The following is a 71241-nucleotide window of genomic DNA, read 5'->3' on the forward strand; positions in this document are numbered from 1 at the left end:
TCTTTCCAGTACTGGTTAGATGACATCTATATATGCTTGGAAGAGATTAGAGAAATAGAGAAAGGATCAAAGGAGGATTCTTTTAATTATTATGATTATCTTCTTAACAAGTAGGCTCGTGGACCTCCATTGAGTAAATTTGGGGTTCAGAACTTGAGAAAACTATGATTATCGAGCTACCATGTAGAATTGAAACCAAAGACCATTCTTAGTCCTACCATTATTGAGAGCATTTTTGGCTTGATAGAAGTAGTGCTTTTCCCGCACCTTGCTCAAGGACTTCAGTTCTTTCAACTTCCAATTTCAAATTCAGTTCTTTCAACTTCCAATTTCAACATTATGCGTGGTGGTTTCTAAGCGTGGTCGTCGAGGAAGGAGCCCATCAAAAGCCTCTGGTCAAGACAATTCGGGTAGGCCTTTTTGTTTCCAAACACTAAATCATTTGCACGTGATTTTGGTTTTGCGAGAATAATCATTGTTAGTATTAGTTTGGATGATTTTTGGATTTTTGGATTGTTTCATTGTGGTTTATGTGTTTTTATTTGGGTTTGTCTTTGTTTTGTAGATGGAATGGGGAATTTCGGAATGGAGAGTCGCTAAAGTCCGGCTTATTATAAAAGCGGTGATATTAAAGCGCATTTAATGTGTGCTTTGAAGGTCTTGAAGATCTACCCGGGGGTGGATCGAAATATGGTACAAAAGCGTGAAGAAGGAAGTTGCAATGGATTCATCAAGAGATATTATATTAGCTTATATGCAGAATGGTGAGCTTTTACAACCCGGATCATGGTTTTCCAAAGATGGGATGATAATTCCTGGATTTATTGGTGGGAGAATGGTTAAATGGTTGACAAGAATCATAGTTACTCTGAGAGGAATCACAAAATTACTATCACTTCAAGGATAATCGCGTACTCCTTCCCATGTCGACCACGAGCTTGCAAACTCGAAGGTAAAGAGCTAATATAATGGGTACTTTTATTGACAAAGAAGACGCGTTACATACACTTTTTTAGTAGGATATGGAACACACTCCCTTCCGATAAAGGTACCATATTCAATCGATTCCTATTATAGTAGATCGAACACCGGAAGTCTTGAATGCACCGTGCGGCTTGGTGGTACAAGCGAGAATACATTATCAACGAATCGAACATAAATTCAGTAATCACAACACCGTGTCCGCGAAGAGATCTTACCGATTAATTCAGCAAATCGACACAAATGCCCTACACATTGAAGGGATATGCATATTCTGGTGAGTGATTCTTATTCATTTGCATTGGGAATCTTTTAATTGGTGGAATCTGTTTTTAATCATCAATTATTTGACGGTAAAAGCTAGATCCATAGACCACACAACTTTTATTTAATGAGCCTATTAGAGTTTGGTTTGGTGATCAATTAGCACTTTTCACTGTCGCAACTTAGTTATTTATGTGGAATTTTTGGTGTCAACAACTCGAGTTGTTGTTTGTTTCTCACTATTTTTGTTCCCATTTTATTGACTGAATACGCTTTGAAAAATAGATATTTATGTATACATGTCTTTATGACATGAGCATAGTTTGGATTTGAAGCTTTCAGTATAAATAAACAAAAGGTAGAACTATGAATATTCCGTTATCAGATCAGATAAGTGCAGGATCGGAATTGAGAAGCCCTACATATTTTTTAGGTTTTTTTTTATAACGATTCATTTTATTAAGTCTCAGGTAAAAAAGCAACAGTAGATACATGCATCCACAGACCCATAATTCCAACCTCACTTAGCTAATTTATGCCAACTTTCAGACTATGACAAGAAACTGGATCCTCTGGTATGTTTGGTGATGGTATTGTCCACTCTCCTTTGTGCTCTGATTTAAGCCTCTTGGATCTTGTGACACCTCTTGGAGACCTTATTGCACAATAAGCAGTCATGGACTTTAAAACCCGGTGCTTGGTTTGATTTAAGTTGAAATGTCCAAGTACAATGGCTATAAGATGAATTTGATGTTCTAGGTTCAGACTCAATGAGTTCAGGATAGTTTCCATGTGCCACATAAAGGAAATGTGGAGTTGGATTTTTACTCAAACTATATGGTATTTCAGTAGAGGTTTCACATGCACAACAGTTATTAATACTTTTTGATTGGTTTAAAAATTTATTATCGTTGACGTACAAGTTGTTATTTTTTGTTTGTTCCTTTCATTTCATTTACCATTACCCTTTCCTCTGCCTACATATAAGTAGGTGAGTAATGCCATGTTTCGACATTGTCTACTATTGTTAGTCGTCGGTCTTTGCATTCCCAACCAAAATCAACTGTTGGGACCCCGCATATATTGCTCGAGAATATTACTCAAGAAAGAGTATGATGGAAAGGTTAGTTCATACTTCAAATATACTGATTTAACATAATATTCATCAATGGTTCAATCTTGACATAATCTGGCAAATATGTGATGTTGCCTAAAGGCAGGGCTTTGTGCATACCGCTTAAGAATAAATGTGGAGGTATTATTGAATTCATGAAGATGAATTATCTTGACAAAAGGTACGATAAAAAAATTGGTTTTGAGATGATTGTAATTTTTTGACTAAACCACCATCGACTCACAAATATTATATGAAACTAATCAAGATTACTATTCCAATTGACCCCATCTTATCCATTTGAACCTTTCTATAACCTGTAAAGAACTTAGGACATTTCCTTGTCATATTTGGCAGCAATATAGGATCTTTTATGTCAATTGTCATCCGAGAACTTGGTTTAAATTAAAACTCTCTTAACTATCCATCCTCGGATTTTTATATAACTACTCACTTTTGATGGAACTCTTTGTTAAAACTCGAAACATTCTTCTCCGACTTACGGATTGATATACCTCTACACCGTGATAACCTCGGGTTATGTTTGGGCTGTATAATTATTAACTTCTTTTAAGAACACGAACCCTCACTAAGCACCATAACTACTTACCTTGGTTCAAAGACTTTTGATTCATTATTAAGGTGGTTTGCTTTTCGTTAAGATAGTTTAAGTCTTAAGAGTAGTAGCCAGCGACACAATATTTCTTATTGGAGTTGAGTTGGTAGTGAAATTATGTGAGTTGGCTAGCACCTTTATTCTATTGCATTCTTAGCCTTTTGTTTATAAAATTTAGGTCCCATCTCCCCAGGTTGCAAGGTTTTAAAAGAGGCAGTTTGTAATCTCTCATGTTAATGTGTCTGCATTTTACGCTTTCAAAGAACCACTACCTGAGCTATATCTTTAACCCAGATGCTAACAAAAGATGTTGTACACTTATCAAATTCATCAAACTATTTTAAATACTACTAACATCTTTGTTATCGTCCATCCGCATGCATTGCAGATGTGTGGTCGTATTGGGGTGACCACAGTATGTCATCTTTGGTGGGTGCATATCCTTTTGAGGATCCTGAGGAACCCAAAAATTTCAGGAAGACTATACAGGTATTTAGGTGGGCCTTATTGTTGCCAAATGTTATATATGATAGATATTCAATTCGATTGATTTGAAACTTTCTATCTGCCATGCAGAGAATTTTAAGCGTCCAGTATTCCATTCCAGATTATGTCCACATTTCTCCCGAGTGTCAACATATGATCTCAAGGATTTTTGTTGCAAACCACTCAACGGTTAGTCTTCATTGATGAGAATTTAAATCCCAATACTTTTAAAGCCTAGGTGAAGATAACAAACCGCTCAGGAACACGTTGGTTGTTTTTTATTGCACAAGAATTACTAGGGGATACCACTTTTAAGTACAGATCTTCTTGAGATAGGAAGCATATATAATGAGGGCATGAAAACTGTTACCATCTTGAGAGCTTCTATTAGAATTTTTACGTAGGGAGCATGTAGATTCATGGAAGAATTTACAATGTGAGAATTCTCCATTAAGCTCTTTTAGGATGGTCTAATTTAATTCTCCGTGTATGCCCTATCTTCTGAAGATTAACATTGAAAAGTTGGTCTTCCTTGTTAAGAGTTCCCTTCTGCAATCATACACACCCCCAGACGAATTACCTAATGGAAAAATATTTAGGATACATTCTGTTGTTCAAAAGAACATCTGACCTAGATGACATCTCCCCCTTTTGAGTGGCAACTGAATTAAAAGACTCCCGAGTTTTTTTATTGCATGTATTTGTTTAGTGATGTTGAGTGTTGTTTATATATTATTTTTCTCTGTAAAATTTCCAAAGTTGGCATTAATGAGGACTTCGTTATTTACTGGTCCTTGAAATGGAGGTTTCCTAAACTATTGGACATGGATGTCCTAATTCTGTTGTTCTCATTCTTTCAACGTTCGTTTCTTATGCTCAATACGACATGACATTTAGTATTAGAATATAGAAACGGCTGTTGCAAATCAGAATTTTAGTATCTCTTTTTTAAAAATAAATAAGAGAACTATTATAGTCGAGGGAATAAACGCAAGTATAGCAGGGTATGGGGTAGAAGGTTCTCCAAAGTCCATGAAGTATCTGGTGTTGGAATTGGTGCGGTGTTGTGCCGACCGGATCTGTTGGGCATAATGAAGTATCAAGTGGACAGGTACCTCTCCTAAAAATTACTTAGCTAGATCAAGTGGGAAAATCAGTACCTTTGTCTTGAAATGATTAGGTGATTCTAGACTGCAGTAAATGCCTTAGTACACAGATCTAACACAAGCATTTTCATTCTTAATTATATCATGAAGAAGTATTAAAGCATATGGTTTTTTCAATTGCACATTATCCTTCTCTTTTCAACTGCATGGAACGAAGCCGGTTTTATGCCTTAATCATGTCACTTTTAAACTTTAGTTTTAGTGCTTGTGGAATCAGTTATGCCTCTCGAAGTTACGTGGTGTTCAACCAAAATGTGAACATTGTGAATGTACAATAAATTTTCTTAGCTGAAATGGGGGGGTATTTGAAGAGGCGAAGGTGTGCAATAAACACCAAATTAATGTAGCACTTCTCAACAACCAAAAGCTTGGAGAGGAACTCGACTTCTTTTGGCTGGCGATTCCTAGAAACACGATTGGGTAGGTGTTGCGGTGAGAAGGCTCCTTCGATCGAACTTAGAACGTCATAGTGGTGACTACGTGCTACTCTCCACCATGTATGCAGATGGCGTGAAATGTGATGATGCAAGGAAAGTGACGAAGGAAGGGAGAGGAAAAAGACACACGTTGGCCAATCTTTGGTTGGGCGTTATATGCCTAAACTGGTGCGGGCGTTGACAATCCCGGTTCTTGGGCGGTATGCTTACTTTTAGGGTATAGGCTATTCCTCCTTTGACATAGAGTACTTTGGACCTTTTAAACGATTTTATATAACTTAAAATAAGCATGGTAATGTCAAAGTTGTGGATATATATTGAAATTCGGGGAGTCATGTGTTACGAATGGAAGACTTTTAGTTAAACCTCAAACAACAAGCGGCGAGGAATAAATCCAATCGGACAAGTAGTCTTGGAGTCAGGTTTGTGAAGCAATCAACGTAGGGGGGATTACAAATGCTTAACTTCTTACACCTTGATTTTCTTGGCCGGTTATTCTTATTGTACCATTTGATGCTTCCTTAAAAGACATTTTCATTTATTTTCAATGTTGAATTTCTAGGGACAATAATGTATTCATTTGCAAAAAGCTTATACCGATTAATTTACCAATTACAAGGTTATAGGAGAACAATCTGTTAACTTGGGTTTTCTTCCAATTAAATGTGCTTGGACGATCTTTCCTCGATCGGTGTTTTGGTTTTGCTCTGCTTTTGATGAGGCTCCCAGCAAATTGGCCAACTAGAAGCAAGTCAATCAAAGCAACCTTCCCTTCTGAAGAACTCTTTTCTGAGGTACCATCCTCATCTGTTTGTTTTTCTCAAGTTCTTATAGATACTAATTAGGCCCATATACTAATTAGGCCCATATGGTGGGGTTTTTTAAGAGGGGTCTCTTTTTCTGAACTAAGTAGCCTAATTTTTGTGTTAAAAGTTTTTAGGGTTTGAAGTATTACTTATAATAATTTGTTTTGATTGAAATATTTAGAAGTTTTCTAGGATTAGTTTTTTCGTTCAAATATATAATAGAGTAATAGAGACACTCGCACAATAGGAAAAAAAAAAATCAATAGTTTAGTACAGTTTTTTGGTTTGCAAAAATAATTTCTACTTTTGTTTCCATTTAATGCAAAAATTGTTCACTTCTTTTTATATAATTGATTTTAAAACTTTTTACTTTGTTGTTGTTGTTGGTTGAAGGGTTTCTATATATATGGTGATCCTGGCTTAGCAATGGAAAAATTCCATTTTATCATTAACAAAATCAATGAAAATTTTCATAAACTATTGTCTTCCGCATATTTGTTGCTCAATAGAATTTAGAGTTTCTCAAACTAAATATAACTCTTCCCAAAACAGAGCCATTAAGAAGCTAACTTTGTTGTGAATATGCCCAAAAAATTGTCTGCTTAATCGAGAAGACCTCTTTCAGTTCTGAACAGATTCTTAAAGAAGCAGGGCTTCATCAAATTTAAGCATTTCTTGTGGACGATAGTGTAGTACTCCAGGCATTAACAAACCAAACATAACCAGTAAGGAGATTATGTTACAAAAAGTCTTAATAATGAAATACAAAAATCATAATAGAATAATATTATGATTTCTATAAATATATGAGTATATGACACTATGGTTTTTTACTTTCGGACGAGAAGCTTTATGTTTCTTACAATTTGAATAAATGGTGTTAGTTAACTTGCAAAATTCAGGTATACAATATTGAAGAGCAAGATGCTTACCTATATCCTTCTTTAAATGTTAAGTTCATTCTCTCAACAAGAAAATTTAGCAACCATAAACACAATTATGAACAGTACATCAATTTCCCCCCGAGTTGGTTACCAAATAAGAAAGGTGTTAAGCAAATTATGTTTACACTCTTCCTTAAGTTTTGTTTGACATCGCGTGCATAGCACGTGCATCTTGCTAGTATTATTAACCAATATATTACCATAATTATATTATTTAAGACTTTCTTTGCGTATCCCTAAAATCACGTCGTATCTATGTCTTACCTAGTTCCCTGGCTACCACAATCGCTACCCAACGCCGAACATGTACATCCACATGCCTCCCCTCACATAATGCACCACTCCGTGCGTAGTTACCCTAAGCGGGATATCGCATACTAGGTAACCCTCACACGAAAGCCATTATGTGAGTGTTGCCACTATTCGACATAAAATATCACGCGTCTCGTTCTAATTTTGCGAACGAAATAATCAAGCCACTATTCGGCTACGCCAGAAGGGCCATTCAAATTCACTGAAACGCCAGAAGGGCCAATCAAATTACTTACGCCAGAAGGGCCATTCAGATTCACTGAAACGCCAGAAGGGCCAATCATACCGCATACGCCCATTACAAGGGCCAAATCACATGAGTTATGGTAGCTAGGTTCTAGGATTTTCGTTACGTAATTTATTCAGGTGTCATACATTTATATCTCATAATAATTCTTATTCTTTCTCATGCCAGTATACTTAATTGTACTGAAGCTCAACGTTTTTCGTTATAATAAAATCCACATTATTACGTGCCAATACTATTCATTGCACGATATCCAAGTATCTTTATATCAAATCTCAAAACTTATTATTTCGCGTGCCAATCATATATTGCACTACACCATATGGAATATCTCAAGCCTTCATAAATACTACAATTCATTTAAGTAGCAACTCATAATAGTAATCAATCATGTAATGTATTCGTTCAATATAGTTATGTGAACTCAATTCACCATCAAAGGCACGCATTATTTCCATTTGTGCACAATATAAATAGTATATAAATAATCAAAATATATGTCCATTCTACCAATGACAAAATGAAACGACTTTAAAAAGAAAGAACAACTCAGGTCCAAATATCACGGGCATGTCAAATACATTATTGCACTAAGCCACAAACCCGTGGGAAAATATCCACAAATACTATACTACCTTATAGTAGCATCTCACATATATAATAAAGGAGTGTTTATATCAATTTCTCAAAGATATTGCATAATAGATATCCTAACATATAATATCATTTAACAGAACAACAATTTCAACATACCACATAACGTCACAATAGCTCCAAATGTACTGCATAACATTTTTATAGCGGTTTAGGAATATTATGTCTCCTAACATTTCAATCTCATCACGTGTCAAAAATACTCAACATCAAAGTCAAATATTTCTTAGATAATGACTAACCAATTATGCAGGCTTTCGCAATATTCTATCATTTGGACTTGTCCATACAATTTACAATATAAAACGTAGCACAATTCAACAGTCAAAAGTCTACAATCAAAGCCCAAAACCAAAACCCAAAAGTCTAAACATTTAAAGACCCAATTGGACCCATTTTTAAGTCATATGGACCGGCCCAAACAAAAATAGAACTGGCCCAAACAAAAGAAATGAAACTGGCCCAAAACTAAATAATAGAATCTGGCCCAACAACTAACTCATGTTTAGGCCCAAAACAATAGGAATGAATCCGGCCCAACAACTAATATAGAAATCGTCCCAAAACAAAAATAGATTTTTTGGCCCAAAGCCCAACCGACCAACAGGTCGTCTTCTCCAGCTTCTTCCTCCACCGCACCAGCTCGCGCGCCGGCCACCACCATCTCTCCTCTCCATCCCATTTCAACCCAGCGGTTGGACTCCTGAAGAAAACCCCTAAAACTTTAATACATACAACAATCGAGTTTGTTAACTTCCGAAAACACTCCCTAACCAATCTTAACCGCCATTAACAACCATTACCAACCCTTCAAAGCTCCGAACAACACCCAATCTCCAGCACGCCATCACCCCACTACCACCAAACCTAAATTAACCAACACATAACACGACTAACAGCTTCAAACTAATATACCACCACCACCACAACAGTATCACAGTATCACACTCGCGTCCCCATTAACAACTTCTCGAAGCTTCGACAGTTCAAATTTCAATTTCAGAGTTTTCAACATAGTTTAACAATTCAAAAGAGTTTAACAATACAACAGGACGCCAAATAAAAACAGGATAATGAGCAGTAACAATAGGTAGAAACCTTAGACAGAGAAATATGTCTGTATACACCGATACACGGAAAACTATAGATTCAGTGAAATAGCAAAAATAACTACTTACCTTAATCAAAAGCTCCATGAATCCTTATCGTTCGAATCGTCGCGCTCCAACACTCTAGCAAGTGAGCTTTTATCTCTGCCTCCATTTTTATTTTTATCTCAAAAACCCTATTCTCTGGAAAAATATGTATATATACCTGGGTTTGAAACCTAAGCCCAGCACAGACTCGGGCCCAAAAATCAGACCCATGTATCCCAAATCCAATCTAACAAATTTTAAATAAATAAATATGTATTTTAAATACGGGCGTTACAGTGTATAGGGTTGTATTGGGTTGAAGTTGTTCATCTTAGATCTTTGAAGAGTAGATGTATGATGGAGAAAAACCAAACATTTTCTTAATTTTTCCTTTGTTCTTTGTATGTTTTTGGTGTATGAAGATGTAGATAACTAGTTATTAAGGTTTTGAGGATTAAAACATGAATACTAGAGTTGTTTTAGGTGTAAAACATGTAGATCTTGATATGTAAAGGTAGCTTGGTTAGCAAGTTATACTCATTTGATTGATTCAAATGAGTATAAACAACTTTGGTAGGTTGAATGAATGAATAAAAAGTTGTTTTGAATAACTATTTTGATAAAGAACAAGATTAAACACTTTGAATGGAAGGAAAACAACTTGATTCAACAAAGTTTGAAACTTTTAAACAATGAAAATGGAAAACAATAATAATAAAACTAAATAAAAACAATTAACTAATTATTATCTCCTTATTTTGTGGGCATCTTTACACTTATATATGTGTAGAGATGTACAAGTTTGCCCTCTTCATATCTTATCCATCAAACAACCTAATATAGAACATTATTGTGAATTCTTTGAGTGGATAGGATCAAGCCTTTTGGGCCCAAGCCCATGTTTTTGGAAATTTTAGCCTTTGGTCTTTTGAGGCTTTGGTGTTTAGCCATTGTCTTGCAAAGGGTTGAGTCTTTGGTCCTTAAAGCATTGGAGTGTTTCTTGAGCTTTTGAGTTTTTGAACCCTTGAGTTGATTTTGATCGTTGACTTTTTGGCATTATTTATCAATTGTCCCATAAAGTCCCTTTTAGGCTCCTTTTGGCTTTAGAACACATCTTTTGAGGTATTTGGTCAAGAATAGGCTTATATCCTGAAAAAACAATAAGAACATGAGTTTTATACACTATTGATCATATAATTTGACTAAATTGAAGTATTATAAAAGGATAAAAACGCATATTTGGGGACTGATCAGGGTGCATGCCCTTTATTAGACTACACTTTAGGGCGCACGCCCTCAACTTATTTCTGATTGTTCTCAATTTTTACAGGTCAAACACAATCAACTTTCAGGATCCGAAATAGTGCTGGTACAATTTTCCAGTGGTTTCGAGGATGTTGTAATATGTGCTTGAAGGTGCTAGTAAGTGTAACTTGGAGGCAATACATGTTCCATCTTTCTAAACTCTCCCCGCATTCCCTGCAAGAGGAATATAGAGGAGTATTTGGGTGTTGTTTTCTCCTAAATTTTATGATTATAGTTTTTGTATATTAATTAATTAACATAGAATCTATCTTTAAAACCAATATGGCCTATTAATATGTGGACCAACAATCATGTGATTATTATGTAAATCCTTCACCATATTCATGTTGTGGTAGTTCTTATCATTGGGCTTCTCATTGCCCATCATATCAAAAGTTTGAGCCTATTATAGGAAATAATTATAGTTATGGGCCTCAATTTTCAAACTTTCATAATAACACATATAATCAAAAGTTTTCTAGTCATCCAAATTATTTATGGAGTTCCACTACAAACAATCAATCGCCATACCAACCAAAACCACTGACACACAATACACCTACTCAATGCGTGGCAAACACATACAACCAACCCTCCACTTTGCCACTTTCATTAGACAAATTTTCCTAACAAATGGTTGACTCAACAAAAACATTTAGGGAACAAATGGCTAAAAATGAAATAATACTTCAAAACTTAGCACAAACGAACCATTTTGATGCTCTCCCCATCTAATACAGAGTTTTCAACCTTGCGAGAGATCGACCACCAAATAGAACAACCTATCACCGTAACCAAACCATTTGACCTAGTTGAGACCTACCATGAATTTTACAAATCATTACTTTCCCATGACCCTCCCATTAACAATTCGGTTGACTCCACACCCCACCTGGATGAGGAAATTCTTGGAGACGATTCTTTAGCACTTGTTTTGGATGCCCACTCAAATTTGAACGATGCCTCTATGGAACTTCCCATTGATCCATCTGACGAGGAATATAATGATGACACATTAGAAGATATTTATAAATATGTGATGAAGAATTTTTTTTTAACTACTGTCATTCTCTTAATGTGGAGCCGCCTATTTAGCATGTCCAAGCCTTTGTGTTTACTAATTGTAGTTGGATGGAAAATCCCTTGACATATTTGAATGATGCCAATGAGGAAACTTATTCTATTTTAGAGGAAGAGGGTGAGAAAATAGAGATAAACAATTCTAAACTAAGGCATGAACAAATTAATGTGTAAGAAAATGATGATATAGAATCTTTGAAGCGTTGTGAATATCAATTTAGTTTGGCAGCTGAAAACGTAACAGTGGAAGACACATATGACTTTCTTAAGAATGAAGCCAAGGACCACGCCTTGTGGATTTAGCCAAGCTAGATGTAGAATTCTTAAGAGCGTGTGATTATCCACCACTAATCGACCACCATCCACCTGAGTTACAACCTCCTGCAATCCAACCATCTACCACCACCACTGCTCCACTCCATCGTCCATTTCAAAGGAACTTCAAATTTGCACTTGAGCCTTTTGCCTCAGAGATCCTCTATAATTTTTTCAACCCTCCCGGTGAAGAGTTTTTGTCTAGCACACAAACCCATGAGTCTACCATTCCTGTAATTGAGAGCCAAGCTTTAAATGCGTGTTGTGAGAAACCTAGTTTGTCCTATTTTTCATCATTTGGGCCTAATGAAGGACATAGATAACCACACTTCATTCCTTTCTTACCTAAAGTATCACTAGTTCCTCTTTTGGGACATTCAAACTCTCTAAAATGGGGATGGTTATATGAACTCCACCTTATAGCGACTCCAAAGTTACTCCACTCATAAAAATGAACTTACAAAATGAACTGAGGACTAATTTTTTGTGGATGTGTACATCTCATGATGGAGAACACCCCCATAAAGCTCAATTGAATATGTCTAACCTTGTCAAAAATTGTATCGAAATTAAAAAAATCTGGACCGTTGGATAATTTCATAACTTTCTAAATGATTTTTGATGAGGTTGTACATCTTCAAATGAGCTAATTTTTTGTGAGGATGATCTCTATTGTGTGGAAAACATCTCCACCAAAAATCAGCTTCTAGTTCATTGAGTTAAGTGGTGGAGTTCATTTGGAGTTCGTTTTAGTGGAGTTCATATAACCATCCCTCTCTAAAATAGCTACAACATTATGGTTTGTATATGTTCTTTGATGGGTTGCATAAGTTTTTATTCATTCTTCTATATGATTACTTCAAATAATTATACCATATCATTCTATTTGGGGGAGCATGTAGTATCATATTTTTATGGCTAGACCCCCAAACAAAATGTTTTTATGTTTGGGTGTGCTGCTAGGATAAGTGACACGTCCTCATAAGCTACACGTGTATGTGCTGGTTCTAGGTATTATGTTGTTTGAAATGGTATAGAAAGAGTGTTTTTTTTTTCACACAAGTAAGGAAATTTTATTAAAAAAAAATGTTAGAGACAAAACATGATACACTTTCACTCATTTCAATCTATAGAAAGTCCTGAAAGGGTTCTATTATAGTTACATAATCTGGTCTACTAGTACTCCAAATCGAAGTTCCCTGCAATAGTGTGGATCCCTTTCTAACCACTGCCTCCACACTGAAATTGCATTCTCTCCAAGTATGGGTTAGTTTCTAGTGTTGTGGAAGTGTAATCGCTCGCTTCCATCTTGCTCTAAACACCCATGGTACAACATCGCTATTGAAGGCTTTAACAGCAGCTTTTGAGTCGACCTCAATCCAAATACTATTCCAATTCATTTCCACAGCTTTCTCAACTGCCAATACTATGGCAATGCTAACTACCTCAAAATTGTTAACATGGCCTAGTCCTACTGTAAGAACGCAAACTACTGCTAAGTCTTTGTTTCTACAAACTATCCCAGCCCCCCTATATTTGGAATTCCTTGGGCGAAACCATCCATGTTGCACTTTATAACTTTTCCCTGAGGAGCCACCCAATGTACCTCTTGTATTGTTTGAGCTAGAGCACTTTTCACTTGTACATCGAGCCTTTTTAGAATTTGAAACTCTGTCATGTCATTTCACTTCCTTCCATGCGAGAGCGAACCCAAGACTTTCACTCCCCTTAGAATCTGTCATGAAAAAGGATGTGATGATGGTAATGATTTGAGTATTGTAGTGGGTAAATGCCTGATACTAAATGATAAGAATGATAAAAGTGGCAGGTGATGATGTCACAAGATGAGCTGCAAGTTCGGTAGTGGTAGGTGGGAGAGGTTGATCGATCAACATCCATTATAGAAGTTTGAGTGGAAGGGGAAATTAACCACCGGAGAAGAGAGCTATGCGAGTTATCGAATTTTCAAGAAATCTACCACAGACGGCGCCAAATGTAAATGTCTATTATTATCCTAAAGGATTAACAAGACATTACACCAAGTGTTTATGACTTAGCTATAATCTAGAAAGTGAAGTGTTTTGGGTGGTAACGGTTGATCTTCATGAGTTAGAAGATGCCTACGTATCCAGCACCTTAGGGTAAGATTAGAATCAAGCTAACATTGTTTTGGGGTTGGCTTTTATAGGCGTTAGGAGTGTGAAGTTGGTAGGACACGTGTGGTGGTATGGACATGTGTGCAACTAGGACGAGTGAAACACCCTTATAAGCTACACGTGTGAGGTGGTTCCAGGTATTATGCTGTTTGAACTGGTATAGAAAGAGTTTGGTTAAAGATGTGATGATGGTAATGATTTGAGTATTGCAGTAGGTAAATGCTTGATCCTAATGATAGCAATGATGAAAGTGGTAGGTGATGATGTCACAAGATGAGCTGCAAGTTCGGTAGTGGTGGGTGGGAAAGGTTGATCGACATCCATTGTAGAAAGGGAAATTGACCACCGGAGAAGAGAGTTGTGTGAGTTATCGGATTTTTAAGAAATCTACCATAGATGGCGCCAAATGTAAATGTGTATTTTTATCTTAAGGGATTAACAAGACATTACACCAAGTGTTTAGGACTTAGGTGTAATCTAGAAAGGGGAGTGTTTTAGGTAGTAATGGCTGATCTTCATGAGTAAGTAGATACCTACATATCTAACACCTTGGGGTGAGACTGGAGTCAAGCTAATATAGTATTGGGGTTTGCTTTTATAGGCGTTGAGAGTGTGTAGTTAGAAGGACATGTATGGTGGTATGGACATGTGTACTGCTAAAATGAGTGACACGTAATCATAAGCTATACGTGTGTGGTGGTTGCAGGTACAATGTTGTTTGAACTGGTATAGAAAGAGTGTGGTTAAGGATGTGACGATGGTAGTGATTTGAGTATTGCAGTGGTTAAAAGTCTGATGCTAATGATAACAATGATGAAAGTGGAAGTTGATGATGTCACGATATGAGTTGCAAATTGGATAGTGGTGGGTGGGAGGGGTTGATCAACATTTATTGTAAAATCTTGAGTGGAAGGGGAAATTGGCCACCGGAGAAGAGAGTTGTGTGAATTATCGGATTTTCAAGAAATCTACCACAGACGGCGCCAAATAGAAATGTCTATTTTTAGCCTAAGGTATTAACAAGACATTACACCAAGTGTTTATGACTTAGCTGTAATCTAGAAAGGGGAGTGTTTTGGGTGGTAATGGCTGATCTTCATGAGTAAGAAGATACTTACGTATCCTGCACCTTGGGGTGAGACTGTAATCAAGCTAACATAGGTTTGAGGTTGGCTTTTATAGGTGTTGGGAGTGTGTAGTTGGTAGGACACGTGTGGTGGTATGAACATGATGTACTGCTAGGATAAGTGACACGTCCTCATAAGCTACACGTCTGTGGTCGTTCCAGGTATTATGTTGTATGAAATATTATAGAAAAAGTGCGGTTAAGGATGTGATGATGGTAATGATTTGAGTATTGCAGTGGGTAAAGGCCTGATGCTAATGATAGCAATGATAAAAGTGGCAGGTGATGATGTCACGAGATGAACTGCAAGTTCGGTAGTGGTGGGTGGGAGAGGTTGATCGATCAACATCTATTGTAGAAGCTTGAGTGGAAAGGAAAATTGACCATCGGAGAAGATAGTTGTGTGAGTTATCGGATTTTCAAAAAAACTACCTCAGACGGCGCCAAATGTAAATGTCTATTATTATCTTTAGGAATTAACAAGACATTACACCAAGTGTTTAGGACTTAGCTATAATCTAGAAAGGGGAGTGTTTTGGGTGGTAATGACTGATCCTTATGAGTTAGAAGATGCCTACGTATCTAACACTTTATGGTAAGATTGGAATCAAGCTAACATAGTGTTTGGGTTAGCTTCTATAGGCGTTGGGAGTGTGTAGTTGGTAGGACACGCTTGATGGTATGGACATGTGTACTGATAGGATGAGTGACACATCCACATAAGCTACACGTGTGTGGTGGTTCTAGGTATTATACTTTTTGAACAGGTATAGAAAGAGTGTGGTTAAGAATATGATGATGGTAATGATTTGAATATTAATTGCAGTGGGTAAAGGCCTAATGCTAATGATAACAATGATGAAAATGGCAGGTGATGATGTCACGAGATGAGCTGCAAGTATACCTAAGGGATTAACAGGACATTATACAAAGTGTTTATGACTTAGCTATAATCTAGAAAAGGGAGTGTTTTGGGTGGTAATGGTTGATATTCATGAGTAAAAATGATGCTTACGTATCTAACACATTGGGGTGAGACTGGAATCAAACTAATATAGGTTTCAGGGTTGGCTTTTATAGGCGTTGGGAGTTTGTAATTGGTAGGACATGTGTGGTGGTATGGACATGTGTACTGCTAGAGTGAGTGACAAGTCCTCATATGTTACACATTTGTGGTAGTTCCATGTATTATGTTGTTTGAACTGGTATAGAAAAAGTGTGGTTAAGGATGTGATGATGATAATGATTTGAGTATTGCAGGGGTACAAGCCTGATACTAATGATAGCAATGATAAAAGTGGTAGGTGATTATGTCATGAGATGAGCTGCAAGTTCGGTAATTATGGGTGGGAGAGGTTGATCGATCAACATCTATTGTAGAAGCTTGAGTGGAAGGGGAAATTGATCACCGGAGAAGAGAGCTGTGTGAGTTATTGGATTTTCAAGAAATCTAACATATTTGGTGCCAAATGTAAATGTCTATTATTATCCTAAGGGATTAACAAGACATTACACCAAGTGTTTATGACTTAGCTGTAATCTAGAAAGGGGAGTGTTTTGGGTGGTAATAGTTGATCTTCATGAGTTAGAAGATGCCTGCATATCCAACACCTTGGGGTGAGATTGGAATCAAGCTAATATAGTTTTGGGGTTGGCTTTTATAAGCATTGGGAGTGTGTAGGTTGTAGGACACGTGTGGTGGTATGGACATGTGTACTGCTAGAATGAGTGACACGTCCTCATAAGCTACACATATCTGGCAGTTCCAGCTATTATATTGTTTAAACTTCATATAGAAAGAGTGCGGTTAAGGATGTGATGATGGTAATTATTTGAGTATTGCAGTGGGTCAAGGCCTATTGTTAATGATAACAATGATGAAAGTGGCAGGTGATGATGTCATGAGAGGAGCCGCTAGTTTGGTAGTGGTAGGTGGGAGAAGTTGATCGATCAACATCCATTGTAGAAGCCTGAGTGGAAGGGAAAATTGACCACGTGAGAAGAGAGTTGTGTGAGTTATAAGATTTTTAAGAAATCTACCACAGACGACGCCAAATGTAAATGTCTGCTATTATCCTAAGGGATTAACAAGACATTACACCAAGTGTTTATGAATTAGTTGTAATCTAGAAAGGGGAGTGTTTTGGGTGTTAATGGCTGATCTTCATGAGTTAGAAGATGCCTACATATCCAACACCTTAGAGTGAGATTGGAATCAAGCTAACATAGTGTTGGGGTTGGCTTCTATAGGCGTTGGGAGTGTGTAGTTGGTAGGAAATGTTTGGTGGTATTGACATGTATACTGATAGGACGAGTGACACGTCCTCATAAGCTACACATATCTGGCAGTTCTAGCTATTATGTTGTTTACACTGGTATAGAAAGAGTGCGGTTAAGGATGTGATGATGGCAATTATTTGAGTATTGTAGTGGGTCAAGGCCTATTATTAATCATAGTAATGATAAAAGTGGCAGGTGATGATGTCACAAGATGAGCTGCAAGTTCGGTAGTGGTAGGTGGGAGAGGTTGATCGATCAACATCCATTATAGAAGCTTGAGTGGAAGGGGAAATTAACCACCGGAGAAGAGAGCTGTGCGAGTTATCGAATTTTCAAGAAATCTACCACAGACGGCGCCAAATGTAAATGTCTATTATTATCCTAAGGGATTAACAAGACATTACACCAAGTGTTTATGACTTAGCTATAATCTAGAAAGTGAAGTGTTTTGGGTGGTAACGGTTGATCTTCATGAGTTAGAAGATGCCTACGTATCCAGCACCTTAGGGTAAGATTAGAATCAAGCTAACATTGTTTTGGGGTTGGCTTTTATAGGTGTTAGGAGTGTGAAGTTGGTAGGACACGTGTGGTGGTATGGACATGTATGCAACTAGGACGAGTGAAACACCCTTATAAGCTACAAGTGTGAGGTGGTTCCAGGTATTATGCTGTTTGAACTGGTATAGAAAGAGTTTGGTTAAAGATGTGATGATGGTAATGATTTGAGTATTGCAGTGGGTAAATGCCTGATCCTAATGATAGCAATGATGAAAGTGGTAGGTGATGATGTCACAAGATGAGATGCAAGTTCGGTAGTGGTGGGTGGGAAAGGTTGATAACATCCATTGTAGAAAGGGAAATTGACCACCGGAGAAAAGAGTTGTGTGAGTTATCGGATTTTTAAGAAATCTACCATAGATGGCGCCAAATGTAAATGTGTATTTTTATCTTAAGGGATTAACAAGACATTACACCAAGTGTTTAGGACTTAGGTGTAATCTAGAAAGGGGAGTGTTTTAGGTGGTAATGGCTGATCTTCATGAGTAAGTAGATACCTACATATCCAACACCTTGGGGTGAGACTGGAGTCAAGCTAATATAGTATTGGGGTTTTGCTTTTTATAGAGGCGTTGAGAGTGTGTAGTTAGAAGGACATGTATGGTGGTATGGACATGTGTAATGCTTTGCTAAAATGAGTGACACGTAATCATAAACTATAATGTGTGGTGGTTCTTGCAGTACAATGTTGTTTTGAACCGGTATAGAAAGAGTGTGGTTAAGGATGTGGACGATGGTAGTGATTTGAGTATTGCAGTGGTTAAAAGTCTGATGCTAATGATAACAATGATGAAAGTGGAAGTTGATGATGTCACGATATGAGTTGCAAATTGGATAGTGGTGGGTGGGAGGGGTTGATAAACATTTATTGTAAAATCTTGAGTGGAAGGGGAAATTGGCCACCAGAGAAGAGAGTTGTGTGAGTTATCGGATTTTCAAGAAATCTACCACAGACGGCGTCAAATAGAAATGTCTATTTTTAGCCTAAGGTATTAACAAGACATTACACCAAGTGTTTATGACTTAGCTGTAATCTAGAAAGGGGAGTGTTTTGGGTGGTAATGGCTGATCTTCATGAGTAAGAAGATATACTTACGATCCCCGCACCTTGGGTGAGAGGCGTAATCAAGCTAACATAGGTTTGGGGTTGGCTTTTATAGGTGTTGGGAGTGTGTAGTTGGTAGGACACGTGTGGTGGTATGAACATGAGTACTGCTAGGATAAGTGACACGTCCTCATAAGCTACACGTCTGTGGTCGTTCCAGGTATTATGTTGTATGAAATATTATAGAAAAAGTGCGGTTAAGGACGTGATGATGGTAATGATTTGAGTATTGTAGTGGGTAAAGGCTTGATGGTAATGATAACAATGATAAAAGTGGCAGGTGATGATGTCACGAGATGAACTGCAAGTTCGGTAGTGGTGGGTGGGAGAGGTTGATCGATCAACATCTATTGTAGAAGCTTGAGTGGAAAGGAAAATTGACCATCGGAGAAGATAGTTGTGTGAGTTATCGGATTTTCAAAAAAACTACCTCAGACGGCGCCAAATGTAAATGTCTATTATTATCTTTAGGAATTAACAAGACATTACACCAAGTGTTTAGGACTTAGCTATAATCTAGAAAGGGGAGTGTTTTGGGTGGTAATGACTGATCTTTATGAGTTAGAAGATGCCTACTTATCTAACACTTTATGGTAAGATTGGAATCAAGCTAACATAGTGTTTGGGTTAGCTTCTATAGGCGTTGGGAGTGTGTAGTTGGTAGGACACGCTTGATGGTATGGACATGTGTACTGATAGGATGAGTGACACATCCACATAAGCTACACGTGTGTGGTGGTTCTAGGTATTATACTTTTTGAACATGTATAGAAAGAGTGTGGTTAAGAATATGATGATGGTAATGATTTGAGTATTAATTGCAGTGGGTAAAGGCCTAATGCTAATGATAACAATGATGAAAGTGGCAGGTGATGATGTCACAAGATGAGCTGCAAGTATACCTAAGGGATTAACATGACATTATACCAGGTGTTTATATATGACTTAGCTATAATCTAGAAAAGGGAGTGTTTTGGGTGGTAATGGTTGATATTCATGAGTAAGAAGATGCTTACGTATCTAACACATTGGGGTGAGACTAGAATCAAACTAATATAGGTTTCGGTTGGCTTTTATAGGCGTTGGGAGTTTATAATTGGTAGGACTTGTGTGGTGGTATAGACATGTGTACTGCTAGAGTGAGTGACAAGTCCTCATATGCTACACATTTGTGGTAGTTCCATGTATTATGTTGTTTGAACTGGTATAGAAAAAGTGTGGTTAAGGATGTGATGATGATAATGATTTGAGTATTGTAGTGGGTACAAGCCTGATACTAATGATACTAATGATAGCAATGATAAAAGTGGTAGGTGATTATGTCATGAGATGAGCTGCAAGTTCGGTAATTATGGGTGGGAGAGGTTGATCGATCAACATCTATTGTAGAAGCTTGAGTGGAAGGGGAAATTGATCACTGGAGAAGAGAGCTGTGTGAGTTATTGGATTTTCAAGAAATCTAACATAGATGGTGCCAAATGTAAATGCCTATTATTATCCTAAGGGATTAACAAGACATTACACCAAGTGTTTATGACTTAGCTGTAATCTAGAAAGGGGAGTGTTTTGGGTGGTAATAGCTGATCTTCATGAGTTAGAAGATGCCTGCATATCCAACACCTTAGGGTGAGATTGGAATCAAGCTAATATAGTTTTGGGGTTGGCTTTTATAAGCATTGGGAGTGTGTAGGTTGTAGGACACGTGTGGTGGTATGGACATGTGTACTGCTAGAATGAGTGACACGTCCTCATAAGCTACACATATCTGGCAGTTTCATATTATGTTGTTTAAACTGGTATAGAAATAGTGCGGTTAAGGATGTGATGATGGTAATTATTTGAGTATTGCAGTGGGTCAAGGCCTATTGTTAATGATAACAATGATGAAAGTGGCAGGCGATGATGTCATGAGAGGAGCCGCTAGTTTGGTAGTGGTAGCTGGGAGAAGTTGATCGATCAACATCCATTGTAGAAGCTTGAGTGGAAGGGAAAATTGACCACCGGAGAAGAGAGTTGTGAGTTATAAGATTTTTAAGAAATCTACCACAGACGACGCCAAATGTAAATGTCTGCTATTATCCTAAGGGATTAACAAGACATTACACCAAGTGTTTATGAATTAGTTGTAATCTAGAAAGGGGAGTGTTTTGGGTGTTAATGGCTGATCTTCATGAGTTAGAAGATGCCTACGTATCCAACACCTTAGAGTGAGATTGGAATCAAGCTAACATAGTGTTGGGGTTGGCTTCTATAGGCGTTTGGAGTGTGTAGTTGGTAGGAAATGTTTGGTGGTATTGACATGTATACTGATAGGATGAGTGACACGTCCTCATAAGCTACACATATCCGCGCAAATTAGCTATTATGTTGTTTAGGCCGTATATAAAAAAGTCGCGGTTAAGGATGTGATGATGGCAATTATTTGAGTATTGTAGTGGGTCAAGGCCTATTGTTAATCATAGTAATGATGATATCATGAGAGGAGTCGCTAGTTTGGTAGTGGTAGGTGGGAGAAGTTGATCGATCAACATCCATTGTAGAAGCTTGAGTGGAAGGGAAAATTGACCACTGGAGAAGAGAGTTGTGTGATTTATAAGATTTTCAAGAAATCTACCACAGACGACGCCAAATGTAAATGTCTGCTATTATCCTAAGGGATTAACAAGACATTACACCAAGTATTTATGAATTAGTTGTAATCTAGAAAGGGGAGTGTTTTGGGTGGTAATGACTGATCTTCATGAGTTAGAAGATGCCTACGTATCCAACACCTTAGAGTGAGATTGGAATCAAGCTAACATAGTGTTGGGGTTGGCTTCTATAGGCGTTTGGAGTGTATAGTTGGTAGGACATGTTTGGTGGTATTGACATGTATACTGATAGGATGAGTGACACGTCCTCATAAGCTACACGTGTGTGGTGGTTCTAGGTATTATACTTTTTGAACAGGTATAGAAAGAGTGGTTAAGGATGTGACGATGTTAATGATTTGAGTATTACAGTGGGTAAATGCCTAATGCTAATGATAGCAATGATGAAAGTGGCAGGTGATGATGTCACGAGATGAGCTGCAAGTTTGGTAGTGGTAGGTGGGAGAGATTGATCGATCAACATCCATTGTAGAAGCTTGAGTGGAAAGGGAAATTGACCACCAGAGAATAAAGTTGTGTGAGTTATCGGATTTTCAATAAATCTACTACTGACGACGCTAAATGTAAACGTCTGTTGTTATCCTAAAGGATTAACAAGACATTATATCAAGTGTTTACGAATTAGCTGTAATCTAGAATGAGGAGTATTTTGGGTGGTAATGGCTGATCTTCATGAGTTAGAAGATGTGTACATATCCAACACTTTGGGGTGAGATTGGAATCAAGCTAACATAGTTTTGGGGTTGGGTTTTATAGGTGTTGGGAGTGTATAATTGGTAGTACATGTATGGTGGTATGGACATGTGTACTGATAAGGATGAGTGACACGTTCTCATAAGCTACACATGTGTGGTGGTTCTAGATATTATGTTTTCTGAACTGGTATAGAAAGAGTGTAATTAAGGATGTGATGATGGTAATGATTTGAGTATTGCAGTGGGTAAAGACCTAATGTTAATAATAGCAATGATGAAAGTGGCAGGTGATGATATCATGAGATGAAATCGAGTGACGAGTCATTGATGCTTGAATTGTTTTTGACGAGTGGGCGGAGCGAACATTCTAAGCCGAGGGAGGTATGTGGACAAAAAGTCATTTGGATAGTTTCTGTCTGTCTGTCCTCATTCCTTATCTTTCTCTTTGTCCCTCTCCACGCTCTCTCAATCTCTCCCTCTCTCCTCTCCACTCCTCTCAGCTCAATGCCCCCCACTGCATAGCAGTATACTAATATGTGTGGAGTCGAGTTGACAACCCCCCACCCCCCCCAAATCTCTACACTATATGATAGCCGGATCTTTAGGAGGAAAATTTCTCAACCGAACTGTGTATTTGTAATATCTCTATTTTATGATTTTAGAACCACCTCCCTTAATTATTCTAATTAGCTCCCTTCTTTTTAAACAATTTACCAAAAACTCTATCACTTTATTGAAATTAGAATTAGCTTCATATTATTTAAAATAATTTAGAAAATCTCATTCACGTCACTCAAATTATATTCAATCCCTCTTAATGATTTTATATTATTTTTTAGATTATAATTAGAATTAAAAAAATCATACTATCAGAGAGATGTTAGAGCAACAGGTTTAAAGATTTGAAAAAACACCGATGCCTAGCACGGTTCACATACTCGTGGGACAAATACAAACACATACAAAGATCATGGATTTTGCAAAGCACGATCCAAACAAAAGAATGGGGTGCCCGACTCTGAGCTATGAGTTAAAATAATAATAAAAAAGACCATAAATATCCTTATCAACAAAATTCGATAAAGGACTTTTGCAAAATGACATGGGCCTCTTCCGATCTCTCTAGCTATAGTCCTGTTGGGCTAAAACTTAAAAACTTAAAAAAAAACTACTTGTCTCCACTGAAGAAGAAGAAAAAGAAAACAGAAAAACGAGGATGACGGTGTTCCACTTCTTCAACTGTGCACTCCTCACTTTCGGTCCTCACGCAATCTACTACTCCGCCACTCCACTGTAATAAGTCGCCCCTCCATTTTTTTTTTTTTTTCCAAACTATTTACAGATTTAACCCTCCTCAATTTTTTATTTTTCGCAGATCGGAATATGATACACTTGGTACTTGTATTAAAACCGCTGTCGTTTATCTCATTACTGCTTTAATTAAGGTTACTTACTTTTATTTATTTATGCATTCATACTTATTTTATACATTCTCGAACTAAGGTTGTTAGATTAAAAAAAAACAAGTCTTTTTTTGATTTGGTAGCTTGTGTGCCTGGCAACATTTCTCAAAGTTACCGAGACCGACAGTTTTGATCCATATCAGGTATGTTGTACCTGTGTTTTATGTTTATTAAAATATAAAGGTACAGTAGTATATAACATGTGATTTATGTTTTTCAGGAGTTGTTGAAAGCACTAATTGGATTCATAGATTTTGCTGGCCTTTACTATGCCTTGACTCAATTGACACATAGGAACATCTCCCAGACTCATAAGTTTCAAGCTGTTGGCCTTGGTAAGCACTCTTGTTCTAAGGTTCACACTACCCTTATAAATTCAAATTCTTAACAGTAGGAAGATGAGATACCCAACCCCAAATGGTGTATTTGTAATTACAAGTAATACTATTTAAATCACAAAACTTATCGTAAAAAATCCTTTGATTTCTTTTTAGCCAAATTGTCCACGTAATCCCATGAGCAATGGTTTTACTCAAACATCCGCGTAGGAGATAAACCCACCGATGGCTTCTTATGGAACATACTTCTTAACCCAAGAGAAGTATCGAGCGGAATATGGAGATTGGAGAGAAAGTATTCCCACACTTTCTTCGCCATTCTGCAATCCAAAAAGAGATGTTGGATACTCTCTTCTTCTTAAGCACACATCACACACCGGTTCACCATAATTTGGCCCCTCTTTCTCAGATTGTTTGTTGTTAAAGTTTTTCCCCAAAGAAGAGCCCACACTTTTCTCGATTATGTTCTTTTAGTAATCTAGAATTTATAAGACAGAAGACATAACAGCTTGCTTGCTTCTTTTCCATATTATGAAACTTATATTTCCTTTGTGTTATTTTACTTTTTGCGTAGGTTCACTTTTGTAGCTTGATCTATATACTTTTCCCTTCCTTTACTTTCTAATCGTTAATTTAGGGATCTCTCTATATGCTTTCCCTTTATTGTTTCAGTAGTTTGTCTATTTGATAGATAGAGCAAATCCTGTTTCGTATAGAAAGAGCATAAAGATATGTGATCACAAATAAGTTTCATGCTTGAAAGAAACTTTTGGCATGTAGCAGTTTATTTGACTAAAAATATCAATTTATAGCAAGATGTGACCTGGTGGAGCAGTCTTTCAGAAAAAGTTTCAAATGTTGAACTTTTGATTTTTCAAATTGCATGTTTTTTTAAAAGTCTGTTTGTTGTGATGATGTTAATTATTCTCTAGGGTCACCTTGATAGGTTCCTAATTGTAAGATTCAACAAAGTAGAGTTTCATTTGGTCTTTTTTTGCTGATTTTGTTCTACACATGCACACAAATCCAATCCCTCCCCCTCCCCAAAAAAAAAAAAATAAGTAAAAAAATAAAAGAAAAAGGAAAAACAACAACAACAAATTCATCATTGCATTCCGCTTCGGACACACGTCGGACGCGGAATGCAAATAAAAGAAATGGATGTGTCCCGTCCAACGGACAAGACCGGTCAACACAAACCAAGACACGGTCAACTAAACCGGACACGGGTCAACATGGTTAGGACGTCGGATTTTGACTCAAAAATATAAAATAAACCAAAATGATGCTAAAAAACTCAATTTTTCTGGTTTTTATTTTGGTAAGACTTATAACATGTTTTTAAGTTTTGATTAGGAAATATTAAACTTAATCTTGTGGCTATTTATCTTGAATAATTTTGAATTTATGAATATTGATGATCTATGCTATCAATATTGGATATATCGGCCGATTAATCGCGTATCGCTCGTAAACCGATTAGTTTTTACCGATTTTTTAACTTTTTCTTACCGAACCGATTTAATCACCGAATTGACCGATTAATCGGCCGAGATGACTGATTTCTCGCTAAACCGAGAAAAAAAATTATTGAAAATATTGGTTCCCCATCCAAAAAAATATGTAAAATTAACGAATTAGAGCATCTCTAGGTGGTAGTATAACTTGTTTTTTTCTTCATATTTAAAGGAAAAGTTCAGAATATCTCGGAATTTCATCTCTAGGTGGTAACAAATCTGGTCGCATTACCTGTTTGTTCGTATTCTTGTTCGTAAATTTGGCAATTTGGATGCAGATGCGGAGCGACATTGGTAATGTCCCGCGCCATTGCAAATGTCGCCCTACTTTTTTTTTTTTTTGACCCGGACCAAACGCGCCCGATATTGTCGTCCACTCCACTCTAATGTCGCGCGTGAGTTTTTTTTTTTTTTTTTTTGGAATGGTTTCGCACCACTCCTAATCTCGCATGGGTTGTTTTGGAATTGTACTTGGGCGACACTCCAACTGTCGCGCGATGGTAATAAAGTCGCGTGGGTTGACTTTTGCTTATCGAATTTGCGACTACCTAGAATTGGTCAAAATTTGCGACCAGCTTCTTTAAACTTTTTCTTCAAATATGAAGAGCATGCTACCACCACCTAGAGATGCTCTTAGATTCTTAAACCGTATTAATAATAATAGAACCCAATCAATACACAAAAGTAAGAGTTTACTTATTTTTCCCTCCTTAATGAAAGTTAAATATACAAATTATTGTATTATCTCTCAAATAAATATTATCACTTTTCAATCCCCTTATTCCTTTAAATATTTAAAGTAATTTTTGTGTGTTGACATATCTGTAGTACTCTAAAATTGAGCTAGTTAAATGTGATTATGAGAATTTGATATTTTTTGTTATATCTCGGATCACTGTTTAGAAATATTTGGTATGATTGTATTATTTGCTTTGTTTGGTTCGATGTATTTACATGCAATTGCACCTATTTCCATGTAACCACCCACAAAACAGTGTTTGGTAGCAAAATGCAATAGGCGGTTGATGTAACAAGTTGCAATTATATGCACTATATAAGTAGTTTCCATGACATCCACTTGCAGCCAAAAAAGTTGTGTAAATAGATGCAAACACAAGAGAGGTGGTTTCTCTTATATAAGATGTGAAAAAAAGTAGTGGGATTATATAACCAACTTTATAAGATGTGAAAAAAAGTAGTGGGATAATGTAACCAACTTTACATCCTTTTGCCTTGGGTTTACCAAGCACAAGTAAGTTGGATGCAATGCATTCAGATGCAATACAATCACATGCCATTTGCCTATTTGTCATTTGCAATTCGGTGCACCGAACCAAACAGAGCATATTATATATTTTGAAAACGACAAATATATACATCCGATATAACCGATTAAATCACCGATTAACCGATTAATCGCATATCGCTCCTCGACCGATTAGTTACGAAAACCGATTTTAACTGCTTAGTTGATGATACATTTAATTTAGTTTTTAATGTTCTATTTATATAAAATAAAATTATAAATATTAATTAATTTATGCGTAGTTTGCCGCGTCCGCGTCCTGTTTTTTTGAGATATAACCAAGTCGCCGTGTCTGTGTCCGTGTCCGTGTCCGTGCAACATAGCTCCTCCCCCTCCAAAAAAAAAAGTAGTAAACAAATAAAAGTAAAATGAAAACAACAACACAACAACAACAGCAGAATCATCATTGCATTCCTTTTTAATTGTATCTCACATGTTCTCTGCTACCAGGATGGGCTTTTGCTGATTCTGTTCTACACAGACTTGCTCCACTGTGGGTAGGTGCCAGGGGTTTGGAGTTTACATGGGAATACGTTCTGCAAGGGGTAGAAGCGAATGCAAATCTGGTATGCGATTTCCTCTTATCAAGTGTTCCATTTGGCGATATTTTGTTTGACCAGCTATTCATCAGCAAGTTTGGATAAAAAATTATACTCGAGACACTGGAGGCTTAATGTGCTTATAAGGAATGATAGTAATAATGAACTTAATTTCCATAAGAGGAGTAGATGTGGATTTTTTCAGTGGAGTATGGAGCGAGCAAATTCTATGCTGATACAGGATGTTTTGGTTTGCAAGAAATGGCAAAGAGAAAAGTACACCATTTTCTTACACTCTAAACCAGGAAACCATGTTCCATCTTATCCAATCTAGATCTGTATTTCCTTTTCACTTATTCCAGAAAAAATAAAGAGTTGTTAACAGAAATAATGAATCCAGGAATTTGGTATTGTTCTTAACATATGTGGTAGCCTGACAATCCTAATTGTTTGTCTTTCCTCTTTTTGGTCTTTAGTCTTCAACCTACATTTCTGTAAGCTTTCATGAATATCTTTTGTTGTGCTGGTTCGATTATTCATTATTTTTCGTACTGGTCTACTGGACACAGGTATTTACTGTATCTCTTGCTAGTTTGGGGTCTTTGATGTGGCTTCGGAAGAACAAACCAAAGGCTCTAATCCCTTTTATTTATGCATGTGCTGGGGTACTTGCGACCATGCCTTCAATAACAAGGTTTATCTCTGAACTGCAATATATCCGTTCGCTAGTTAGATGGACTGTTGATAGCAGAGAAAAGATAATCCATCATTCACAATTTCTGTTTTAGTTGTTTTCATATCCTGGTAAAAGGGTTCTCCGCTTTCTTATTCTTCCATAAAACCCAGCTTAACGCACAGAATTTTGATTGATAAACATAGCAGCTGTAACCTCTGCACACTCTTAGTAGCAGGAAACAAAATGCTGTGGAATTTGCACTATCTGCTGAAATTTTGAGTAACCAACATCTAAAATTTTCACAGAACGAAATACCGGTATTTCAACCATTCCTTATGTAGTATTAAGGGTACTGGAGTTTCTCCCTGAAATGAAATTTGTTTTGTTCTATGATTGGTAGTGTAGTTGAAAAAAGTTTATTCTGGAGCCGTCTTTTGGTTTAATATTTGACCTATCAAGATAAGACGACCTTTCACGTAATGTATTAGCATGGACATAGATCTTCTAATATCAGATACTGCTTTCCAGGTAGACTGATGTATCCATTTGGTAGTAAATGTATATTCACTGTAGCACAAACCTTCTATCACTGTCATATGCTTTTTCTTTTGTTATGCTACAAATTTAGTGATTCCTGCAGCTATCTAAGGCGAATTTTGGATTGGGACTTCCCTAAGGTGGTGGGATTTGAATTGTTGGCGTCAGTGGTAATGGCTTTTCTCTGTGCCCAGCTATTTTTCGCATGTCAGAGACGATCATCCATCTGACCAATGTATACGGGTCAGTGAATTGGCAGCTCAGCAAATCAAGGTTTCTTGTAACTTTTGCCTTCAATCGCTGTGAAATCACAGTTCAGTTAAATTTTGTCTCAACTTCCATTACAAGCTGCACGGGGCTTACGTAGAATGAGTTTTCAGCAAAAAGTTAGATGTTGGTAGATTTTATTAAGAATGACTTGAGGATTTTGTACTTCATCTGTATTTTCCAACATCTTAGCAAACAATTTTGCATGTTTTGCACTGCTACATGTATGTGAATTAGCTGCATTGTTTGAACTCCAGTCTACCACTATTCATTGTAATATTCAGCTAAATTGATCATATTTATTGGTTCATGCTATCCTTCTGACCTTCTGCATGCATGAATTGGTGAACAAGTGCCTGAACATTTCCTTCTGACCTTCTGCACTCATGCCTTTTCCTTTAGAGAAACTGATGGCAAGTAAATCATTTTTATCAAGGCTTCTCCTATCTTTGTTTAGACTTTGGGCATATCAGGGTTTAGTACTTTAGTTAACTTGACCTAATCTGTCTTTTTGTCTCAGAGTGAAGCAACTGTAAAGAGAAATGCTCTGGAAATTGCTAGTTCCAACTTCCAAGTTATAGTTTGATAATACTACACTAAGGGAGTATGCCGTGCATGTGAGTTACTTGATTATTTTGCCCTTCTGTCTGAAGATTCGAAAACTTATTGTGTTGTTAGTAGCGAGTCCGCCCCAACATAAAACACTTGCAAATAACCCACAGCATGTATATAACACAACTCTTGCTATTCTGCAAGTGCGGAATTCTTCATGAAACTTTTTAATTAAGCTAATTACGTATATTGATATGCAAGCAGGCTATCAATAACAACATTGAAAAGTATCTGAGGGGGCAATAACAAACATGCAAAGGTTACTCACGAGTGGCGAAATGATACGAATATAGATGGTGGCGTGGTGTAGTTCCAAATTCCAATAGAGATCTAGCGCCTGGCTTTCCTGTATATTGAAAAAGTACTCACCACCTGATATGCATATTAGTAATCTCAGACGAGAATTTGGGTAGATGTATCTGGCGTAAATGCTTAATCAACTTTTGTGTTTTGTGATTCTGTGCTGCTGGATACATGAACTTTATGCATTTTCAGAATTGTTGCAGTTCTCTGGATATTCAAGCAAATTAAAGTTATCATTCTGTAGTGTTTTTGAAGCAATTGCCCAACACACCTCCTCACTCTCCCTAGTGTTTCCATTTCTCCACTGCAACTCCTCCCTTGCAGACTATAATTACACACTCAAAACAAGGAGATTAAAGCAGACAGTTAATTTATTGTTCTGTCCAGTTGCAGTTTGAACTGGATGGTTTTACCTTTACTCATAGCCAAAAAAATTTCATTTCTACATCCACCGAAGAAACCGAAACAAAGAGACGAGTTTGAAATATAACAACATTTTTGTGGTAGATGAACAATCTCAACATATAACAGCAGAGTTTATCTGCTCAATTGCATTTTCATTCAGCTTCGGCTTCCTCGACAAATGCTTCAATTCGAAGAAGAACAAATCCTATAGCAACACCAACCAGTGTAAGACCATTTATGACGACAGCAATTTGAAATATCTCCGCCGCAGCATTGCAGGTAGAAGAGAGTGCACCACCACCTCTTCTTTGACCTGGGAATGTTGCCTTCAAAGAGCTTACGACCTTTGCGAAGGACTGTTCAGTGCACACTGGAAGGCCTAAAGAAGCTACACTGTTGTGAGCTTTCAATCCTCCGAAGGAATTCAACCCACTTACATGCACTACACTTCTCTTTCTTTGAGATGAATTGCGACCAAGACTAGCTTTAGTAAGAGTTGCTGAGGAGAGCGTAGCAGAAGTTGTTGCCATTTTAGCCAAACTCCTAATCTACAGCAACAACAATTGCATGAACGATATATGTTAAGTACAGAACATAAAAACAATATAAGACAGTTGTACGTAGTTTATAGTGTACAAGTGTGGTTTGAGTTACCTTTGTGATGGTGTTCAGAATTATCTGTTTGGAGTAGTGGGAGTGCAAAGAAGAAGAGAGAATGCAGATAATACTTTGTATTGGAGAGGAGGGGGGAGAGTCTGGATAAGGTGAGATATATGGTTGGTTGACAAGGAGATTAGATGAACCTCAAGTTTGAGATCAAATATATTTCTACTTTAATTGTTAGCCAAGAAAAAACACACTATAATCCAAGTAGGGGGCTCGTGGTTACCACTGACTATTGGTTTGGCTAAAAACTATTGATATATACCAATAGACATAGTACAAAATGCCGCAATATCAGATGCTATCTGCCGAAGCAAGATACTCTAGTGACAAGTGAAATGTCCACGTACCCCCAATGCCAATAAACACAGCTGAAATTTTTGTTATAACAAAATCTTTTGCAGGTAGCAGCTGAAACAGAGAAAATCCATCTTAGGATCTGTTCACTAAAAACGAGTAAATGACACTAACCAATATCAGTTCACATAAATAAAGTACTTTATAGGAATTAACCGAGGGTCTAAACAGTTCCAAGTTTGGATGCATCACTAAAGCATACTAAGTACATACACAATACCAACAATTATATAAAGCTAGCATTTTCACAAGTCTTAAACTGGATACTTGTTCTTCTCCTGAAGCATACACTATGCTCCGTTGAAGCCCTTACACGTGGGCCGAGTAATGTGCACATCTATCACAGTTCTACTGAAGCCTTTTCCTTGGTGGAACTCGAATGTGAAATAGTCATTTTCTTGAATGTTGTTACCAACACAGAAGTCATGCCATCCCTTGGTTATCCAATAACGACCGTCACTTGTAAAGCGGGTAGTGACTGGCCAAGACCTCCTGGTTTGATCACGAAGTATCATCTCTGAACTTAATTGAATGTTATTGTCAACCACCAGCTGTTTTGGGATGTTCTGCAATTCACAAGCCCATACATGACATAAATATGTAGGTTACTACAGCAGCCAGTAGAAACGAAGAAATGGTCGCACAGAAATGAAAGAAAAAAACAGATAAATAGGGCAAGGCACATAGCGAAAAACTCTTAAGAGAAACAAGTCCTTGATAATGAATGGATCGGTGATCAAGTTTTCCGATTTAAATAGTCCAACCAAACCATGAGTATAATGAACTAATTTTAGCAACCATGTCTGATGCACTAACTTTAGCTTCAGTTTCATCATCAATTTAGCTAGCAAACTAAGCTACTGTGGAATTCATCTGGTATTTTGAAATGAAAATCTCAAACTATATATGTGAATTCTGCATTTCCTCTGGAGCAACCGATGGCAACTTCCAGACTTCTCTGGTAAGAGATAGGGATCCGAGCCACTGCCTCCTAACCAGTAGTTATGCAGCGGCTCATCTAGAGTCTAAGTATTTCATAACTCCACCAACTAGCTAATGGAATATCAACACTATTTCTATCATGTTTTTATGTACTATTGGCTTATTGCATGCATAAGAAATGCCAAGTTACATCTTACTGATTTCAATGGATCTGCATTTTATTGGGGGAAGGGAGAAAAACATATGGATTAAACAGAAATTTACTAAAATATGAAGTTACTGTAATTGAATTGGACATCATCTATCTGGCAATTAGTGCACAAACATCTCTTAGTGCCAATTAGTGCACCTAATTAATTGGGCAGATAGAAAACTTACCAGATAATATGGCGTTTTTGGACTATAAGACACCGTGAAGTATGGTTTTCGTTTGCTAGAACCAGAGGCTTCTTCTCCTTCCTCTTCTTCTGTTCCTGATTCGGTTTCTTCTTCTTCTTCTTCTTCTTCCTCGTCATCATCATCTTCGTCTTCTTCTTCGGTTTCTGTTTCTGTCATTAATTGGTCTTGTTCTTGCTCTCCCGCTTCTTCTGCATCATTTTTTTCTTCCTTTTCACATCCACTGTGCTCATACAACAAGACTTTAAACGTCGAATTGCCATCATATTTGAATACTAGGAACTCTCCCAAAATTAAGGAATGACTTTTCACAAAGCCCTGCCAACCATTCTGGAAAAAGAAGTTGTCTTCAACCTTTTTAACTTCTACGCAACAAAGCCTCTCTAGAGAATCTTTGAGGATGATCTCTTCAGGTAATGCTCTACTTAAGCCTTCGATAAAAGTTGTTGGTATTTTCTTACAACAATAACAAAACCATGTAAATCAATTTTTTTTTTTTTTTTTTATAATTTTAACATTTTTAAAAACAAAAAAAAAGTGCATTAGACAGCCCATAAACTCAAGAAAACAAAAAAAAAAAAAAGCCTAAAGTTGAAAACAGATTCAAGGAAAAACCTTTTGTGTTTAGTGACCATCCATGACAGTAAGTATCATCTATTACAATCGTCCTACTAGATCCACCTTGTCTTAAACAGAGCATGAACAATAACTTCATAAGCATTGACATTATACATACAGTGATACAAAACATAGCAGAAACAGCATATTTTTTTCTGCTTTTTACTTAGCATATACATGCCACATAGATCTAAACATACACGCAAGTTTCTTTTTGAGTTTACAGTAGTAGAGACTCAAGAATCTAGAATTATTCCCAAGGCACATTATAAATTTTACATATTTTTCTGTATGTTCAAATAAGGCATGAATTATTGAGCAAAGAACAGTGAGAGTATGTAAAATTATAGGAAAAAATGAGAAGCAGAACTGAGCTGAGCATCCAATGACTTCAGAGTTATGATCAAGGAGTATGCTTGAGGTGAAAGAGCACGCATAAGGTGATGCTATAACAAATAACAGTAACAAACATGACTAAATAAGAGCAGGATAAAGAACACAATATTGTAGTGAAGTGGAGAGAGTAAAAATACCAGTCTCTTGGAGCTGTCAGTAGGAAGGTATACTTTGAAGAAGTGACGATCAACACCAGATGAAGAAGATCTCTTCTTGGGATATTTCACCATTTTTCTAGTTCTTGAGCTATAACTCTACACTGGATAAAGTGAAACAGAGAAAAAGAGCAAAACCAAATGACTTGGTGCTTGGTAGCTGGCGGTGTTTTAAGAAACATAAAAAAGAATCTATTTGTTTGGTGATTCTAATAATGGCAGAGAATCCAAGTCCAACGTTAAAAAGATTTGGTTTGAGGAAACACATGACTTTCCAAGTGTTCCACGTGTAATTACTGGTTACTATAATACTACATAGTTAGAGGCCTAGAGCCTAAAGAGGACATAAAGAGAGCGCTTACTGCGTCAGGTTATTAGCATGACAATAACAATTAACAATACACTTTGATGTCCAATGTTAGCCTAACAAAGTAAGGTGGATAGAAGTATAAAACTTAAGGTACTAGTTGATATGATATTCTGGGCTTCTGATTTTTATACTTGTATAATAAGGTTCGTCCAGGTTCCAGGTTCGTTTTATAAACAAATTTTAAAATTTGTGGCTCGACCAGGATTGCAACAAGATCAAGCCTTTTTAATGATATGATTTGATGCCCGTGCTGATGGGCATTCACTATAAAAAAAAAAACAAGATCAAGCCCTTGAGCAAGTAAATTTTGGTGCAAATGCTGCAGCAAAGAAGGGATCTCATTTGAGTCATATGGAAACACTATGGAGCTTAAACATGGGTATTCCTTTATCACATCTGTTGAATGCCCGTTTAGGACATACTATCGATTTGACTAGGAACCTTCTGTAGCTAGATGAATAGTTGTAATTTACATCTCTCGGCTGTAACATTCTTTATATTATAGATTAATAATATATCCTTGTGTGCAAAAAAAAAATTGTGGTCTTTCAACATTTATAGCTAGTTCTTGAGCCAAAACTCTATACACTAGTGTTAGAGAGAGACAAAAAGAAAGAGCAAATCTAGTGAGTTGGTTGCTCACAAAAAAAAAAATCTAGTGAGTTGGTGGTGGGGCTTAAAGAAAGAATAAAAAGAATTTAAGATTAAGGTAGGTGAATATAATAAAGAGAGAATTCAACTCCAAAAGTCCAACGTTAATAAGTTTGTAAAGATTTGGTGCAGGTTTCAGGAAACAACCATTTATGATTATTTTCACGTGTGGTTATTGGTTAGGAATGCTATGAAGTCCCTAATCCCAACCATTTAGTTGGAATGCATAATAAGACTACTTACCAAGATTTTCTATGTGATCATCAGATGATCTCTACAGATCCTCTTACTCAAAAATTTAGATATTGTAAAATGTGTCAGAGCTTAGTAGGGTTTGCTACACCATTATGAGTTGAATAACTAGAAAAGTAAACTAGTAAATAAGGGCAGAAAACTTAAGCTACGTACTACCTCGCTGCTTGTACAATACGTCGGTACGTCACAAGTGTGTAACATAGGAATGGTGATTTTCATAATGTGGTATATGAAGAAGCTCTAACAGAGAGCGCGCAGCTATAGTTTATTGTTTCAGTTTAGCTAAAGCAATCTGAATTTATGTTGAAGAAAACATATTTCTTACTTTTCTAAAAGTTATAAGTTGAGTAATTTATCCCTACTGTAGATTATTTACAAGATTCATTTGACTGTATAGTAGTTTTTCGACACGGCATTGTTTCTAGGCACACGGCCTTTCTTTCGAAGCGGCCAGCTATCTTATTTGACTAATCTACTTCAATCGTAAGAACATTTTCTTAACTGATTTCTCTGTAATACGTTAATCCAATCGGTAAGATAACTATTCACTGATTTCTCTGCAATAATCAAATTGGTAGACTTAGAACAGAGTGAATAGAGATGGCACTAGTCTTTGGGAACTGTGAGAAGGGACATATGTATTGGACAGTCACCTAGATATGTAGATGACAATCTCAGGAGGTGCAATCATTTGTTAGGAACATGATTAACAGAAAAGGGATTAGATGATCCAAGAAATAAAGTGCTGAGACTGTAAATCTAGTTACAGTAGTGAAATGCCACAATATAATACTTGGAATTAAATCACATTCATCTTCAATAGCGCACATAGGCACATATTGAACAAGAAAAATACTGATTTTACAGACTCCAATCAATTTGAGGCATTAAATAATCCACGTCTTGCCAAAAATCAGTATTTTACATACTTAACACAAATGATCATAACTAGCAGTGTTTTACATACTTAACTTACAAGCCATGAAACAGAATAGTTGTTCCTCCCCTTCCATCGTAAATACTCTACCAAATAAGCTCCTAAGGCTTGAAAGGATAAAAGAGATCTGGTCTCTGAAGTACAACTGTCTTCTTCAACACTGTCGAGTTCTGGTTGGTGTCAACATCCACCTCCTTGGTGCCCTCCTTATAGTAGTTCGAGATGTCAAAGTTTGTTATGGCATTCGTGCCACAAAGTTTAACAAGAGCAAGATCATAAGCTACAGCAGCTTCTTTCTCCGTGTCATATAATCCAAGGTACACTGATTTACAATTAACTCTACTAATCCGAGCTTGCCATTGGTTCCCATAGGTTGAACTGGTCACTCCTTTGTAACTGGAAGGACCTTTTGCAAAAGTGTCACTAGTCCTTCTAAGAAACTTGAGATACTCCTCCTGGGACATGCTCTTCATCTCCTCAAGTTCATTCTCATAATTGGAAATTGGGAAGTTCAATTTTGAACTTGCATTTGGTCCGAAATACTTCAGAGCTCCAAGATCACATATTTGCGCAGCTTTCTTCTCAGTCTTGTATGTACCTAGATATATCCGTTTCCCTTTAACCTTATGGCCTTCACATTCTGTAGCCGAAGCCCAGATGTCTGCTTCATATTTTCTAGTCTTTTTGTGTCTTGTAACTCCAAAATAAGCAGATGATTTTTGACTAGACCTAAAAAGTAACCTTCTATTTGGAGACACCCTTGTTACCACAGGTCGTTTTGTAATGTTCTGCAGTTCAGATGTACATCATGATATAAATTTGTAGATTCCTTGCAGTAATAAAGTGAAAAGGGAATGTAAGGGGAAAATAAACACATTGCACGCACACACACAAAGGATAGCTACATTTAACTCCATGACATGTCACCAAATGTTAACAAAGGAAAAGGAAAGACATATAAGGAAATGAAAACGGATTTGAACATAGGAATGGACCGTAACCAAAAGCGTTTGAGAGAAAGAATCCCTTGAAAATTATTAAGTTAAGAATGAAAATGCTAAAAAAGAAGCTAAAGTCGGTTAGAGTACTGGGGATTAGATTGTAGCGATAATTACAGATACACACTTAACTAAGACTAGCATGAAATGGTTGTCTTGATTTAAACTATTAAAGAGAATGAGGAGCAAGCAAATTAAACCGCCTAAAAATGAGCCAATCAAACTATCTTTGTAGTAATATTCTTAGCTTCAAATTCATGCAACATATCACTGGTACACCAAGCTACTATGCAGCCCAATTACTGCTTCAGCCTAAAATATCAAATGACAACACTGCTATCTACTTCAGAAACTGAATTCATTTTAAAGTTTAAAAAGCGAGAGAGAAAGGGACGGGGGGAGCAAACTTACCCCATGAAATGGCCTTTTGGGATGATGAAATGAGGGGAGCTCAGGCTTTGTTTTGTCTACCAATTTGCTTTTTAAAACATCCACAGAAGTTCCCTTTGTTTGAGTACATCCATCTACAAGAGCTAAGCAGGTGGTGAAATGCAGCAAAAAAAAAAACACCAAGAAGAGAAAACTAGATTACAAACTTACATCCAGATTGGCCAGTTTTCATCATAGCTTTATAACAGTTTTGCTTGGAATCAGAAACGGGCGTGCGTACAGCTTCCCTTTCTTCAGTGTCTTCTTCTTCTGTAATGTCCATATAATTTAAAACCTCTTCCCTTTCACAACAACTGTGATCATATAATTTGACTTTAAATGTAGAATTCCCATTATACCGAAACACTAGAAATTCTCCCAATCTTAAGGAACAATCATTTTTGAAGTCCTTCCAACCCTTCCCAAAATAGAAGTCATCTTCAACTTCTTTTACTTTAATGGGCCAAAGCCTCCCAAGGGAACTTTTAAGGATGATCTTTTTGGGTAACGCTCCATTTAAGTCGTTAACAAAAGCAGTAGGTATTTTCTACAACAAAAACCATTAAGATCATCATCAAACATGGATTTAAATAATTAAAAGGATGTAATTAAAAGGCTCAGTGTCGATGAAAATAAAAATAAAATCTAGAATGTACTTGATTTCGAATGCTTTGAATCTGCAGATGCTCATGTCCTCATGAACAACAGTTATATGCATGCCTTGAATACAACAGTTCTGAACAAACTACAATATTGTCACTTTGTTGGATGAAAGTCATGAAACCATGTAAAGTGGGAATGGACAAAATCTCGAGGAAAATATTCCGGACCCAATTTGAGTCTCCATTTATTTTACGTAGTATTAAAATAGATTTTACTTAATGTAATCATTAAAAGCAACTCATTCAAGGTATCATCAAACTATCAGAGTCTATATATATAGTTGATCACTCATACCAACTATTCTACATGATCTTACATCTCTGTAATACACAATTCTTAGCTTATCTGCTTCTGCTATTTGAATAACAGCCTGAGTTAATGGTAGAATGAAATAATGACATCCCTAGGACCTTTGAGGATGCTAAGTTATCTGCTAATCTATTTTAGTTCTCCTGCATAAATGCTTTACTTTCTCTTGATTCATTCTGTGTATAAAACCAGAATTTTAGTAGAATCCGACGGTGATGTATCGTTTTCCATAACTATCGTACTCAATACATAGAAACATAGACAATGTGCATGGTACACAAAATGAAAGGACCCTAAACTGGTAATTTGCACAAAATAGCATGGACCATTAGTAGACCCATGAACGTGAAAAAAGTTGGTGGAATATATGCAACAAAATTTCCCAGGTGTTTCTTTCTGTTCTACCCAAAAAACATGTTTGATGAAGTTTCTGTTAAAATGGTGAATATCATATAAAAGTATAAATCTACTTAAACAAGCAAGTTGGTACGATAAAATTAATTAATTTCTTCAATGTCTACATAATGCAGGTTGAATATAAAATGAGGTTTTTATTGATTTCAACTATAAACAATTCTTTTGAAGAAAAGCAGAGAATAAAAACATGGAAAGTTCAAGAGAAAGAACAGAGAGAAAACCAGTCTTTGGGAGCTGTCTTCTGGGAGGTATACTTTAAAGAAGTGACGACCATCACTAGATGATGAAGAAGATCTCTTCTCGTGACCTCTCACCATTTCTTTTTGGGGCTTATGAGAAAGACAATCACAATCCTACACTTCTAAATATAAAAACTCAGGCATTCAGGCACTAGCTCCTAAGTCTTAACCAGAACACCTTGCACCATTAAAAGATCGATGTCATTGGCGTGTGTTATTATTTCAAATTAAAGATGCAAGTGCTGTGGTGTACTTGTGTCATAAGTCATAATAACATCATAGTATGTCATAACCCCTGACAGTGAAGAAGGACATGCATTGTTTAAAACATAAACCAACTTCAAAGCATGCAGTAACCTTAAGACTTCAAGTTTGATATGAAAAGTACTTTTAAAGGAGTAAATGAGCAATTCCCATTATAAATTAATGAAGAACCCATTTCAGTGAAACTTCACCTATCAAATTGCTCACCATACAAGACAAAAACCCCAAGGCTGAAAAACTCTCTCTCGTATAGCTATAGGAGATAATATGGTACATATTGTGATGAATGATTGATTGATTGATTGATCCAAAAGGTCATAACCTGGTCCAGAAGGTCATAACCTATTTTGTGAATGCTAAATAATGTCAATATTTTGACTTATGCCAATTTAATGACAATATCTATTAAATTTTCTCAACTTACAATTACATTTTACCAAAGATGGCAACTCTATTTTCTTGCAATGTCCAGCCTTTTACCAGTCAAATTCAGACATTAATACAAAGTTTATCATATTCAAACAATGGAACGAGAAGATGAAAAAAGAGGTATAAGAAAAAGAAATAAAGATAGACCTAGTAAAGATCACTCTTGAACTATGGACTGATGAACATGGGTATTGTGCAGTCACCTAGATAGATGAGAATCTTTGTTAACAAAATCTCATGAGTTGCAATCATTTGGCTTTGGTCAGTGAACATGAATAAGAGAAATGAAATTAGATGATCCAAGGAACAGAATGCTCAAACTGTAAATCTAGTAGTTACAGTGAAATGCCACGATTGTTTAACTCATATCATATTAACTGAATCACATTCATCTTCAGATCAACAGCATGCACATGGGCAGACAATGAACAAAAAAATCAAGATTTTACAAACCTCACTTGGTTTGAAAAGGCATTAAGTAGTTCAAGTCTTGAGTAAAATCATTTAAGTCCTACCAGCTAAAACATAATACTAATAGTCATGCAAACAGCGTATTACATATTGAACTTACAAGCCTTTTAAAGTGGGTAGTGGTTCCTCTCCTTCCGGCATACGCTGTGCCACATCGAAGCCCCTAAGCACATCGTTTAAAATCTGCTCTCTGTAGTACGACTGTCTTCTTCAATACATGGGTGTTTTGATTTGTCTAAACATTCAACTCTGTGGTACCCTCCTTATAATACTTATCAAACTTTGTTATGGCATCCATTCCTCTTAATATCAGCAATATCATTAGCTAAATCGATGAAGGTGAGTTTGTCACCCCCCTGGCCTGGTTACTCCTCTGCAAGTGGAAAGGCCTTTTATAAAAGCATCACTAGTCCTTCTAAGAAATTTTACATACTCCTCCCGAGACATGCTATTCATCTCCTCAAGTTCTTTTACATAATTGGAAACTGGGAAGTTCAATTCCTTATTTGTATTTCGTCCTGAATAAAACTTCAGAGCTCCAAGATCATATATCTCTGCTGCTTTCTCCTCAGTCTCGAACGAACCAAGATATACTTGCCTCCCTTTACGCTTATGGCATCCAGCGGAGGTATCCCAAACTTTCACTTCATATCTCCCACTCCTTTTGTGTCTTGTAACTCCAAAATAGTCTGAAGTTCTTTTCTTTGGTGCCACCCTTGGGATGCTGTTGCCACGAACCGGCCTCTTTGGGATGTTCTGCAGTTGAAGTACACCATGATATAACAAAGTAGATTACTTGCAGTAGTGAAAAAGAGTGGCAAGAAAAGAAAACACAGGCTTCAAGCAAACACAGAAGCCTGCTACATGTCTACAACTGAAAATAAAAAGGGTTTGAACAGATACCGCTTCTATTTCTGAAATGTCCACAGCAATCTCCTTTGTTGTAGTCAATCCATCTACAGGAGAGCAGTTGGTGAAATGCAGAAAAACTGAAACAAGAAAGGAAATGTAGATTGCAAACTTACTCATAGATTGGCCACTACTTCTCTTCGAAAGCTCAGAAATGTTTTGGTTGGACTCAGAAACATGCATGCGGATAGGTTCCCTTTCTTCAATGTCTTCTTCTTCCCTTTCACAACAACTATGATCAAATATTTTGACTTCAAATGTAGAATTTCCATCATAACGGAACACTAGAAATTCTCCCAATTTTAAGGAACAATCATTTGTGAAGCCCTGCCAACCCTTTTCAAAGAAGAAGTTGTCTTCAACTTTTTTACTTTAACGGTCCAAATCCTCCTAAGAGATACTTGAAGGATGATCTTTTTGGGTAATGCTCCATCTATGTCGTTAACAAAAGCCGTAGGTATTTTCTACAAAGAAAAAAAATAATAACATGTATGATCTAACATGATTTTGAATGTAATTCAATGACTAAATGATCATAAGACTCAGCGTAGATAAAAAAGACATAATATACTTGACTTTGAATGGTTGGAAACTGCAAACTACCATGTCCTTGAAAGCCCTACCGTATATACACGCCTTCAGTCCAACAGTTCTGAACAAACTACAATATTTTCACTTTGTTGGATGGAATTCATTAACCATGTCAAGTTGGGTTGGGCAAACTGTCGAGGAAGATAATTCTAGTCTCCAGATCCCCTCCCAATTTCACAGTTTCTTTTAACATTATACACGGGACTAAAGAAAATTGCACTTAATGAGCTCATTAATAACAAGTCATCAAGGTCCCATATTCCTTCCAATTTTCAGTTTCGTAGAACGGTTCTAGATAAGAAAATAATAAAATGCTAAACTACGACTACTGTTTTCTTAATTCTGTATATGGAACTAAAACTTTACAAGCACAGCAACCAACAAAGCCTTCTTCTAATGTTACGAAATCTCTAATTCCTAAAAACAGTCAGTTTATTAGCACAACAGTACGACTATGATACGATTAATATATGCCAGTACGCTTTGTTATGTCTAACGATACTACTCAATCCAGATTCTAAATGAGCAATAACTTAAAAAACATCAGCTATATTCTTTATAACTTTCCATACAACATAATACAGATTAAAATCAAAATAGCAAATCCTTTTGGGGTATGGTGTTATATCTCAAAGTGAAACTTCTAGTTTACATGAAGCTTTTTACACTAATGAAAATCATAAAAATCTAACTAAACAAGCAACTTGGTATGAGAAAAAATTCACAAATTTCTTCATGGTCATAAATATGAAAAGGGTTTTCTTGATTTAAAGTACAAACAAGTATATGGACTTATATAAACATGGACATTTTAAGAGAAAGAACAGAGAGAACTAACCAGTCTTTGGTAGCTGTCTTCAGGGAGGTATACTTTGAAGAAGTGACGACCAACATTGGATGATGAAGACAATGTTCTCTTGTGATCTTTCACCATTCTACGAGTTCTTGAAATTTTTATGGGAAAGAGAAAAAGAAAACTCAAGGGAAAGAGAGATGATCACAAGACAAACACTTTTAATAAATATAAAAATCAAGCACCACTCCTAAGTCTTAAGCCAAGATTAAATATGAAAGATCTCGTTGGCGTGTGTTTCTATTCTACATTAATGACGCAAGTGCTGTGAACTGGCGACATAACTCATGGTAAGGAGTAAGGGAAAGTATTTACAACCCAACTGAGCAGGAACATTCTAGTTCATGTTGGATATGAAGATGATAACATGAAAGAAGTCAAAGAACCCATTTGAGTAAAACTTGAAGTCCTCACCTGCCAAACAGATCACCACACTAGCTAGTGACAACTGACAGGTATGATTTCTACATATTTTCTTTTTGTATGTCAACATTAGTGTGTACGTTGAAAAAAACTGTAACTCAGTGATCAATGTGAATCTCCAAACGTTATTTGTAAAGGCATGCATGTACGTATCAGTTACCATCGCGAGTTTTGTCCAAAATCAAAAGTCGCCAAGAAAAGTTTTGTTTTCCAGCAGCCAGAACAAAACATAGGCTTCGAAGAACAAAAAAAAGATGATCATCACCAAATCCATATTAATTGTGCAATTTAGCAAACAGTGCATTTAAACTTCAGAACTGTTGCACACCCTCTACTAAGTACTGGATCAACAACATGCATCCTTCTCTAATAGAGTTAGAGACCGACCAGATTAACTCATTCCGTGACCCGTTTACTTTTTTACACCTTAACTCTCTCTTGTGATATATTTTGCTACTTTCAGGCCAGTTTTACTGTACCATATAGAATGGAAGCAGGATGATTCGATCAATCCAATTCCATCTCATCTTAATGCACCAACCCTGGTATCAAACGCGCCAACATATTCTATATCATATATGTAATGTTGGTATTTCGATACGCCAATTTTTACACGTCTACATCTTGACTTGCGTCACCAGAAAAAGTTCAAACAAGAATGAAGAGTGAAATAACAGAATATTTTCAATTACTTCTGTGTATATATATGAACTCTTAGCACAACATCCCTTCCTCTTTATCTGTTCAAAGACACAAATGTCTCCAATTTTAATATGACTTTCCAATACAAAAAGATGAAAACCTTTACTGATTCTCAAAATGCCAGGAAACGAAGAGCAACGCACAAGCCATTTCTTTCTCCCATTTGCAACTTGAAGTGTTAAAGTCTTTAATCCTTCTGGCAGGTATCTCCTCCAAAATGCAGACGGTATATGCTGCAAAATGAAGAAAAAATGCTTCTTATTGATACAAAAAAGGAATGCTTCTTATTCTTAATCTCATAAAACTACACTCACTCAGATATGGTAAACTTTTAAAAGCAGGTGCAGAGCTAGGAAATTATGACAGGACAGGCTAAGATAAAGCAATGAAATAAATCTATCCTGGGGTCGAGCTTAACTTTTAACATACCAATATAATTCCAGTTATAGTCTTAACAAATCTATCCTGTTGTAGTCTGCGTCTAACTCCACCTCAGAGTGAAAACCATACAAGATTTTCAAGTAAAAGGCTCACCAGATATCCTTTATTCACATATGAAGGTGTCATAACGATTTGGAAAAAAGGATGTTTTGACTTGAATGAACTGGCTGTCTGAGTGACTCCATTTTTTCCTTTGATTTCTGCAGGTTTCCTTGTTCCTAAAGCAATATTTCTTATAGCATTTGAATCAACTCCATCTGCAAGTAATCGATACAACAATTATATGAGAAAAAACAATGTATGTGAATAATAAGAGAGTTTGAAAGACTTAGTAGAGGGGACAAGAAGCATTCCAAAGAGTTTCCCTCTTCACCTTGTTTTGGCAGATGACATTTTTCTCCGTGAGTGAGTTGTCCGTTAGGGATGTAGTCTATCTCATTGCCACTCATATTGAATATATGAACATCAAACTGTGATTTACCATCATAGTCAAAAACTAAAAAATTCCCAACACTAATCGAATGATGCTCTATAAATTCCTGCAAACCATTTTGGAGCCAAACAACTCCGTTTTCGTCAACTCTTTTTACTTCAACACGCCAAACATCGCCACTTGGAACTTTCAAGACTACAACATCAGGTAGATACTTCCGATGTTTACAAGCAAACTTTTTTGGAATCCCCTGCATGGTGCACGTATCAAGTTAGTTTTTGAAGTATAGAATAGTGCATAACATGAATTCTGTTTTTCATGAGCCTCTAACCATGAGTCTAAACTGTTAGGCTAACAGATAAAAATTATCACATTCCTCCTATTTGATAGTGAATAAATAGGGTTCCTAAATATCCATGTAAAGTTTTGTAACACCAAAACAATCATGTTTCAAGCCCCCACCTTCTAGTTACTTCAATAACAACATATCTCAAAAAATGTGTACTAAACTTTTTGACAACAGTTTCAGAGCCCAAATCAGAACAACTGCAGGGCTATTTGTACCAAATTATTGATTTAATTTTTTTAAAATTTCCTGCTTAACAAGAATAATTAAGGAATGGACACTCCTTTTGGGAGTCTCGTTGAAAAAAAAAGGAGTGCCCACCTTAAAGTCCTAAACACTTTCTAGTATAACTTGTACCCTATCAGAAAGATATGAAACTCCTTCTCGAACCTTCAGTTACAGATTTTCCATTGTTCTTCTTTTATTTACGTAGGATTCCTCATCCTACAGTGACGAAGCAGAAGCAAATTAAAACTAAAAAGGTATGAGAAAATCTCTGTAAAATTATAATATTGATGATTGAATGAATTGTTTACACAACTTGTTCTCCTTTTAAAGAGTTTACAAGGCTAATTGAAATAGAAATACTACTAAAAGTAGAATAATGCCTAAACTATAACTCATAATCTATTTAGGAATAACTTGGGTATGCCCGGGCCGGGTATTGGATTTGCTTAAAGGTTGGAGTCATGGCCCTTTCTCTTCTTCTGGAAATCGCATGTGGAGCTTATTACCTTTTGAGATCATGTGGGGCATTTGGCTAGAGCAAAACCGTCGTCACTTTGATGGCATCTTTATTTCGCGTAAGAAGACAATTCTCTCGATAAAAGCTTTGTTATTTTGGTGGTCTAAAGTCTTCAAAGAGTTTAGAGGATGCTTCTTTGAGGATTTTGTTGCTAGATGGGATCGTCTTATGTTTTTAGACATGGGGTGACGGTGCATGTCAGGGGTTTTTTGTTTTTTCTTCTTATGTTTTGCTTTATCGCTTGTAAATATTTATTTTTCGGTTGTTCTCTGGTAATGTAGGCCTTCTCAGCCTACTTTTCTTTTATTAATGGAATATCACTTTTACCGAGTAAAAAAAATAATAATAATCTATTTAGGAATATAAAGACTAATTCTACTCTAATTCTTGAACTAAAGAAGAAAATAGAAGCCTAATACTAGTTTACGGTCCTGCATCATACAACATCCTGTATTATTAGATTGATAACAAAATATATCAACACTTGTACAGCTTGAAATGTTAATCCACAATAACCTCTTAGATTACATAGGAATGTGGCCAAAAGACAGAATAAGGATGATCCAAGTGTCGATCTAGAGGCCAGGATCAGATACTAAAGGGAGAAAATTACAAAAGGAAATATACTAATCCAAAATTTCTTTGTATTTCGTAGGACTATACTACTAATAGAAGACAGCTCCGAAAAACTTCTTCGAGAAGGTATATCCATTGTTCATTTGTTCATGCCAAAGTTCTGGCACAATCCTTCGTGCTACCCCTGACAAAGACCTTGTATATGAATGGTTTCGCTAGAGTGCAGTAAATTATGAAGTCCCATTGGTTCTTAATTAAATATAATGGACAGCCATTAGTTCCCAAGGGATAAGGAGGGCATCAAATATGTCGTCTTCGGTGTGTTTATAACCGGATTCTCCTATTAGGAGTGACAGTGCCACTCGTGTTCCAACTCCCCCCATTCCATTAGAAACTCCCACTATTAAGAGATATCAATTTTAGGTGCATAGCCGCTACTGATCCTCACTCTCACTCAGGGTCCCTTTCCACACTCTGGCTACTAAGCTTCGAGACTGTAAGTTGGTATTCCACATGTTAATGGTCAGTTTCGGATATCTACAATTCTATCACCAATGAGTTCCAATTCTGGTTAACTATTTACTCCTGTAAAGCAAAAAATTTGCTCACATCACAGTAAAGATCTATAACTCCCAATTAGGCAAATTACCAATGATTAAAATTAGCACAGGTTCCACACAAATTTCTTGTCGAATTACAACACAATTGTAAAATGAGTTCTCGCCAGGATAATTTCAGCCAACACCAACAATACTACATTACAAACTTTAAAAATTAACTACTGAAAGTATAAAATACCTAACTAATTTAGTAGTATTGTAACTATTACAAGTTCAGAAACACGCATAAAACACAAGATCGCCCACTCGTTCAATATTAGGCCAACGAGTCAAAGTGCTCCCACTTTCCGTATTTTAACGTAATATTCATTCTTTCCAAAAACAATTCCCAAATTCGATTATCAATTATTGATGTCTAATAGTCAAATACCATGAATACAACTAAATCCTAATGCAATTTAACACATATACATGCATCCCCACTAATTAAAATATCTAAACAGACATTATGTCGAACTGCAATACAACAATGCCAATAAACTCCACATCGTCCACTAGAGTGGTTGCCCAGTGCTTGCTCTTACCATCTCCAAGAAACGATGGGGCATGTTGTATTGTCTTAAAGTTGCAAACCAAGCCTTTAAACATCTAAATTCTACCATGCATGCATGATGCATCAATATTCAGTTGAACAAAGAAATAAGGATTGGTAAAAAGTTTTACTAGTTGTTGACTTTCAAGGATGGAGGAATTGATTATCTTGAAGAATGAGGATGCTTCTTGTTCCACTGCTGAACTTTTCCACTTTTGAGGTCTCTTCTGAACGCCACGCATTCTTTCTTGCAGGGTTTATGGTTTTACGTTTCAACTGTTTCTCGTAGGGGTGACTTCGGATCGGATAACCCGGAAAAATTGCAATATCCTTTCCAAATCCGATCCAATTAATTATTTTTTGGGCAATTTTTTTTTTCCAAATTTGAAAATTGAAATCCGCAAAATATAATATGGAAGTAAATCAGAAATTTAAATTATATAATCGGATTTTATTAAAATAACTATTTTTTATCACGTTAATACATTCATTTAGCAATTATTTTGAAGTATATTAATTCTAAAAATATCTTAGACCTTTTAACTCGTTCATACAACAAAATTTTTTTGTTAATATATTAATTCAGTAAATAGAAATATGAGATAAATTAAAATATATAGTAAAATGAAAATATTGATTTTTTGAAGTTGTGTGAGAGACAATTTATATTTCTCTAAGATTTTTATTTGGTTTGTAAATCATATATAGTTTTAATTTAGTAACTATATGAAATAGATCGGATACGTTAAAAATTCGGAAATCGGATTGGATAGAATTTTGAAAACATATCCAATTCCAATTTAATTATTTTTTGAAAAAATTAGATGTCGGAATTTCAAATATCAAAATATAAATATCATTGTCAAATTCAAAAAAATATCGGATTAGAATTCGGAAAAATTAGGTTTTCGGAAAAAAGAGACACCCCTAGTTTCTCCTTAAGGGTTTAGAAAGCGGTTGGGAACTTAAACTGTATTCAAAATTTCAATGCCGGTCGAAATGCCATAAGCTGAAATATTTGACATGTGACAAAATTTCAATGGCTGTGTCGATATAATGGAATATTTTCTGATGACGAAACTTTGACAGTTGACTCCATGGAAATCGGGGCTTAAAAAAATCTAACGTGTGCAAAATAGTTAATTAAAATTTCACAATGGTGTGCGACCATTGTGTTCCTTGTTACATAGAGGCATAGAGCGTTGTGATTGGAATTACTTTTGGCCTTTTGGGGATGACATAAATAGTTGACCTGTCTGACAAGTACTGGCTTCAAACTAGCGTGAAATGGATGTCTTCATAAGTTCATAGTTCATACACATAATAATACCAACGAAAACAGGTTTTATGCAATGAGAGACGACGCTTCAGAATGGATTTATGGATCCCTTGTCATGACCAACAAATCAAACTTTAAGTTAAAACAATAAATACATGCTGTTGATCTGTAACACAGATTCAAACCCTCTGTTGCGTTAGATTCAATATATAGCTGCTAGATAAAAATATGTGTGATAGTGCACAGCATGAGATTTCTATTTCAAATGAGGAAGATCTAGCAAGGGGACTTATCAATGTCCTTATGATCCAGCTAACTCCTCTTCCCCTTCACAACAACTGTGATCATATATTATGACTTCAAAAGTAGAATTTCCATCATAATGGAACACTAGAAATTCTCCTACTCTTAAAGAACAATCATGTCTGAAGTCCTTCCAACCTTTCCCAAAAAACAAGTTGTCTTCAACTTCTTTTACTCTAATGGACCAAAGTCTCCCAAGAGCACTTTTGAGGATGACCCTCCATTTAAGCCGTCAACAAAAGCAGTAGGTATTTTCTACAACAAAAACCAATAACGCATAAGATCAAACATGATATCATGTTGAAAAAAAAAATCTGAAATGTACTTTATTTTGAATGTTCATGTCCTCAAAACAAACTACAAGTCTACAACATTTCATACCACTAGTCTACTACTCATTTCACATATTTGTATTCACTTTGCCCAATACAATTACCCTACAATATATTTTTTCATGTTTACAAAATGCAGGCTGAATATGAAATAGATTTTTCTTGATTACAACTATAAACAATTCTATGGACTTGGAAATTCAAGAGAAAGAACAGAGAGAAACAGAGTATACTAACCAGCCTTTGGGAGCTATGTTCAGGGAGGTATACTTCGAAGAAATGACGACCAACACCAGACGAAAAAAAAGTTCCCTTCTATTGAGCTTTCACCATATCTAGTTTTTGAGTCAAACACAAACACCACCCTCGATGTAAGAGATAGAAGGAAGAGCAAATCAATAAAGCGTTGGGTTTGAAGGAAAGACAAAAGAATTTAAGGTAAAAGCGTATCTAGTATTATTCAACGTAGATTTCGTCAAATTTTGAACCAGAATACTAAATTTTAGTCCTTGAAAGATGGTTCATAATATTCATAACAGGCTGAGAAGAAGGACACATACTTGAACCAACTTCATGTTGGAAATGGTAAAATACTATTGAATGAAGCCACCCCCATTAAAAATGAAAGAGCCCAATTGAGTGAAATTTCACATGCCAAACTGTGTAGGAAATTTATTCCAAAAATATACTTATTGTTAAGTAAACAAGAAAATCAAATTGATATGAACAAACCTTTAATATCAACAAACAAACAAACCTTTTAGTTCAACTAATGAACTTAATTTACCAATGATTAAATCCGGCCTTTTGAAGATTCACTATGTCCTAAATAGTTTTTCCCTGTGCTTGAAGGTTGATGAGAACTATCTCCCAAGATAGAACGGTTTCCTTCTATGGAAGTCTTCACTTCAATTCATAGTTCATACACATAATAGTATTTGACTAACGAAAACAGAAAGATTTTATGCAATGAGAGATCGGTGTCTTTCTCTCCAAATTCATCCACTATTTATAGGAGTGGTGCCTTTTCATGAAACAACACAAACTGACTCTTGGGAAAAAATAAATACACTCTTTGAAAAACACACATGTTTCAAGGACACACCATTTTATAGCCTTTGTTTTGAACCGGTGCCTATTTCAAAGGTTGCACCTTTTCGACATGATACAATTTTCAAACCAAACTTGCACATTTCGAAAGGTCGTCAATTTTTCGGCATAATGCAATCGCTTTCAAACAAATGCATCATTTTGAAAAGGTTTTTCTCACATTACGCATGAAAAACCCATTTCATCTTAAGTGGGGTAACTTGGGAACAAACTACTCATTCATATTTAAATGGATTTGAGCAAATCATTTTTTCTCTAACAATCCCCCACATGAATGAAAAATTTGGCTTCCCCTTATCATAAACATCGGATTTCGATTCTTTTACAAATGAAAAGATACTTCAAAGTGGGAGGCCTTGAACTTGCCTTAGTGAAAGACGATCGAAATTGGACGATCCTACTCTTCAATTAATGTCCTTGAATGTCTGTATAAACCTAGACAATCATCTTCACGCCAAGTTGTCTTCAAAATCGAAGTTGGTTCTCACGTTTGTGTTCATTTTGGCCTTGAACACTTCTTGGTTTCAGATAGTGCTTTTGAGACATTTGTCTTTAAAATTCTCATAGAAGCGGCCCCACTTCTCGCACTAACATAGGTGATTTCTATAAAAAGAGTATCCCAATAATACTCCACTTGATAACATAACTTTCCAAGATATAGTAAATCATTAAAAATCTTGACTTATCTCAGTTTTCCATTTTGATGCACTGCATTATATAGGAATGGGTTAAACTATAATATTACTCTCCATTTAATACCACTCACAAACATAATTCATTGGCCCATTGAACCTATTCTTGGGATCTCCAAATAACTAGGTTGGTTTTTCCATTATGATGACTTTGGTTGATTATCTCAAAGGCTTGAAATGCCATTCCCTTGATAATCTTTCTACTTGAATCTTGTTAAACCTTTTGTAAGCGGATCCGCAATTTATCTTTTGACCTTACATAGTCGATTGAGATAACTCCATTTGAGAGCAATTGTCTAATCCAGATTATGTCTCAAGAGAATATGTCGAGACTTCCGTTTATACATGCTACTATTGTGCTCTACCAATAGCCTTGGTCAGGGTAGTATACAATGCCTACTTCGAAGAAATGCCCACGAATATCCTCTAAGAAATTTTGAAGCCAAGTTCTTTCTCCAGTTGATTTCCAATGCTATGAATTTTCCATATGGACCTCTAGTTTTTGTTTTGAGGATTTCCAAAAATTTATGCATCTCTCCTAGAGTAAAACACCACATTTGATGTCTTTTTGAGTAATGCTTCAACAAATTTCCAATTTTGAATTGATTAATTCAAGGAGATTCATAATCCCCAGAATTTTACCAATTTCTCATGACAAAGTCAATAAATTGGAAAACCATTTAGATATATATTTTAGCAAGTAGATTTGCTAAAGAATGTCAATATCATTCATATAAAACACAAGACCTACCTTATAAGTATGATGGCTTAAACAATCTTTTTATTGGCAGGCTTTGGAGAAGGACACAATAGTAATGTTGAAAACACATACATCTTACAAATAATAAAATATTTTTAGAACCCTTTTAGCAAATACCATTCCTAACATCCGAATGAAGCAAGGATTCCCAATCTTGGATCATAATTCCCTCCAATTGTGGCATTACCACCACCTTGTTGTCTCAAACTGATCAACCACACGTTCACACATTGACAATAAACAAGTATTTCTAGCTATAATCTCAAATTTCAGCACAAAGTGATGCTAACAGAAATTTGATTTTTTTCAAACAGAAGAGCCATTGGAGGCCTATTCCTAGGTGCTCAGACTCCCTTTATTGTTAGGTTTGTGGAACCGTCGAGTTTTGCTCTGGTGACCCCCTAACAGTTGTACCGAGGCTCAAGTTTGGATGGCAGTGAACTACCGAGTTAGAGAAGAATGATCGGCAATGAATTGCTGAAATCTCTCACTTTAGTTCGTCATCTAAGTACCAAGTCGTCCCTTAACACACTTTCAATATCTAGATGCCAACTTTTGAAAATGAACTTGGAGTTTGATTTTGGACGGTAGAGAGATACCGACTTTGACAAGCAATTTCTGTACTTGGTTACGGATCAAGACTGTCTTGATGAAATGTACTGAAAGTTTGACGTTTGTTGAAATTTCACTCCAAGCCCATCTTTTCTCACAAAATCTTCTTCCCACCTATATAAACAAACTTAGGGTTAGGGTTGAATTAACTTTGGAGACTCATTTCATTGGAATTGTGGGAGTTCTATTGAGCTAGGGTTTGACTGGGGTTGTTTGTTTTTAATTCTAGTTAACTCTTCTAAACTCTCTAATTTTTACTATAAAAAAAACTCGATTTTTGTGTGGATGTAGATAACATTTTACCGAACCATTTTAAATCTTTTCTTTATTGCTAGCTAGTTGTTGTGATAACTATTAAGATTCTTGGGTGGGTGACTTACTTGGTGTGAGCTCTATTGAAATTATTTAATTTGGGATAGAGAATAACTAGATTGAGGTGTTACTTTCTAGTAAAATTTCCCAACATTTATCTAGTCAATTGGGAGTTTGAGACTAGTGAAACTTTGTAAGTCATTTTCACGAAACTACATATGTCACCCATCTGATCACTATGATTCCTGAATCAAGAGTCTCGATCATAACTAGGATTATTCCGACTCTGTTGTCGACATAGGCTCAAAAGGACTGGGAATTATGCCAGGAAATTCATTCTTGTATCTACTACATTCCTGTCCAGCTGCCCTTCCTGACATGTGTACCATGCATTTCTAATGCTCAATACTTTCTTAAAACTCAAGACCCTATGACCAATCCTCCATGACTTCAAACTTTTTAAATCTACCTAGAAGTAAACAAGTCTCAGCTTCTTGCTATCACTTTTCAAACTGCAATCAACTTGTCTGGATTTAATGACATAGATTCTCATATTAGGATTGAAGAAATAAACAATAAAAGTAGCCTAACACGCTCGGTCTTAAAACTTAATATTACAAAAGGAATAGTCTTCTCCACATCTTACTGCTTGTGTAGCAAAATTTACCTTTCTCCAACTATTGTTAAAATACTTTAACTTTCAGCTCAAATTCCTTCCTGTTAACCAGCTCAAAGATGCAAATGTCACCGAGTTTAATCTTACATCCCGATAGAAAGGCACTAACTCCTTTACTGAGTCTCATACCAGTTTTATTCAAATTGTAGCCAACAGCCCATTCTTTACCGTCAGAAGCTTGAATTTTGAAATTCTCCGACCGCCTTGGTAGGTACTTCTTAGAGAATGAGTTTGGTATGGGCTGTGCAAAGAAGAAGAAACACATTCTTATACAAAGAAAGAAAAGGTATATACAAAAACACTGAAAACAAGGGAAAGTATGAGAGTCTGAAATAATATTCAACAGCTCACCACATATTTAGAATTCACATATGATGGTGTCATTTTAACTCTGAAGAAAGGATAGTTGGACTTAAAAGAACGGACTGCCTGAAGCTTTAATTGAGTGCGTATGAATTTCCTTGTGTTCAAGTATTTCATTGAATGACCTCCATCTACATATAAGCAATCAAAATATGATATTCAGAATCTATGGCATGGGAATGACTAGTCGGTTAGTTTGAAAGACTTACTAGAAGAGTAGTGACGAACTGCCACGCACTTGCCATCTTCACCTTTTCTCAGCACTTGACTGGACTCTCCAGCATTGTTGGAGTCATTGAAGTAGTGAATCTCATTACAGCTCATATCAAATATAACAACGTAAAACTGAGATTCACTATCATAGTTAAAAACCAAAAAATGTCCAACATCAATATAATGTCGCTCCATGAATTCCTGCAACCCTTTTCCCAACCAAACATTACCATCCACTTTTCTCAGTTTAACCCGCGAAACTGCACCACTAGGAACCTTTAAGTTTACAACATTTGGCAGTCGCTTCCCATGGTTACTAATGAACCTTTTCGGGATCTCCTGCAAGGTGCACAGACATCAAGTAATAAGCGGGCATTTCTAAGATTAATTTGTTTGACATCATTGCTCAGATTTGATCGTAAATGACAAGGTATGCCAACTGCAAGAAACGGTTCTGTTTTGAGTGTAACGTTACATTGCCGGTTAAGTGGTCATAGTTGCAACAGAAAAACTAAGAGTTTCTATTGGCAGATGACTGAGAAAAGAAATTAGCATATGTCTGGTTTGCAGACATGGGGTAGTTTTGGTTTCTCAATGCCTACAAACAAAATGCAGATTTGTTGCTTCCATTTTCTTGTGCATCAAACAATTAAGACATGGTCTATTATGTCTAGCTAGCTATGGTTTTTGGGAGTTGATCATGCAGATCAGTTTGGATTTGATTGGGGACTTTTTGCCATATATTTTTATGTCATATAGATTGGTACTATTCTCTTAAAATTCTCTCAAGGAATCATATGATCAGCCTAGTTCATAGTATTATTAAGTTAAACTTCCGCATCCAACTCAATACTATTTTGGCAATGAGTGGAGTAGCCCCAAATTATTCATTTTCATTCAGGGCTTTAGATACCCGACATGGGATTAAAAATCTCAACAGACACTATTGGGCATTAATGAAACAGTATTGCTATTAGGCCATTATTCAAAGTAGGTCATTACAAATCCTCCTCATTGGCAGCAAAAGGATGCGCAATATGGTTTTCCAGTTTTGGATCACCATCTCAGTTCTATTCAAACCTCCCAATACCATATAGTAGTGTACATATGCAACAACAATGAATATTGATTTCAGTGCGTGGGAGTTTTATAAATTTAAAATCCACTTTTGACGTGATAGAAATACTCCAGTGAGAAAATATTCATAGAATTTCATCCTCTGCCTCATTTCCAATGTAAAAATACTCGTGAAAAAAAGAAGATGCAACAGAAGAATCAGAACGTTTCCATAACTTATCCAATACATTAACCATACATATATCTAACAATTTCACCTAACCAACTCTTAATGGATTTTTTTCCCTACATATCTTAAACAGCCAGATAATCCAAAATTTTGCTACAGTTAATCACGTCATGTTTACATTATCACCAAGAAAGGCAAAAAGATTGATATTTTATCTCGAGAACAATTACGTAACTTAACCACAAACAATCCAATTCGATCACTTTAAGCACAAGCATTACAATGTCTCTAGCTAATTTCCTACAAAATGAGTTAACATGAGTCCTTTCCTAGTCCCATCTAGTTCATTTTATATAATAAACTTCACATTCTCATATCTTGAATTCAGTAACCAAACAAACAGAGGACTTTGAAATTATAGAAACATCCCAGACAAAAAACAAGATACTATAAAGTAATTAATGTTCCATGCACAGAGAAAGAAAATAGGTTGAAACTACTGATGCTGAAGAAAAGAGGAGGTGAAATTCTTACAAGTTGTCCGCCTTGAATGATGGAAGAGCTTATAATCTTAAAGAAAGATGGCCCCTTCTCCTCTGAACCACCCGGCTTAGTAATATGTTCTTGGTGTTTCTTTGAACCATGCTGCATTTTGGATGGGTAAAGAAGTTGCAGGATGTTATAAGTTTTTTAACTTCAGAAGACAAACAAATTAAGAGAAAACAACAACAATAAGGCCACAAGCCCCAACAACAATCCCAAATGGTTTTTTGAGTTTTGACCGTAGGACAAAAGCCAAGGCTTATCACCAGCATTTGGCGTGTGTGTTGTCAAGCTGATGAAAACAGTACTGCACTACTGCAGAAGGGCAATAACTCTAGCACTTAATTGTTAACTTGAATGTAAAGCACAAAGACAAGGACTACTCCCAAGTCCCATCCAACTATCCCAGTAATCAACTGGAATGTTAAGCTTCAAACCATGCATTAACTTTCGTTTCTCAGGTTTCCTACTAGGCTACAACACTATATACAGTAATACAGGGAAAAATAGTCGAGTCTCAAATAGTTTGGACATAGTTGAATTGCTTATTGTTCACAGAAATACAACTCAAGTGCACAATATGGCTGAGGCCCTTTAGTTTTCAAGTGAAGATTAGAGTTGAAGGTCACGTTGCTGTAACCTTTCGTTAATGTTTTATGAGAAAAAAAGCACTTCAAATTAAATGAATTCTTCGAAATCAATTACTAGATGACATCTTTTTTTTTTTCGATAAAATTACTAGATGACATCTAGCTTGTTGAGTTGATGTCATTTCCTTTCATCATTTTCAGTGTTCCACCTTTTAGCAGGTGGTCTTAAACATAATTTGTCATTTCGATCTCAAACATCCCAGAGAGTTATTTATGCGCTAAATTAAAAACAAACATGCATGATCATTGATCGAGCGAAAAACTACCTTCAATAATGTTCTCTCCTTCCTCTCTCTCTCTTTTATACGACCTTCTCTCCTGCTCCCCTTTGGGCCAGGCACATTAAGCTATCATTCTACAGACCTGTGGGCCTAGTGCCAAGAAGCCATACTTCATTTCACCATTTCCCCATCAGCAAATTCTATCACAAATGCCATACATATTATCCTTACAATTGAGCCTATTAAGACTGTCGCCAACAATTTTAAAGAAACACCCACTATCACTGTGGTATATAAAAGATATCGTCTAAAAAATCAGTTGGACCAAAGGCATAACTGACACTTTTATATCGGTATAAATGTAAAACCAAACTTTAATTGCACTTGAATTTGGTGTTGGAGATTATCTATTTATGTTGGTATGTAGGTAATCTACAAAACGTACTGTAATGGATTATGAACTTCAGCTAAGAGATGCTCAATGTTACAGATGAGTTGGTCCAAATTCCTAAGTCTAAAATATTTGTAGCACAAGGTCTTACATACTTCACTGATTGTTCTTGCGGATATGTAAGGTCCAGGACCCAGATTTTGCATAGCATCCCTGAAAAACTAATCAAATGACTTGAAATAGGGATCACTTCCTGAGAAATTTTAGTTTTCTACCCAAATATTAGTTTTAAACAAGTCAAGAAGAGTATCTTGGGGCATGCTTTCGCCAACATCGTTTCCTATACTGTCAACAGCTGGATCTATGGATACATCATTACTTGGATATTCTGAAATACGGAAGGAATGATCATAGGGGTTGATCGGAAATAACTCTTTTTCACTGTATGCGCAGGCTCTTATTGAGTTTAAAATAGCCAAAGTTGAGGAAATTTCCAGTTAGCATGTGTGCGTATATAGCTAAATGTTAATGAACAGAGTAAATGCTAACTGTTTTGTTGTCAAAAATCTCCTTTTTGAAATAAAAGTAAGAACTAATCACAGCCTTCACCTGTTCATATAGATTAAATACTAGGAAATAGAATGCGTCTGGGAACTATAATAGAGTTTGCAGGACAGCCCTTTAGAGTTTAGATTCCACTCTGAGTAAAGAATGATAATATAGCTCATGTGCTTACCCCCTTCAAACTCACTCCATGGTGGTTTCCCATTCACAATCTCAATAACAGTACAACCCAAACTCCAAATGTCAACCGCAAAAGCAAAATCACCATTTGTATATTTCTTATTCACAGCATGTATGAGCTCTGGAGCCATCCAGTATGGACTTCCCTTCATTGAAAGCTCAGCTGCTTGTCCAGAACGGTGTTTCGCCATTCCAAAGTCCGCAAGCTTAACAACCCCAGATGCATCAACAAGAAAATTTGCTCCTTTGATATCCCTGTGGATTGTCTTTGTGCTATGCAAGTATGCCAAACCACTGAGAATATGGCGTGTGAAATTTCAAACTACAGATTCTGTAATAGCGCCACAATGGTCACGCACATATTTATTTATTGATCCAGGATGAACATACTCCAAATATATGCAGAAGCGATCACCTACCTGCTTAAGATAAAGCAGTAGTTACTAAAACTCAGCTAAAAAATTATGTCGTCATGCTCCTTGGATTCTGCAGTAAAGTGATTCAATTCAGTGAGGCCACTGAAGAGTAGCGAGACAACTTCCCAGACCCGACTGTAACAGTTTCCTCATCTAGTATTGATTCAAGGGAACACGTGGACCTTGTTGTGGCATGCAAGGAATCACGTCTAGACTTTGCCTTCGCTCTTTTACACCAGCTATGAAGTGATTCTCTAACACTTTCAGCAATCAAGGCTTTCTTACATCTGGATCCCAAGTCACCAAGAAGTCAAGAACAGGAGTTACATTGATCATTTTAAACATTGAACGTCGCTTTTCTGACAATACACACCATACCTTCACTTCAATTAAAACTAAGTATTACTAAACACCAAGACAAAACATAGGATATAAGAAAGTAAAATATTAACCATCCGCGAGAACATTACATACGGTAAAGAGAATGTGACTGAAGCTGAACTAACGAAGGCTACAGTTCTTGCCAATGCTCATGAATTTATAAGGTATGAGCTTCAAGTTTCTATTTGCAAAAATGCTCTCTCTTCATGGATGAACATTTTTCACTTTTATTGTTGCAGCTCCATGAAGGATGGGTATGAAACCTAGTGCAGAGAAAGAGGACTCCAATTATCAGGAGGTCAAAAGCAGAGGATAGCACTTGCTCGTGCAATACTAACGAATCCAGCAATCCTGCTATTGGATGAGACGACAACTGCACTCGACAGCGTATCAGAAAACCTTGTTCAGGATGATGATTGGCAGAACACGCGTAGTTGTAGCTCACCGACTGTCTACAAAACGAGAACAAATTCCATCTTTATGAACGTCAGTCACCATTTTCCTCATAATCCAATCTTTCCTTTTGACCAAGTACTTGAGTATTTGTTATATTCGTGTGCCCCCAAGTTGATTCCGTCTGGTTTAGTAAAACATGTCCGGGATCAACTAACAAAATATAACTATTGGCCGGATTCGAATATTATCTTGCCCCCAAGTACTGCTAGTCCTCATGGATGCGTAACTCTTTCCTTGCTTAGGTTGCCCACAAGTGTTAAATAGGACAACCATTCGTGCCATTTTCATTTTTCGGACTGGTTCAAACTCCGCCATCCAGGACTTGTGCCCTTTTCATTGTTTGGGTTTGGACTGGCCCAAATGCCGAGTCCACGACTTGTGCCTTTTTTAAACTGGCCCAAACCCGTGTCCAGGACTTGCGTCTTTTATTTCAAACTAATTGTGTCTGTTATTGTCTTCCCACGTCTTGATTCGGACAGGCGCACATGCCTAGTCGGGGAACAATTAATATCTGCTCTCAAGCTTTTGATTCAAACTGGCGTACCATGTCGCGTTTAGGGACCTTTGCCCAATGCCTTTGATTCGAACTGGCATACCATATCAAGTCCGGGGACAACTATTATCTGTCCCCAAGTCTTTGATTCGGATTGGCATATCATGCTGCATCCAGGGACCTCCACCCCCAATGTCTTTGATTTGAACTGGCATATCATGCCACGTCCATGGACTACTATTATCTGCCCCCAAGTCTTTGATTTGGACTGGCCCAAACGCTGCATCCAGGATTTGCTACATTTTAATGTTTCGGAGGGCCCAAACGCCGTGTCCAGGACTTACAACCTTTTCCTGTTTCAGAGGGCCCAAATGCTGCGTCCAGGACTTGTGACCTTTCATGTTTCGGAGGGCCCAAATGCCGCGTCCATGATTTGCAACCTTTTCATGTTTCGGAGTGCCCAAATGACATGTCTAGGATTTGCAAACCTTTTCATGTTTGCCTGGAATGGAAATACCAAAAAATAACATATATAGTCCAACATATCATCAACGTGCACATTCAACAGAAAATAGGACTCAAACAATTCAAACTATAGTACATACTGATATTTTATATTTGAAATTCCACGAGTTATAAACCAGAAATTGGCTTGTTAAGGAACTAAGATCTATAAGTAAAATCCAAAGTATGATGCTGATCAAGAGAAAAGTATCACCTATTAAAGACAAATCTACCCATGAGTAGAAAGGTTCATGGTAACAAAAAAAAATTCAATATCGAAATTTACTGATGCATAGTATATGCATCATCAATCTATTATGAGCCCCTCTAATCAGAGACATCAAATCAGTATGCAACATCCATATACTTTAAGAAGAATTGTCCACAAAATCATTGGGAGTTCTAAAAATTCTTAATTGCTAATTCTTAATCAGATGATTTGTTAAGGGTAAGTCCTTGATTATATGCAAATTAAAAGTTCCCAAAGTGTCTAGACTTAACCATTTTGTTTGTCCATATAACATATAAATAATCTCCGATTAGGTAGGGATGCCTGTGCCTCTACTTGAGGAGAAACATATAGCTGCAACATATTTTAGTATTACTAGAAACATCTATACTAGGCAAAATGTAGTGCCAAACTAATGTAGTATGTGCCAAACTAATATAGTGCCTGGAGCCAGGACTAGAAAATTCTAACATTTGAGACTAATAAATAGACCTTGAGCACACTTGTAATTCGAAGAGATATTAGACTGATAACCTTGAAAATCCTTCAAAATACAAGGAATAAATTGTCCTAAAACCGATATATATCACATATCCATCCACACCCAAAATTTAAAATATCGGAAATATCGTAATAAATGTGACTGTGTAGCCAAGTAACTTTACCATGATCGGTAGAGGTGCTGCATACATATATGACAATATCATGGAAAAATGTAGCATATTAATAAAAAGAGTTGTCGAACTATGATTTCTGCCTCCATGGTTATAAGGATGACAAAGTACTCAGCTGCGGCAATAGAGCACCCACTGCTGCCGCCTTACCTTAACCTCTGTTATTTCATACTGATCCACCGCTCTAACATTTCAAACTCGAAGCGCCATAGCTTTTTTGTTGCATTTCAAGAGTGTTTCTCTCCTTGAAGCAATTTAACAAACACCTCCATATATTTGGATTGTATCTTGCACCTGTAATCCTTTAGAACGAACAAACTCCCTCCATCCCATTTTCAAGCTATAGCTTCCATTTGAATCTGAACAATGATACATCATATTCCATGAGTTGTTCATAGGATCTATGAAACGTATTATTGGTTAGTACGTGCGGTCATTTGCTATGTAGTGCAGGAGGAGAGGGGGAGAACGAGAGAGCAATTAACAGCTATGTAGTAACTCAGAGCACTGGATCGAGAAACGCTGTGTCCCAAAACCAGAAAGCAATCAACCGCAGAGAATAAATTTGCAACCATTCTTGCAAAACAAACAAGAAAAACTGTAACAAGATACTGAGAACACCATGTAAGAGGCCTTAACAAATAATATCCAACTGAGTCTTTAGAACAACAGATTCTACCTGCACTGAAAAGGAAATATAGACAATAACATAAGCCTAACACAAAGTTGATCGAAGAGGGAACCTCTGCCCACAAGTTAGGCAGGCGTTAATTACAATATGTTAAGCTTCAGCACAGCATCCTCCTTGTTTATAAGCTCAAAGGCACAGATGTCTCCAAGTTTAACACCACTTTCCCTTATAAATTTAGCTAACCCTCTACACATTCTCATCTGAGTGTTATTCAGAATGCATCCAACTTGCCATTTCCTTCTCTCACTTGAAGCCTGAATAGTTAAACTGTCTACCCCCTCTGGCAAGTACTTCTTGGAGAATTTTTTGGGTATTGGCTGCAAAACGAAAAAGGAAAATAAAACGCCATTTAGTCATTTACACCTTGTACGTGTTCACCAATTCTATTACATTGTGGTTTGACATGGTATTCAAACTTCGGCTTGTTAGAGGTCACGTTTAAGTTATTGCCAACTGATTTCAGCTTTGTCACCTTGTTAAGTTACCATTTACTCTAAGCAAGTAATAAACAAATTTTCCTCAGCTCCTTGATGATTTTGTATTCTATATTAAGGCACATAATGAAGAAGTACTTTTCCAGTTTGGCAATTTCCCCATGGCCATATGAATGGGAGGGTTGCCTGAGCACCTACTATAGGTTCGACTGAGAAGAGATGTGCGCATTATGTGGAATGCAGGAGGCCTACCTAGTAGGTTTATTACATTACTATGATGATGCTAGCGTCTAAGAAGTTCTTGTAGGGTCACTTCTGGCCAAGCCTTAATCATCGTATCAAACTAGTTTATGGGAAAAATTACAGGGAAACTTTTCTCTATGACTATATTCCTCCGCTATCAAACCAAGCATTATTCTTTTCTCTTATGTTTTTTCCTCCAATCTTTGTTTTTTTTCTACAAAATGAAAACGTTAACTACATACAACTGCGAAGTAAAGAGCTCACCACATATCTACCCTTCATATATGATGGTTGCATTGAAACTTTGAAGAAAGGAAACTTTGACTTGAATGAACTAGCTTTCTGAATAACTCCATCTTTTTCTTCAGTGTTCACAGGTAACCTAGTCACTGAAGCTCTTTTAGAAATTGAATCATCTCCATCTGCATTGGATCGATACAATATATATAGGTGAAACTCGGAAGCATGTGAACAACAAGTTAGTTGAAGACTCACTAGAAGATACGTCCAGCAATGCCACATCAGTGCCATATTCACCTTCTTTTTCGGGGGCACAGCATTTTTCACCATGATTATGAAGTCCTTTAGGTAAGTAGTCTATCTCATTACCGCTCATATCAAATATAAGAACATAAAACTGCAATTTGCCATCATATTTAAAAATGAGAAAGTGCCCAGCACAAATAGAATGATGCTCTATAAATTCCTGCCAGCCACTCCTGATCCAAACATCACCATCAACATTTTTAAGTTCAACATGCCAAACTGCATCACTGGGATCTTTTAGGGCAACAACATCAGGCAGATACTTGCCATACTTGCAGACAAACTTTTTAGGGATCCTCTGCATGGTGCATGTATCAAAGTTAGTTTTCGATGAATAGAATAATCCATAACATAAATCCTCGAACTTACTCAGACATCAAGTAATAAGCGGGCATTTCTAAGATTAATTTGTTTGACATCATCGCTCAGATTTGATCGTAAATGACAAGGTATGCCAACTGCAATAATAAACGGTTCTGTTTTGAGTGTAACGTTATATTGCACGCATGCTGGTTAAGTGGTCATAGTTGCAACAGAAAAACGAAGAGTTTCTATATTGGGGCAGCTGACTGAGAAAAGAAATTAGCATATGTCTGGTTTGCAGACATGGGGTACTTTTGGTTTCTCAATGCCTACAAACAATATGCAGATTTGTTGCTTCCATTTTCTTGTGCATCCTACAATTAAGACATGGTCTATTATGTCTAGCTAGCTATGGTTTTTGAGAGTTGATCATGCAGATCAGTTTGGATTTGATTGGGGACTTTTTGCCATATATTTTTATGTCATATAGATTGGTACTATTCTCTTAAAATTCTCTCAAGGAATCATATGATCAGCCTAGTTCATAGTATTACGTTAAACTTCGGCATCCAACTCCATACTATTTTGGCAATGAGTGGAGGAGCCCCGAATTTATTCATTTTCATTCAGGGCTTTAGATACCCGACGTGGGATTAAAAATCTCAACAGATACTATTGGGCATTAATGAAACAGTATTGCTATTAGGCCTTTGTTGGAAGTAGGTATTACAAATCCTCCTCATTGGCGGCAAACGGATGACTGCGCAACATGGTTTTCGAGTTTTGGATCACCATCTCAGTTCTATTCAAACCTCCCAATACCATATAGTAGTGTACATATGCAACAACAATGAATATTGACTTCAGTGGGAGGTTTATAAATTTAAAATCCACTTTTGACGTGATAGAAATACTCCAGTGAGAAAATATTCATAGAATTTCATCCTCTGCCTCATTTCCAATGTAAAAATACTTAAAAACAAAGAAGATGCAACAGAAGAATCAGAATGTTTCCATAACTTATCCAATACATTAACCATACATATATCTAACAATTTCACCTAACCAACTCCTAATGGATTTTTTTCCCTACATATCTTAAACAGGCAGATAATCCAAAATTTTGCTACAGTTAATCACGTCATGTTTACATTATCCCCAAGAAAGGCAAAAAGATTGATTTTTTATCTCCAGAACAATTACGTTACTGAACCACAAACAATCCAATTCGATCAACTTTAAGCACAAGCATTACAATGTCTCTAGCTAATTTCCAACAAAATGAGCTATCATGAGTCCTTTCCTAGTCCCATCTAGTTCATTTTATATAATAAACTTCACATTCTTATATCTTGAATTCAGTAACCAAACAAACAGAGGACTTTGAAATTATAGAAATATCCCAGACAAAAAACAAGATACTATAAAGTAATGTTCCATGCACGACAGAGAAAGAAAATAGGTTGAAACTACTGATGCTGAAGAAAAGAGGAGGTGAAATTCTTACAAGTTGTCCACCTTGAATGATGGGAGAGCTTATAATCCTAAAGAAAGATGACCCCTTCTCCTCTGAACCACCCGGCTTAGTAATATGTTCTTGGCGTTTCTTTGAACTATGCTGCATTTTGGATGGGTAAAGAAGTTGAAGGATGTGATAAGATTTCTAACTTCAGAAGACGAACAAATTAAGAGCAAACAACAACAATTTGTGAAGAACAAAGAGCAAATGGTATTAGTCCTCAAATGGCTTTTATGGAGTTTGGTTTTGTGGATGTGTACGTATACAGTACATAAACGTGAATTGAATGTAGCCACTGATCGAGTTTGTACTTTGTAGTGATGTTCTGTTTCATGCAGATGGACTATAGTATCTCTAGTACTACTACCCTGCACCATCCAATTCATCAGAAATTGAAACTGGCCAGTTACTTGCGTTCCACTTCATGTTTCTGAAGAAGGCAAAATATTTTCATTTGTTTTGACTTTGCTTCCAAATGACTTGTGAACAAAGCCACAACAAGAAATGGTTAACTATGGACCTTTGGTCCTTGACTATTAAGGCAAAAGTGGACTGGCCTGATTCCAACAAGAAAAATAAGTGGACTGACCTCCATAGTACAGTTTCCTAACAGAGGACTCTTTAAAGCGGGCATGCATGCCGCAACTACAATGTGACAATGTGTTAGACACCATATTGCCAGAACCTAGCCCATGGAATACGTACATGTGGCTGCAGCGCGACCTTTTCAAAGAATCTGGCAGAATAGGCTGTTTTTTTATAAAATTATCGGATGATGATTAGATCAATAGACGTCATACTCATTCGTGAAGAAGTACCTACCAAAAAGGTTCGAGAATTTCAAATTTTTCAAGCTTCAGATGGTAGAGAATGGCCTTTGAAATACTATTTGAATGGCAATGCTTTGAGAATTAGTAAGGGCGTTAGTGAATCTGTCTGAGCTGATAAACAAGGAAATTTAATTTGCACGAAAAGTTACAGCATCATATTGTTTGCAATACTACGAGAGATACGGAACCATTTAAACAAACAATAGAAAACGGACAGACTTGTTGTAATACTAGCCATTTGGCCCGGCCCATGGCGGACTTGTTACATAGATAGCTAAAGACCCGAGCCAAACTTCTCTCAGTGTGCTCGGACAAATTACACAATAGAATATCATCCAACAGAGGAAAATAAAATCCAAACACATTGGCTTCAATCCAGATTGTGATGAACTAATTCTATTTAGTGTTACAGAATCATCCAATCAACTCAATTAATCTAATTTAACATTACCCGTTAAACCCATCTTCTTTAAAATGCTCATTAAAATCTTTTAATCAATACACTTTCTCAATATTGAGATCCAAATATAATCGATTCATTAGCACAAAATCTATACTCCAATTATCTAATATACCCAATTTAAATCGAAAAGAACAACACCCAAAATGCATTACAGTAAAAACTTCATTACATAAATAAAAATACGCATATAAATCTAATAATTAAAAGGGTGTACTTGGTTAATGACCACCATGTTCTAGCTTGGGCATGTGCAGGATGACGACCAAGAGAAAATCATCCTACCGAAACAAACCGTAAAATAGACTCCTAAAAAAATGTTTCATTGGTTTCTTCACCACATCTTCTTTGATAATAGCTTATGCAAAACAACAAACTTGCCTCAACCTTCAATCCAGTTGACAATCAATTCTCGTGCAGAATGTGCACTTAAAATCTGCTTAATAGTGGCATGAGTTTGATTATGCGAAGACTTAGGCCTTGTTGTTACATTAGTTGGTGGTGACCGAGTATCAAGGATTTAAGCTCTTCAGGTACTTTTGGAGTTGCTTATTTAAGATGGAGGGCTTTGAAATGTTCTGATGGTACAGGTGCGGTTTAGCTCCATTTGTTTTATTCTGCGACAACATCAATTGATGGTAACTGAGTATAAAGTTCTTCCAGTATTTCCTGAGTTGTTTTTTTTAAAGCTGGACCGCTTTCAACTCTTGAGATATATAGTACAGGTGTCATTTCAGCTCCATCTTTTAATTATGTAGATGAAAGTGTCCCATGACAATTGGAGCAATGCAAAGTTGCAAACCGTAAAGAAAAAATATATTTCAAGCCGTACCTCATGACCTCAATAGCATTCAAGGGGCAGAGCCCAGCAAGTTTCCTGTCATGATAACTCATGTTTGATCTTGTTGTTAGGAGCTCAGACTGTAACTTCCTCTCAACGCTAATGATCTCATCATACTTATGGCTCAGCCCCAGAAGGCAACCAGTTCTAGTCTAAACATCCTTTCTCATGCGTAGATGGAGAGCTATGTAGGTGCCCTTGCTCCTCATCCTTTCTGCCAGTTTGTTTCCAAGTTCTACAATTGGTGTGGTAAATTGCATGACCTCAAACGCCACCTATCAAACAATGTAATGCTACATATATTACTCTGAACATTTCATATATATCAAAGTGAAGGGCCAACTCAGTTTCCATCCAAAAATAAAAAACCAAAGTGTTTGATCTTTGGATCAAAACACTCTCTTTCTAGATTCTACTGAATCTATTAGAGAACTATAAAATACGGATGCCTCTCATACATGTATTTGAAATCAAATTAGATGTTAAACATGTTAAGCAAAGACTCTTAATTAGTACTAAATAAAAAAAAATTGATGGTTATATATACTTATGGAAGTGAATATATAAGACTGGAACTTACCTTGCATCGAAGCTTTTGAAGGTCTGAAGGGAGATCCTTGGAGAGCCTAGAGTCCAGAATGCGTAATAGCAAGACACCATCTCTGTTTAGTTGCAAAAAATTAAAACAAAACAAAACAAAACAAAAAAAGTCAAATATGGCATCGACAACTTCATTATTAATGAAAACATGCAAACCAATCAGACACACTTGTAGGCAAACTTATCAAACACACTTGTAGAAAAATAACAACAATGATTGAAATTGAATGGCCTCAATTTTAATAAATACAATTAGGAAGTAATGCTTAACCAAATACCAACATAAGCAGAACAATAATATGTGCAATCAATTGATTTTGTGTATTTGGTCCACAAAGAAGTCCAAGACATTCATTTTAGATCAAATTCTATTACCAATGAAAACAATGACCAGACTTATTTGGTCCAATTAATTTATGTGTCTGACAACTCTTGCCTACATCTTGTCTAATTGAATTTGAATGGTCTATTCTCCTCATGTCGAGTAAAATGACACAGATACATTCAGATGGGCAACATACAGTCATCACCGGTTGTGTTCTATATGGCCGTTAACATTGCACTTGATAAAAGCAGATTAGGATCAATTAAAATTTATCATAAACTGTAATGCATCAACACTTTCTCATAGACACAAAGGCAAGATCTAGAAGATGTTAAGAAAAGCATTTTTTAAAATATTACTCGCCCTTTGGCCTCAAAGGAAAAATGAAAAATTTGTTAAAGCACCAATTTACCTCTTCGAGTTGGTGTATAGTGTATACAAATGTTTCTTGAAAGAGATTTCCTTGCACTATTCTAAAATTTTAATTTAAAAATCTCCATTACAAAATACTAATAGGCTCGAATATTTTAGATTTTTCAAGCGCCTCATACCAAATACAGGAATCCATCATAAAAAAATCTCTTAAGTTATATTTAAAAAATCAAAGTAGCATTTAGTCAATCGGGACAGATCCAACGAGAATGAAACTTGAGTAGATAACACCTTCTTTTCCCCTCATACACTACGGATATGATTTTAAACTAAAAGAAACAAAAGGAATCAAATATGATAAGAAATAAAGTACTCCTAGGAATGTGTTTGCACAAACGACACTGTTATCGGTATTGGAATGATCAGGTATTAAGTGTTGGATTAAGAAGAATTCCAAAAACTGGACAAATGGACTCGGTAATAAATTTTACACAATCTAATAAAGTACTATATTTGATGGGCTATATTATGGAGTATACTATGATAGACATCAAATGATCTTAAAAAAGGAACCAAAGCATCGTGCACATAGCCTATGAAAAGATTGTGCAGCATAGCTCATGAGCATATGATATTAATGAAACCACGTACATACCCTGTTGTTGGGGTCACCAAGATATCAACCTCCTTGAATATCTCCATGTGATAAAGCATAATCCTTCGCATGCATAATTAGATAGAGGAAGGTTGTTGGAATGAACATCTTATTATTTTAATTTTGAATGCTAAAAATGATCTAGATGAAAAGACAAAAATACTTCATTGTGATACGATCAATTTTACTAAATAAGCGTCGGTATGTGGAACTATGAACATGCATGTTTCATCTTTTGATATTATAAGATATTTATGTATATCTAATAATATGCAGATAATATATATCAATTATCATTCAGTGGTTCCCTTTTAGAGGACCAATCTAGTAGCCCTTCCTCCAGCGGTGGGTCGTCGGTGAATAAAATGGTATGTAACACCTTCATTGTGCCCAAAATAATTGCTGACTAGACAATTTGCACTATTCTTGAAAATTTAGAATTAGCCCTCCTTGTTCCAATTATAATTAAAGACATTTTCTATTACAGTAGTAATAAGATCTTCAAAGTTCAACCAAAACTAATTTTCTGTATTCAAATTCCAAAGATGTGTTTCTTTCTCTATTCAAATTCCGGAGACAAATAAGTTTATCTGGGCCAAGCTTAACTTTATATGTTAAAAGATTCTCAGGACACTATACATTTACTATGACAGGACTACTCAATACTACACTCAAAATAAAGCAGGAAACCTACTGAACAAAATTTGGTTGCACCAAATGATATAAAAATGGAAAAGACCATATGCTATTTCTCAAATATGTACTCAATAACCACCACCTATCCTTGCATAGTGTTTCTTCATTGCCTGATCCTTCTGATAACCACCACCTCTTTTTTCCCCTGCCCCTCAAGTTAGCTGGTCTCCCTCTTCCGCCCTACCTTAATAACATCGAGGCCTCCTAATCCACATTTGCTCATTAGGCTCATCAATTTTTTAAAAGCACCCGTGGAAGGTTTCCACCACGTCCGAGACCATTAATTACTTCCTTACGGGATTGATTGACCCGGAGCTTCTCTAGAATTTGCCCACGACAAAGAATCGATCCACGAAACTTTGTAACGTAATTCTTCCCATCCTTCACATAAAACTGAGGTCCCTTCCTTGAGTTCCATCTTGGACCAGTTTATTGGGAGCGATTGCTTTCTTCCCTCGACCCGATGATTTCATGGGAGCTGATTTAATCCTATCACCCAAATTTTCATCATCTTCAAATCCAGATTCCACAACATTCAAACCCAGATCATCAAATGAGTCATCGTACTCGTCTTCGTACTTATATTGAGATGCAAGAATTGCAATTTTTGCAAAATGCCCATCACCTCTCGAGTTCAGGGCCTTTGAAGTGGGCAAGTCATGTTTGGTCTTTCTTGTATAACGCCCAGGCAATGATGAAGATGACAATGAGGAAGAGGTCCCTTCAATTTGTCTCTCCACTGCTGTCGCAACCACTTTTGATGGTGATGTAATTTCTACCAATCCTTTTCCCTTATCATTCCTAGTTGAAGATGAGGAAGACTTGGGTGGTGGAATCTTATCCAGTGAAATATCCATAGACTGTAGTTCCTTGTGCAGAGTGAACCCATAAGCATTACAGATTCTTCTAACAACCTCTCATGGCAATATTACAACATTTGAGTTCACAAATACGAATTTTCAGTCCTAGACTCCTAACCACATGCAACCAATTTATGAAATGAACAATCTGAACATAGTCTGAATAAATGCAAAATTCAACCTCTCACCAAACAGTATATTACTATTGAATAATAATGATAGAAACTAATCAAATTTATATTAAACAAACACGGAAAAGTAAACACCGTAACGAAAAAAACTTTACTTGGGACCAGTACATCCCATGGTTGTTCCCAAGCCTCCATTAAGCAACAAAACAACCAGTTTGTCCAAAAGCTTTCTAGTCTCCGTAGGATCTGAAATTTATAAAAAAAAAACCGAAACAATTAAATAAGCATTATCAGAAATAACCTGCATTGTTGTCTTTCTCATATTTCTCTAAGTAGTCTGCTAAGAGAGAAACTTGACCACAATGAAATAAATCATAAGATCTCTAAGTAGACAACATTTCTGGTAAGTGAATTGATTGAAAATACCACTTTGGCTAAAATGACATTCAACCCCGACGGAGTGCGTTCAAGGTGATCAACCTCACATGGTTTACTTTTTTTAGCAATAACAACCTAGTAAGTCAAATGACACGATAAGTGATTTAACACACTTTGCATTGCAAGAAAAACCAAATTGAAAAAAAAAAAAGGAAAGTACGATCATGCAG

General features: G+C 36.4%; 6 protein-coding genes and 2 long non-coding RNA genes across 9 annotated transcripts; 3 read left to right on the forward strand and 5 right to left on the reverse strand.

Annotated features, from left to right (window-relative positions):
* Positions 1 to 3402: 3402 nt before the first annotated feature.
* On the forward strand, positions 3403 to 4261 carry LOC147501505 (uncharacterized). The gene is made up of 2 exons (XR_015219825.1): positions 3403 to 3464; positions 3552 to 4261. It is a non-coding gene; the product is annotated as an uncharacterized LOC147501505 (long non-coding RNA).
* Positions 4262 to 23547: 19286 nt separating this feature from the next.
* Positions 23548 to 29392, forward strand: LOC147501506 (seven transmembrane domain protein). Its single transcript, XM_086606575.1, has 7 exons — positions 23548 to 23727; positions 23810 to 23879; positions 23981 to 24040; positions 24118 to 24232; positions 27509 to 27624; positions 28167 to 28291; positions 28914 to 29392. Exons 1-7 carry the CDS (start codon positions 23651 to 23653, stop codon positions 29038 to 29040), a joined length of 690 nt encoding a protein of 229 aa, XP_086462701.1. The 5' UTR covers positions 23548 to 23650; the 3' UTR covers positions 29041 to 29392.
* A 106-nt stretch (positions 29393 to 29498) lies between these two features.
* Positions 29499 to 30947, forward strand: LOC147501507 (uncharacterized). Its single transcript, XR_015221394.1, has 2 exons — positions 29499 to 29694; positions 29894 to 30947. It is a non-coding gene; the product is annotated as an uncharacterized LOC147501507 (long non-coding RNA).
* Positions 30346 to 31209, reverse strand: LOC147501508 (cytochrome b6f complex subunit (petM)). Of its 2 annotated transcripts, none has more exons than XM_086606576.1 (2): positions 31052 to 31209; positions 30346 to 30945 (listed from the first exon to the last, which is right to left on the reverse strand). In XM_086606576.1, the coding sequence occupies exon 2, from the start codon at positions 30925 to 30927 to the stop codon at positions 30550 to 30552; it is 378 nt and encodes a 125-aa protein (XP_086462702.1). In that variant the 5' UTR covers positions 30928 to 30945; positions 31052 to 31209; the 3' UTR covers positions 30346 to 30549. The 2 variants fall into 2 exon arrangements, with proteins under 2 accessions (XP_086462702.1, XP_086462704.1); XM_086606578.1 differs by having other exon boundaries at positions 30346 to 30940; positions 31052 to 31188.
* A 331-nt stretch (positions 31210 to 31540) lies between these two features.
* Positions 31541 to 34425, reverse strand: LOC147501509 (B3 domain-containing protein Os03g0212300-like). Its single transcript, XM_086606573.1, has 3 exons — positions 33907 to 34425; positions 32738 to 33211; positions 31541 to 31983 (listed from the first exon to the last, which is right to left on the reverse strand). The coding sequence occupies exons 1-3, from the start codon at positions 33997 to 33999 to the stop codon at positions 31708 to 31710; spliced, it is 843 nt and encodes a 280-aa protein (XP_086462699.1). The 5' UTR covers positions 34000 to 34425; the 3' UTR covers positions 31541 to 31707.
* A 1537-nt stretch (positions 34426 to 35962) lies between these two features.
* LOC147501510 (AP2-like ethylene-responsive transcription factor AIL5) lies at positions 35963 to 41375 on the reverse strand. The gene is made up of 4 exons (XM_086606574.1): positions 41260 to 41375; positions 37736 to 37834; positions 37547 to 37668; positions 35963 to 36925 (listed from the first exon to the last, which is right to left on the reverse strand). The coding sequence occupies exons 2-4, from the start codon at positions 37758 to 37760 to the stop codon at positions 36239 to 36241; spliced, it is 834 nt and encodes a 277-aa protein (XP_086462700.1). The 5' UTR covers positions 37761 to 37834; positions 41260 to 41375; the 3' UTR covers positions 35963 to 36238.
* A 2336-nt stretch (positions 41376 to 43711) lies between these two features.
* LOC147501511 (B3 domain-containing transcription factor VRN1-like) lies at positions 43712 to 48011 on the reverse strand. The gene is made up of 4 exons (XM_086606572.1): positions 47659 to 48011; positions 44649 to 44958; positions 44369 to 44532; positions 43712 to 44067 (listed from the first exon to the last, which is right to left on the reverse strand). Exons 1-4 carry the CDS (start codon positions 47767 to 47769, stop codon positions 43750 to 43752), a joined length of 903 nt encoding a protein of 300 aa, XP_086462698.1. The 5' UTR covers positions 47770 to 48011; the 3' UTR covers positions 43712 to 43749.
* A 5420-nt stretch (positions 48012 to 53431) lies between these two features.
* On the reverse strand, positions 53432 to 56177 carry LOC147501512 (B3 domain-containing transcription factor VRN1-like). The gene is made up of 4 exons (XM_086606583.1): positions 55960 to 56177; positions 54176 to 54518; positions 53955 to 54097; positions 53432 to 53844 (listed from the first exon to the last, which is right to left on the reverse strand). The coding sequence occupies exons 1-4, from the start codon at positions 56074 to 56076 to the stop codon at positions 53611 to 53613; spliced, it is 837 nt and encodes a 278-aa protein (XP_086462709.1). The 5' UTR covers positions 56077 to 56177; the 3' UTR covers positions 53432 to 53610.
* Between the last annotated feature and the right edge of the window lie 15064 nt (positions 56178 to 71241).

The sequence above is a fragment of the Coptis chinensis genome, chromosome 4 (genome assembly GCF_015680905.1).
Source record: "Coptis chinensis isolate HL-2020 chromosome 4, ASM1568090v1, whole genome shotgun sequence".
Classification (NCBI taxonomy): Eukaryota; Viridiplantae; Streptophyta; class Magnoliopsida; order Ranunculales; family Ranunculaceae; genus Coptis; species Coptis chinensis.

What these genes read in the sequence shown, in the direction of transcription:
- LOC147501506 (XM_086606575.1), top strand. Translation starts at nt 23,651, where the DNA reads ATGACGGTGTTCCACTTCTTCAACTGTGCACTCCTCACTTTCGGTCCT. An exon ending in ACAGTTTTGATCCATATCAG is followed by an intron (nt 24,041 to 24,117) that starts GTATGTTGTACC and finishes TATGTTTTTCAG; the next exon opens with GAGTTGTTGAAAGCACTAAT. An exon ending in GTTTCAAGCTGTTGGCCTTG is followed by an intron (nt 24,233 to 27,508) that starts GTAAGCACTCTT and finishes CTCTGCTACCAG; the next exon opens with GATGGGCTTTTGCTGATTCT.
- LOC147501508 (XM_086606576.1), bottom strand. Translation starts at nt 30,927, where the DNA reads ATGGCAACAACTTCTGCTACGCTCTCCTCAGCAACTCTTACTAAAGCT.
- LOC147501509 (XM_086606573.1), bottom strand. Translation starts at nt 33,999, where the DNA reads ATGGTGAAATATCCCAAGAAGAGATCTTCTTCATCTGGTGTTGATCGT. An exon ending in CTGACAGCTCCAAGAGACTG is followed by an intron (nt 33,212 to 33,906) that starts GTATTTTTACTC and finishes TATTGTTGTAAG; the next exon opens with AAAATACCAACAACTTTTAT. An exon ending in CAAAAACGCCATATTATCTG is followed by an intron (nt 31,984 to 32,737) that starts GTAAGTTTTCTA and finishes TGTGAATTGCAG; the next exon opens with AACATCCCAAAACAGCTGGT.
- LOC147501510 (XM_086606574.1), bottom strand. Translation starts at nt 37,760, where the DNA reads ATGATGAAAACTGGCCAATCTGGAT. An exon ending in GAAAACTGGCCAATCTGGAT is followed by an intron (nt 37,669 to 37,735) that starts GTAAGTTTGTAA and finishes CCACCTGCTTAG; the next exon opens with CTCTTGTAGATGGATGTACT. An exon ending in CCAAAAGGCCATTTCATGGG is followed by an intron (nt 36,926 to 37,546) that starts GTAAGTTTGCTC and finishes TCTGAACTGCAG; the next exon opens with AACATTACAAAACGACCTGT.
- LOC147501511 (XM_086606572.1), bottom strand. Translation starts at nt 47,769, where the DNA reads ATGCGTGGCGTTCAGAAGAGACCTCAAAAGTGGAAAAGTTCAGCAGTG. An exon ending in TCCTTGAAAGTCAACAACTA is followed by an intron (nt 44,959 to 47,658) that starts GTAAAACTTTTT and finishes TGCACCATGCAG; the next exon opens with GGGATTCCAAAAAAGTTTGC. An exon ending in ATGTGAATAAAGGATATCTG is followed by an intron (nt 44,068 to 44,368) that starts GTGAGCCTTTTA and finishes TTCATTTTGCAG; the next exon opens with CATATACCGTCTGCATTTTG.
- LOC147501512 (XM_086606583.1), bottom strand. Translation starts at nt 56,076, where the DNA reads ATGCAGCATGGTTCAAAGAAACACCAAGAACATATTACTAAGCCGGGT. An exon ending in TCATTCAAGGCGGACAACTT is followed by an intron (nt 54,519 to 55,959) that starts GTAAGAATTTCA and finishes TGCACCTTGCAG; the next exon opens with GAGATCCCGAAAAGGTTCAT. An exon ending in ATGTGAATTCTAAATATGTG is followed by an intron (nt 53,845 to 53,954) that starts GTGAGCTGTTGA and finishes TTCTTTGCACAG; the next exon opens with CCCATACCAAACTCATTCTC.